The sequence below is a fragment of the Tasmannia lanceolata genome, unplaced genomic scaffold (assembly GCF_043159265.1).
Source record: "Tasmannia lanceolata isolate RefF3 unplaced genomic scaffold, GAP_Taslan_0.1 ptg000019l, whole genome shotgun sequence".
NCBI lineage: Eukaryota > Viridiplantae > Streptophyta > Magnoliopsida > Canellales > Winteraceae > Tasmannia > Tasmannia lanceolata.
The window spans coordinates 7546721-7608116 of record NW_027518696.1 but is presented as its reverse complement, the minus strand read 5'-3'; the positions used below and the strand labels follow the sequence as shown (position 1 = coordinate 7608116).

The 61396-nt window shown below is 37.5% G+C and overlaps 4 protein-coding genes across 9 annotated transcripts; 2 read left to right on the top strand and 2 right to left on the bottom strand.

Annotated features, from left to right (window-relative positions):
• Positions 1–1410: 1410 nt before the first annotated feature.
• On the bottom strand, positions 1411–5645 carry LOC143853353 (uncharacterized). Of its 5 annotated transcripts, XM_077363095.1 has the most exons (6): positions 5388–5479; positions 4420–4470; positions 2248–2644; positions 2080–2157; positions 1753–1978; positions 1411–1651 (listed from the first exon to the last, which is right to left on the bottom strand). In XM_077363095.1, the coding sequence occupies exons 3-5, from the start codon at positions 2632–2634 to the stop codon at positions 1832–1834; spliced, it is 612 nt and encodes a 203-aa protein (XP_077219210.1). In that variant the 5' UTR covers positions 2635–2644; positions 4420–4470; positions 5388–5479; the 3' UTR covers positions 1411–1651; positions 1753–1831. The 5 variants fall into 5 exon arrangements, with proteins under 5 accessions (XP_077219210.1, XP_077219213.1, XP_077219212.1 ...); XM_077363098.1 differs by lacking the exons at positions 4420–4470; positions 5388–5479 and adding an exon at positions 5607–5645; XM_077363097.1 differs by lacking the exon at positions 4420–4470 and having other exon boundaries at positions 5388–5528.
• An 865-nt stretch (positions 5646–6510) lies between these two features.
• On the top strand, positions 6511–19550 carry ABC1 (ABC transporter 1). The gene is made up of 8 exons (XM_077362188.1): positions 6511–7454; positions 8223–8448; positions 8716–8868; positions 11125–11283; positions 12681–12840; positions 13531–13640; positions 16065–16181; positions 18971–19550. The coding sequence occupies exons 1-8, from the start codon at positions 6817–6819 to the stop codon at positions 19358–19360; spliced, it is 1953 nt and encodes a 650-aa protein (XP_077218303.1). The 5' UTR covers positions 6511–6816; the 3' UTR covers positions 19361–19550.
• A 1704-nt stretch (positions 19551–21254) lies between these two features.
• Positions 21255–44879, top strand: LOC143852581 (Alkaline-phosphatase-like family protein). 2 transcript variants are annotated; one of them, XM_077362025.1, is made up of 20 exons: positions 21255–21881; positions 22074–22108; positions 22481–22602; positions 22746–22835; positions 22998–23117; positions 23221–23304; positions 26164–26241; positions 26897–27022; positions 27110–27199; positions 31025–31060; positions 31185–31240; positions 34580–34727; positions 35107–35563; positions 35670–35761; positions 35870–36419; positions 37649–37784; positions 39311–39352; positions 39574–39739; positions 44129–44212; positions 44563–44879. In XM_077362025.1, exons 1-20 carry the CDS (start codon positions 21595–21597, stop codon positions 44656–44658), a joined length of 2895 nt encoding a protein of 964 aa, XP_077218140.1. In that variant the 5' UTR covers positions 21255–21594; the 3' UTR covers positions 44659–44879. The 2 variants fall into 2 exon arrangements, with proteins under 2 accessions (XP_077218140.1, XP_077218141.1); XM_077362026.1 differs by having other exon boundaries at positions 21778–21881; positions 22450–22602.
• Positions 44880–51090: 6211 nt separating this feature from the next.
• On the bottom strand, positions 51091–53384 carry LOC143853167 (transcription factor MYB61-like). Its single transcript, XM_077362900.1, has 3 exons — positions 52901–53384; positions 52653–52782; positions 51091–52467 (listed from the first exon to the last, which is right to left on the bottom strand). The coding sequence occupies exons 1-3, from the start codon at positions 53031–53033 to the stop codon at positions 51432–51434; spliced, it is 1299 nt and encodes a 432-aa protein (XP_077219015.1). The 5' UTR covers positions 53034–53384; the 3' UTR covers positions 51091–51431.
• Between the last annotated feature and the right edge of the window lie 8012 nt (positions 53385–61396).

Below are 61396 nucleotides of genomic sequence, written 5' to 3'. Positions count from 1 at the left end.
GAGCAAGTGCCTGCAATCCTATATAGCTTGTGGAGCTTCATAAAAAAGTCTGTAAGAAATACAGCTTGTGGTATCTACCACAACATTAGAAAAATAGATGGTGCCTATAATTCTCTCATATTGGAGGAATTTACATCATCAGTACGGTGCATAAACAAGTATCATATGGTGTGTCATCATTTCACTAATGAGTCTTGTAACAAGCTGAACATGTTCTAAGACACAATGCAACTCAATACAACTTGAGAGGGAGACTTAGAAAAAAGTCACCATCGTGGCGCATACACAAGTATCGTATAGGGAGTCATCGTTTCATTAATGGCACTCTTATAATTATTTAACTTAGATATTTTTTGGGTACGTGTCATAATGAAATAACCCTCTCAAGCCATTCAAAAAAAAAGAAAAAGGAATAACTGATGAGGAGACAGCGCGCAGAGTATTAGGAAATCAAATGTAAATGGATAGGCCCAAGCTTGTGAAGGTAGGGACAACAGAGAATTAAACAAATGATGGCCCTGCCTGGTTGGATTCAGTTAGCCACATAGGAAAATTCAAGTAAATTGAACCCAAGTCACAATCCAAGTGCTAGCTCTTAAATTCTATTAAGAAAATCAGGCCTCCTTAACTAACAGATTCAACATGAATAAAAAAAATCAAGAGTTGATTCGCTCTAAGAGTCTGAGCATGAGATGTTGAAAGAATTGGTATGCTAAAAACTAAGCTTTAGATTGACCCCAATGCATTGAATTATCTAGGCATATGGCATGCAAATTGAAGGTAAACCCATAATTCAAGTCCATACTCCATACATAGAATTTGTATGCATAACAGGCCAATTAATAGAGTCCAGAGCTTAATTCCAAGCTCAATACCCGATAATGAATCATAACGGTTCCAATTGTCACTGCTTTCAAAGCCCTTGTCTAAAGTAATACATTCAAGGGAAACTCACATAGCAGCATCTGCTTTGACCAAGTCATAAATGGGTTTGCCTTCCATATCCATTAAACTATTGAAAGTAGTAAACAATGAGGCTGTCATGTATGTATTAATTTCAAGGCACATGTAGGTCTCGGTTGAGGCTAATTCACAAGCAGTTAATAGGCTACTCATTCAAGGCCAAGGTGATCAATTTTTTCAACCAAACTTTCCCATGTGACTGAAGATTCTCCTTTACAACTTCAGAATGCTTATGAAATTTAAAGAAATAAAGCCTTGGATCCTTACCCAAACCTGCAATCAATTGTGAATTTAATGCAGATAGTTCTTGGAAATTGCTATCAACATTGACGAATAACATGAACAGGCAATGAACAAAGCTGTTTCTCATTAATGGAAATTGGGAACAATGGGTTTAGTTTACTTAAACCTACAAAAGACCGACCAATTACAAAAGTAGAACATAAATAGTAAAAACAGGAAAATTATTAGTATATAATAAACATTACCTTATAATGTTCCCATTTAGAATAGACAACACGAAGACATGAAAGAGCTTACACTTCTATGAGTTATGCGTCAAAACCTCATACATCAAAATAACATACTGTTGTAAAAGTTCACACAGTCACCAAAATCCATACATGAACTCTAGAAAAGAAATACAAAAACTTAAGAACACAGCTTAAGTGCTTCATCCTGGTTTGACCTGCAAAAAAACAAATACACCAAAAAAAAGGATATGAATGAGCGACAGATTCAATAAAGGCCAAGTAAATGTATTAATAAATTAATGCATCATGTGCTTACAAAGTAGGAAACCCATGCCACATGTCCTCCTATGGCGTCTTTGATAGTTTTGCACCATATTGATTGTCTTATAAGAGGTTCATTGCCCACAATTGGAACCTTGATACTGATCAGAGAGAATCCATCTCCCATTTGGTGTGCCATCAACTAACATCATCGGATCTTCGCTCACAAGAAGTCCCCTGGCCACTTCAACCCCTGGTTGTGTCAAGCTCATCAAAATAACCTTTGCAATATTAAGGAAAAGAACACTAGTAAATTACACAATGAATGATAAGAGTCAAATATTGTGAAGCATTTAGATGGAAACGTAAAAACCACTTATACCTCAGGGCGGGACCGAGCTGGGTGACTTCCAGAGGAAGACGGAGCATCTACTCGTGACGGAGTCACCTTGGCGGGATTCTAACATATAATAAGATAGAAACGTTAAAGTAAAAAATATGATACTACAGATTTATAACTTAATTGTATCGAACATAATTCAAATATTACCTGGCTGCGCATGAAATTAGACAAGAAATCCTGCGTTCGTAGGGTTATCTCCTCCTTAAATTGGCGGTTGCCCTCCCTAAACTGTTCTATTTCATTGAACTCAACTCTCTTCCTCTGGCTCTGAGTGTGGCGCCACGTATCTTTATAGTAAGTGGGGCCTCGAGCCCTCCTCGACGAGGAGGCAACATCCTCTGACTGAGGTATAGAGGAGTGCTGGGGCTGGGAATCCTGCCCCTGGGCCTGGGAATCATGGACATGGGAAAGGGGCTGCTCATCCAGGTATTGGGCCTGGTCGTCCCGGTAATGGACTTGGGAATCATCAAGCTGGGGCTGCGAATCCTGGGCCTGGGACTGTGACGGCTGCCGAGTCAGATTCCGTAGCCTCATATCCGATCATCTATACAGGATTAACAGTTGAGATTAATATTTTAAAAGAAAAACATATAGCTACTGAAAAATGATAATAACTTAACGGTTTAACAGTAAGTCATAATAATGGGAAACCAAAATCACTGAATCAACAGTAAGTCAAAATAATAATTTAATGATTTGACAGATGTTAGCTTTCATGAAAGGAGAAGAGAAGGAATAGAAAGAAAGACGGAGTTAGGGTATGCTCCCCCTCACTTAGGTATTTATATAAAAGACAATGACCACTATGCCCTTAGGCATGTACATTACACACACCCCCTCAAGCTGGAATGTATATATCAAACATTCCCAACTTCGTACAAATGTCACTCTACTTAGCTTTGCTTAATGGCTTGGTCAACATATCAGCTAGTCGATCCATAGATCTAGCGAACACCGTGCATATCTCTCCCTTTTGAATTCTATGGCGGATGAAGTGGCAATCTACCTCAATATGTTTAGTCCTCTCATGGAAGACCGGATTTGTAGCAATATAGATCGCAGCCTTATTGTCGCAATACAATTGAGAAAGAGAGGAAGGGGGGAAACCAATCTCTGATAAAAGGGAGCGTAACCAAATAAGTTCTACACTAGTGTGTGCCATGGCTCTATGTTCGGCTTCTGCACCGAATTTAGCTACAACATTTGTTCTTGCTTTGCCATGACACAAGGTTACCTCCTACAAAGGTGCAATGTCCTGTTGTAGATCTCCTGCCAGCTGGAGATCCTGCCCAATCTGCATCCGCAAACCCCTCTATTTTCTGATGCCCATGCTTCGTAAACAACAAGCCTCCTCCTGGAGCACATTTCAAGTACCTAACAATTTGAAGCATTGCTGCCCAATGCGAAGTACAGGGGGAACTCATATATTGGCTGACAACTCTAATAGCAAATGATATGTCTGGACGACTAACTGTGAGATATATGAGCTTACCAGCTAAGCTCATGTATCTGCCAGGGTCATCTAGTAAATCTCCTTATTCAGGACAAAGTTTCACATTTGGGTTCGTAGGAACATAAGCAGGTTTCACTCCATGATATCATGTCTCATCAAGTATATCCAACACATATTTTCTCTGTGAGAGGGAGATGCCCCTGGTGGAATAAGCTACCTCAATGCCAAAAAAGTACCTAAGACGGCCCAGATCTTTGGTGGAGAACTCTCTGCAAGAGGGTCTTCAACCTCTGTATCCCCACTGAATCACTTCCAGTGATGATGATATCATCAACATAGACTATCAAGATAACACAACCAGCCGCCAACTAATAACTGAAGATGGAGTGATCAACTGCATATTGCTTCATACCAAACCGCATGACAACATCGCTAAATCTCCCAACCCACACTCTAGGAGATTGTTTTAGGCAGTGGATAGATCTCTTCAAGCGACACACTGAGGAAGACATCTTCACCTGAGCAACATACCCGGGAAGTTGCTCCATATAGGCCTCCTCGGTGAGCTCACTATGAAGAAAGGCATTCTTGACATCTAACTGGTGCATGGGCCATCCTTGGTTGAAGGCAAGTGAGATGAGGACCCGAACAGAAGGGATCTTCGCTATGGGCGAGAACGTTGTGTAGTCAATTCCAAAGGTCTGAATATAAATTTTGGCAACCAAGCGTGCCTTATGGCAAGGAACTAGTATAATAAATAAATCAGAACCAATAAATAAATGAGTAATCTCGTGCACATATGATGAAAAAAAACAATGCTGATAAAATTGATCCATCGAATAGCATATCTTGATACAAAATCTTACACTCTTCAATCAAATTCCACCCCACCTCACGACTGGCAAAACAGAACCCTCCTTGAAAAGAAATGAAAATCCCAATTTGAAAATACAAAATCCAAAAATCATACAAATTCCATGATTAGATGGAAAAATTTGTAAAATAATGAAGATTTAAATGACTCTAAAGGGATGTATTACATATGCATCATTTTGGATATATTACATATGCATCATTTAACAAAATTTGATACATTTAGGCCATGTTTGGCTGCCAGTAATTTTTTTTTCATGATAAATTGGTGTCTCCAAGTGGTGAGAGAGGGGTAGGGCAGTGGGAGAAGGAGAAAGATTTGAGAGGGCATGATTGAGATGAGCACGATTGGTGGCTAGAAATCAGGAAAAACTCGATCCAATTTTGAGTAGAGTTTTTTGTTTACTGATTTTTTGCCACTTCTCATCACTGGAGACACTAGTTTTCTGTTTTTGTTTCCAGATTTTTAGCCGCTTCACCCTCATCTCCACATGGAGACACCGATTTATCGTGGTAGCCAAATGTGCCCTTAAACATTGCAAAAACTTTATTAATTTTGCTACTGACAGAAGGAATTGCATATGGGGTTTTCTTAGGAAATAACGCAAAAAAATTGCAAGAAATGGATCATATTGCAGCTGAAAGATTTGGAAATAAACTGGAAAATAGAACATAAACTAATAGTTTAAAGACACAAATCAAAGAGCCCAAAGATCGACAGAAACAAAATATATAAAACAGAGGAGAGAATGGACAAAAACTAATCACACAACAAATCAAAGAGCCTCCAAACCGTAATCAAACGCACACACCAAACCCTAACCAAACGGAAAATGGACAAAACATAATCACACAGACACACACACCAAACCCTAACCAAACGGAAAATGGACAAAACATAATCACACAGACACACACACCAAACCCTAGTGAAAGAAGCATTTAAAAAGGGAAACAAAACCTCCAAATCTCCAAGTGAGGGAATGAAGAAAATCGCATAACAGAAGAGAGAGAGAGAGAGAGCAGTGAAATATCTCGCTGGAAGTGAGGGCTCGAATTTCTGCTATTTATACATGGAAGAACTACAGGCGGTCAAAAAAATGACCGCTCCTAAATATAAACTAAATGCGGGCAATGGCCAAAAACCATTTATGATAACTGTCACAAGCGGTATTTTTACCAACGGGGTGCCCTTTGCCTCCTTTTATGCATGGGCGCGTGTGAATCTAGAATTCCCCACCGCCACGACAGTGTCAGTCTTCAACTCGAGAAATTATATAGTGGTGGTTTATTACAGACCGCCACTGAATAAACATGACTCTCTTTATTTTCTCTATTTGATATAATTAAAATTTCTACCCTCATTCACTTTATTTCATTACTTGACATATATGGCTGGTTGCCGGGTTTTTTTTTGGGTTCCTGGGATTTATGTGGGAGAAAAGAAAAATCTGAGGAGATTGGTGGGAGAAAAAAGAGTCTTAGAAGTCGGTAAAATAAAAATCCCATGTTTGGTTGACCGGACTATGGTGGGAAAAAATAAACTTGTTTGGTTGCTTCAACTGTTGGGAAGAAAAAAATTCTTCTCAAGCTTATTTTTGGTTCATTGGTTTATTTTGGGATGAGATGAAAAGGCACTCATTACAAGAGGGGGTTAAAAAAATTCACCACACAAGCAATCATTACAAGAGTGGGATTAAAGAAATTCTAGTGCTAAAAGGCAATCAAACATGGGATATGACCAAAATTTTACTGTTTTCTCACACACACAACGCTTTTTTTAACCGTACGGTATTAAACTCAAATTTTCCCTATACCCGTTTTTCTGCCGTATCACGTTTTGCTAACTATGTTCGAATCATTCATCCAAACAATCTATCCGGGGAGTAATAAATTGATCCCCAAATTGATAAATCGACTCCCTATGTGTCTATCTCTCTCCTCTAGAGAGAGAGAGAGGAGAGAGATAGACACATGGGGAGTCGATTTATCCATGTGTCTATCTCTCTCGTCTGGAGAGAGAGAGAGAGAGAGAGAGAGAGAGAGAGAGAGAGAGAGAGAGAGAGAGAGAGAGAGAGAGAGAGAGATGGGGAGTCGATTTATCTATATCACTGCCCACAATCTATCCTAAATTTTTTTTTGAAGGCAGTCTCTGCATTCGAGAATACTGAAATCGGACGTGAAACTTCCGGTATGTCTCCAAAACAACCGGAGAGAAAACCGTGATACCCGTGCGTGTCCGTCTTTCTCTTTTATTTTTTAATGAACAAGGACCGCCCACGTGGCCCAAGTTTTTCCTACGGTCCTAAGTAAACACCTCGCGCATTTTAGCGACGATCACAATCGCCATTTCCTGCTGAAAAACCTTTTTCTTTTTTCCCTCTTCCCAAATGGCTTCGTTTCAGGACCTTCGAAGGCTAATCAATGGCGTCTCTCTCATAGCAAAAGAGATCGCGAACCGTTCTCAAGCCATCGAGAACGCCAGAAACGGAAATTTCTCTGCCCTAATATCTTCCTCTGTAAAGAAAGCAGTCGTTTCCGCAACAGATCTCGCTGGAATTACCAAAGGAAAGGTTCGCGAATTTCAAAATCCTAAATTGAAAGAAACAGTCGTTTACTTCTCAGATCATGATACAATCTCTTCACCAGAACCAAATTGTAAAGAAAACTCCGTTGTGATTGAGGATCGAACTGTTCATTCGTTGGATTTCGGACCCAAGGATGCCCTAGAAGTCTCCAAGTTTGAGATTTTGAATGAAAAAATCGAGGAGAAGGTTTTGGAGTCTGAGAATTTGGCGATTTTGAGTGAAAAAATTGAGGAGAAGGTTTTGGACTCTGAGAATTTGAGGGAAACTAATGCACATCAAAATTTGAGAGAGACAGATGTGGTACAAGATCAGAGTTCGGAGATTTTGCGAGAGAAAAATGATATTGACATGAGAGGTGGCGCGGCGGTAATAATTCCGGTGAAGAGGAGGAAGCCAAGGGAGAGGAGAGTTCCATCGACGCCTTTTACCAGAGCCCTAGGGTGTGTAAATAATCTCTGCTTAGTGCTTACTTTGGTATATAGTGGCAAAATTTTAAATGGTTTCTTACTTTGTATGCATTCATTCATATGATCATATCTTGTCTGCTTAAATACTGTAATACTGTACTACAAATTGGTAATTGTCAGAAGGTGATAGGAATTTCACCTATATGCTGTACAAAGTTTAGGAAAATCAGATTTAGATGTGGGTGAGAAATTCATATCACAAAACCACGGGGCTGTCTTTGAGAATTACTAGTTTTTTTTAATTGCGTTGGGCCTTCGGTGAATCTTTCTCTGCCTGGATTTTTCAGATCTGGTTGAGTAAATCTCCACTGCTCGCGAGATTTACAAGCTTCAGGTAGTTCCATGCAATTCCTTAGCTAGAGAAACTTTAATCATTGTTCTTGTGATATGTTTGTTGAAGTAAATATAAATGGCAATTGATTGTTGAATTTGTGAAGTGAATCTTTTCATGAACTCTATATATGATATAACTAGGGCATGCCGCCTTCAAAAAAAAAAACAGAGAGAGAATAATTCTAATCTTCATTTATAATGTTTAGGCAATTTGAGCCCATATTTATGTGGTTGTTAATTGTCGTAGGTGGGGAAAACGAAAGAGACATTTTTGCACCCTATCTGTTTTTTTTTTTTAAGTTGAGGGGAATCAAGTTATTGTAGTTTATTTTGTTTTTTATTTCATTTTTTTTCCACACTGTCCATCTGTCGTAGGCTTATTCACGACTCCATTGGTATATTTTGAAGGTTTGCTGGTTTGGGAGCTGGGCTTGCATGGGGCACGCTCCAAGAATCCACAAAGAGGCTTGTCTTTGGAACACCTCCTTCAAAAGACAACCAATCTGCTTTTTCACCTTTCCTATCCGAACAAAATGCAGAACGTTTGGCCCTTGCGCTGTGTAGAATGCGTGGCGCAGCACTTAAGTTGGGCCAAATGCTGAGTATTCAGGATGAATCCCTTGTACCAGCTCCGGTAATTATTATTTTTCAAATTCTGCATTCTAATGTAGATATCTACTGATTTGTTCACGTAACCTGTCAATTTACTATTTACCCCTTAGAGCTGACTTTTGACCATATAAGAAGGTTGCAAGGAAAAAAGAGTAGCTTCCTAGGTATCGGAGACTTTGCATCTTGACCCATTGTCATTATGCCTTGCCTTTGTTAGAAGATTTTAACTTTGAATATTTGTTTTTGTGAGCTTGTACTTCGTATTTATGGCATCTTTTTTCTTTTGTAGATTTTGTCTGCTTTGGACATTGTTCGTCAAGGTGCAGATGTTATGCCCAGGAGCCAGCTAAATGATGTCCTGGACACTGAATTAGGTACTGATTGGTCATCAAAGCTGAGGAGTTTTGATTACGAGCCAATGGCGGCTGCAAGTATAGGTCAGGTGAGGTCATGTACTGAGTCACTCCACACATTTTCTAGTATTTATAACTAATGTCTCACTTACCTCTAACCTTTTCTCAATAAGCATCCTTTTGACTTCATTATGTAAATCTATATTGCTTGACTTAACACTGAAGCTGAATTTCCAATCATTCAAATTAAAAAAATTTGGTCATAGTTTCTGCTTCGTTATGTTTGTTCACCATTCAAAAAAGAGAAAAAAAAGATGACCTTGGGGTGAATACAATACGCCCACTGTATTGTGTCCTTCTGGGCGACATGAAATTTGAGGCATATCACCCAGTACATCTTCTAGACACCCAAGTCCCCCACTCATTAGTCGGCACCATATCCGTAAAGGGTGTGTGTGTGTATGAGTGTCTTTTATGTGGTGATTTGTGCGACTTGTGAATCTTGATACCTGATTCAATTATGAATTCATGAATATGTGATATGAAAATCTTGAATCATGAAATGCCTTTCATAGCAAAATGTAGTGCTTTACTGAATAGATTATGAATATTGTATTTATTGTTATATTTATGCATGATATGACTAGACGTTGCTTCGCCTTATAGAATATGCTTTAGTTGCTTACTGAGCTATGTAGCTCACTTTATTCCTTGCTTTTGTAGATGTTTGAAACCCCAAGGGAGGGTAGTGAGCAGAGAAGAATATTGTGAGACTTTGAAGGAAGTGAGAGTGAGAGAGAGAACAGTTATACTTGTCTTTACAGGTAATTTGTATAATGTAAATATGAAATAATGTTTTACTTTAGAAAAATCTGGTGGGTTTCTGATGTACAAAACTTAGATGAATGAATGGAACTCATCTTAGAAGTTTTTGTTTATATGCATGTGGGAGTTCATGTAATAACTCTGAACCCTGCTTGGGAAGACTTGACGGTGCTACACTGCGGATTTTTTTGGTCCCACGGCATGGGTACATAAGGGGTTCATGAGGATATCTAAAAGTGCCCACAATATCCATCAGCAAATATCCTTTGCTGTTTCTGAGTAGGTGGCATCCCTTCACATCTTTAGTGGTATCTCGGTGACTTATTTCCATAGATGTACGGAGGTGATTCCCATCAGATGTAGTAGAGGAGCATCCATCTTAGATGGATTCCTCCCCGTCCTGGATTCCTGAAGCTGAATTTTCTATCATTCAAATTTACGAAATTTGGTCATAGTTTCTATCTCGGTGACTTCTTTCCATAGATGTTGGGAGGATATTCACATCAGATGTAGTAGAGAGGAGCATCTGCATCCTAGATGGATTCCTCTCCCTCCCGGTTTCCTGAAGCTGAATTTTCGATCGTTCAATCTTGGAAATTTGGTCATAGTTTTGGCGTCGTTATGTTTGTTCACCATTAAAAAACAAAGATGACCTTGGGGTGAATACAATACACCCATTGTATTGTGTCCCTCTGGGTGACATGAAATTTGAGGCATATCGTCCAGTGCATCTTGTATACACCCCATGTGTCTTGGGTAGAAGGAAATGCAAGGCGTGTCGTATGTCATCTTTTGGTATCCGACAATACGTCATTCCATGGATCATACATCTGATGATAATTCTTATGGCGATGATGGCATGGGTGGCTATGTTTGGTTAGGTGAATGTAGTGACCTTGACGCTAGCAGTGACAGTGGTTATTAATGGCTTCATTCTTCTGTGATTCTTGTTTGTTGTCACACAGCCAATGGTTTCCCCGTTTCCCCATGAAATTTATTGGCACTCATACTGATATTAACGACTGTATTTGATCTCATTATTTGATTATTCTTGTCCATGTTGTAGGAAATGTGTCCTCAGTTGGTGAAAGGGTTATTTGCTAGGCTGTTCGAGCTTGTTTTTGGTCAGTTATTGCTTGATGGGAGTTAAATATAGTTTATGCGTTGTTGGTAAGAATAAAATGCTTTTTGTTCCTTTTAAGAGGTATTGCCATTGGATTTACCTCATATGTGATCATCATTCCTACCCAGCCTGATAACATTCTTCATGTAGAGATATCAACAGACCATTTTGTTTATGTGGAAGAGAATATTTCTTGAGGTGTGCATATTTTAAATGTGGATATATCTTATCTGGATGCTTTCTTTTCACTCATGTGGAAGCTCTTTTTATTTATTATACCTAGTTTAGTAAATACTACAGGAAGTAAATATAAATGTTTTCTCTTGTGGAACTGTCTAGAGTCTAGAACTGCATACACCGTCTTTTCTGGACTTTACATATCTATGCCAAATTTCAGGTCCACCGTGCTGTTACAAAGGATGGTTTGGAGGTTGCAATAAAGATTCAGTACCCTGGCGTTGCAGATAGCATTGAAAGTGATATTGAGAATGTGAGGCGGCTTTTGGATTATACAAATCTTATTCCAAAAGGGCTTTATCTGGATAGTGCCATAAAGGTAAATATTGACACATTTTAGAATAGTGGTTTTTCCTGCCGTTCATTGTCTGAAGAGTCTTTGACATTTGTGTTTCCTATTTTCTGAATCCTAGTCATTCTATTATTACATTTCTGGTCACTTTATCGAATATAGTGGTTACCATGGTTTTAAATTTCGTCTGATATCCGAAATTTCGGATTCGGCGAAGACCGAAACCGAAATGTACCGAAACCGAAATTACCGAAATTTCGAATATTTGTACCAAATATCGGTATTTCGGCCGAAATTTTGGTTTCGGCTGAGTCCGAAACCGAAACCGAAATTTTAAACCATGGTGGCTACACATGAATTTTGTAAGCTATATTTAAAAAATTCTGGTGATATGCTATCACCCACGGAGGGAATCATACTGAGTAGAGTTTGAGAATAGTTTTTCCGATCGGTGATGCAATGGATTAAATGAACAAGAAAGAACAGAGCATTCAAACTGTGGAGAAGAAATATTTGAAATTATTTCAACTAGTATCCAAATATTATATTTTGAATTACTAGCATATATGATGTAGGAAAAGACCATAAAAAACAGCTGGAAGCTAGAAACACATATTTTAGTAGGTGAAACAAGAGGGGTGAAGAAAACAAAGAGGCTAAATGGTTTTGTACTTCTGTTGTCAGGCTAATAATTTCTTACATCAGTACAAGCCTTCAGTTTTTTCATGCTAGGAATTGTATTTTTTTCATTTGTTTTTTGAATTTATCTAGATGGGTTTTGAAGGAGTCCTACTTGGGTAAAAGAAGTTGCCTTTTAGGTCTGAATGTGATAGGTTTACTTATCTGGGTAAAAACGAGCGAAAGAAACAAAGAAAGATGCAGTGTTTTTATGTGAACTGTTGTTGGGAATTAACAATTGCGGTGCAGTCATAAGTTCTTTAATCTCTACAGGTTGTTCACCTATTGATTCTTCTCCTATTCTTCTCATGAAAAGTTTCTGTAATTTGCATGCAATGGCGCATAGAGACAGGATCTGCATCAGTCTTTGTTAGCTTCTAAATATGAAAAGCTCTACGAATGATCATGATTTTTCCATATTTATTTTCAATATATTTTAAATGTATTTATAATACCCCAATTGATGTAACATATGATATGCCAGTTTCTTGGTGGCAAGTCTGGTGAATTTGTCTCCTATGCCATCTGGGGATCCTATACTTTTGTGTTGGCATAATACACTACACTTCTTATTACAGTTGTACATTTTTAAAATTGATCTTTGTTTCAAAATTCTGGATGCTTTCAAATGAATATTTATTCGCTAAGAGAAACAAATTTTACCTCATAAAGATAAAGAAAAAGGAAAAATGTGGCCTTTTATTATTAGAGATGTATATTGAGGTTATTACTTGAATCCTTTCCAGGTGGCAAAAGAGGAACTCTCTAGGGAATGTGACTATGAGTTGGAAGCGAAAAATCAAAAACGATTTCGTGAACTGGTGTCTAACATGGAAGGATTCTATATTCCTGTGGTGATTGATGATATTTCAAGCAAAAGAGTCCTAACCACAGAGCTTGTTTCTGGTAATTGCTGCTTATTATTACTTTGGTCTTAAATCATGAAAAAGTATGTTTACTTGATTTAGTTTTAGAACATGCAGTAATCTGCTATAGCTATAGTGAAGCTCTTAAGTAGTCCAAAAATAAGATCATGTCGCATGCAATATAAATCCATCAATTATCCATCCATATTACATATAATTTTGAACCAGCCCACTTCAGGGATGTGAGAAAGTGGAGTGTTAACTGAAAGTCCTTTGCTCAAAATATAAATGTTTTTGACACACACACACACACACACACACACATATTAATTGTATAACCCTTTGTCAGAGAATTGTGCCAAATTACTTGCACAAATCATTCTTTGTATGCAATTGTTGTAAGAGAGACTTTATTGCTTACTTCTGCGTTATTTCACTTAAACAAGCTTTGATTGCTTCTTATGGCACAAGCCCAAAATTGATATGGTTTTAACCATATACCTATTTATCTTACTTGCCTAGAATTGTGGAGAATTATAACTACCAAATTGTGCATCTTGTGCTGCTAACCCTGCTATTCATTCTGTTTAGCGTGATTTGTTCTTCCAGAAGGTTTATCATTTACTTCTATGTGCATGCCATCTTGTTTTTAGTTCAAATTTGATTCTCACTCATTTCTTTTTCTTTTCTATTTAAAAAACATGACCATATATTTTTTCGGTTGCTGCAGGAGTTCCTATTGATAAGGTGGCAGAATTAGACCAGGAAACTCGTGATTATGTTGGGAAAAAATTGCTTGAGCTGACGCTGAACGAGTTGTTTGTCTTCTGTTTCATGCAGGCAGGTTTTAATTGTTATTGGTTTTTTTGTTATCTGAGGTTCCCTTGTCTTCCCTTAATGTTAGCCTAGAATTCACACTGGACTAGAATGAACTGCACTCTTTTGAGTCCATTAAAATGCTCAAAGAACCCAGTTCCCTAACACTGTTTGAACATTTTTTCAGAGAGATATTCCATGATCAGTTGTCTGTATTTTCTCTTCTTGATGACAATAAACTTCCCTTTTTTATTTACTAGTACTATGATAGGTGCTTATGTATGCGTGAAAAGAAAACAAAGAGCAAATAATGCCAGTCATACCTGAAGTACTCTATACTCATTGTACTCTTAAACTGTTGCACACACATAATTGTAACTATATGAAAATTAAAGCGATGGAGGGTCACCTATTTCCTCCCCTTCTTTATATAGCTTAAGCCAATTTACATAAATTCCCTGCTCATAATCGTAATACACACCCATGTGTACGCTTTTATATCTCATATACAAAGATTAGAATCCCACTCGAACCCCACGATTTATACTATAGTGTATATAAGTTGAATATATTAACTCTTCATACCAAGCATTGATTGCAAATCAAAAAACCATGAAAGCTCAAGTCACGGCCTTTGTAAAGATGCCCGTTAATTGATGTCCAGACTTCATCATCTTATGAAAAACTGGATTGGTGGCAATTTGAATCACTCCTACTGTCCCAATAAAGTAGTGAGTGACGTGATTCCAAACTTGGAGAGAAGCGAATGAGATCACAAAAACTCACTGGATGCTGCGACGTGTATTAACACTCCGATTCTACAGAGGACATGGAGATCACTTCCTGTTTCTTGCACTTGCACAATGTCAAAGCCTAACCTAGAAGAAACATAAACTATCGTATGGTGGAACGATGGGTATCCGGACACCTTGCCCACTCAGTATCATCATAGGCAACCAGATCAAATGAGGATAAGGGTGGACATAGTAGACTCCTGCCTAGTGTCGCATGTAAATATCTGATTATATGATGCACAACGGTGTGGTGAGATGTATGAGGAGTCGAAAGGAACTGACTTACAATCCGAACAGAATAAGCAATGTGTTTGGTGTCTTCATTGTCTAGTAGATCAAACTCGTCATTAGGCGATGAGAGACAATGAGATCCGTAAGTGGTGTACCATACGGTTGACAACACTTCAAATAAAGCTCACGGTTCCACAAGTTGGCGTTCATAAGATGTGTTAGAGACATCAAATCCATGGCATATTTAATCTGACTAACTATATAGATCTATCTGATCAAGATATGTCTAATCCAAGAAAGCATGTCAATAGTCCCAATTCCTCCATTTGAAATGTTGATTGAAGAAAAGACTTCAGCTGATCAATACCTCCAAAACCATCCCATGAGATGAAGATTTGTCAGCATATCTAAGTAGGATTGTGATTCCCTCTCAACTACATCTTGTTAAAGCGAGCACAATTACAAGCACTTTGCTAAATTTGTTGCCTATTATAGCTATTCGAAACTTGTCAAACCATGTATGGCGCATTTATTTTAGTCCATAAAGAGACTTCTCAAAATGAAAGAGTGGCCAACGACTTCTAGAGGCAATGATGCTGAGAGTACAAACTGTCCTCATCTTTGCCACTTTAACAAATGTCTCCTCACAATCAATCTTGTACTCATCTATTCAAGCTTCTATTGGACTTAAGCTTGATATAATAGATCCATTTACTTTTGGTTATTGATGCATATGAATGGCATTGGACTGGATCCAATCCAAAGCCTTTTTCCAACAATCATACTTAGCGGCTTGCTTATAGGTAGAAGTGTAGAACCGTAGAAGTAATGGAATTCTTATCAAGGTTAACAAACAAAGCATTTGAAGGAAAACCAAAACAACCAGGTGGGTTACATGGTTTACTGGAAGGATAGTGTATGTTTTTTTGTTTTTTTTTATACATAATTTGTAATGGCTTTTATTTAAGCGATAAGGTGTTCAAAAAAGGTAGGTGTTTTAAGGAGACCTGCATTGGGGTGAGTTTCAGATTTGAAACTGTATGACGGTTTTGTTTGGTCACCTGACCTGGTACAAGTTTTTAGATGGCCGAATTTTACTGATCCTGTTTTTGTAGGAGGGAGTTTTCTTTATTTACAGCATATTATAAACAATATTTGGGGTGGCTAATTTGTGGGACTGTCGATCCACCCAATATCTGACTCCTGCAGTTATTAGTTTGTAAATCAATATTTACTTATTGGGTTTTTACTATTAATGAATTACCTTACATATTATGGCTTCATCCTTTTATTAATCTTCTGAAATTGTTTTAGTTTGATCATGTTTTTGTGTTGAAAAATATCTTTATATTCTAACATTTCTTTTTTATACTTTGTTGGTCTTGTGTTTGTTTACTTATAAGTTGCCATGGTCACTGGACAGACTGATCCTAATTGGAGCAATTTCCTATATGACGAGGCTTCAAAAGTGATAAATCTCATTGACTTTGGTGCAGCTAGGGAGTTCCCCCAAAACTTCGTTGACGACTACCTAAGAATGGTAATTCTCTTTGCACCACAATTGACAATACCTCATGAGCTTCCGAAGTTATCCTACTCCATGTAAAAGATGTACTAGGATTCTTTGTTACCAGACTGTTACTGTTTGCTACAAGAGATTGTGTTTTCTAAATTTTGGTTAGGTGCCCTCAGACTTGTGTAAACAGTGATAATACCCATGAAGTTTGAATAATAATGCTAGAGAACTAGCAGTTCATTTGGAATAATCACCTACAATTTAGTCCACAGTAACATAGCAATGGATGCAAGTGACCTTCATTTTGGCAGGTTGTAAAAATGACACTGAACTATTGAGAAATAATACTGGAAGATGGGCAATTTTCTAAAAATTTGCTATTCTTTAACTTCTAAACCACAGCGTCAAGAACAATGACCCTGTCCAGCATTCTTGCAATTTCTCTTGTTTATTTTCTTGTCCTACATATATATATATATATATATATATATATATATATATATATATATATATATATATATATATATATATATATATGAGGAAAAGGATTGTACGCTCGAGTGTACCAAGCTTATGGTACGCTCGAGTGCCCAATCACATGGGTCCCACATTTTTTGTGGTGATCCAAAGCATTCATTTGCAAGGCCCTATCATAGATAGGGTGTGTACCAAAAATCAGCTCCATTGAATCATCCTAATCCCATGGGCAGATTTGTGGACACACAGTGTCTGTCCATTTTGACCTCCACAAAAGGATGGGTTAGGATGATCCTATGGAGCTGATTTTTGGTACACACCCCATCTATGTAAGGGCCTTTCAAATGAATGCTTTGGATCATCCTAACAAAGTGGGCCCACATGTGATTGGGCACTCGAGCGTACCATAAGCTTGGTACGCTCGAGTGTACAATCCTTTTCCTCAAATATATATATATATATATATATATATATATATATATATATATATATATATATATATAATGTATGAGAGAGAGAGAGGAGTTGCAAGAATGCTGGAGTAGATAACTTATCTACTCCCTACCCAACTATTATTTTAAGGTAGGGAGTAGATAAGTTATCTACTCCAAGGAGTGCCTTCTCTTTTCTATATATGAGAGAAGAGAAGGTACTCCCTGGAGTAGATAACTTATCTACTCCCTACGTTAAAATAACAGTTGGGGCCACATTGCTTGGGTGATCCAAAGCATTCATTTGATGCACCCTCACATAGATAGGGCATGCCCAAAAAATCAGCTCGCTAGGATCATCCTAACCCTATGAACTGTGGAGGCAAAAAATGGACAGATCTGTGCAGGTTTATACACGTCCATTTTACCCTCCACAGTTAATAGGGTTAGGATGATCCTATCGAGCTGATTTTTTGGGCACGCCCTATCTATGTGAGGGCCCCATCAAATGAATGCTTTGGATCGCCCAAACAATGTGGCCCCAACTATTATTTTAAGGTAGGGAGTAGATAAGTTATCTACTCCAGGGAGTACCTTCTCTTTTCTCTCTCTCTCTCTCTCTCTATATATATATATATATATATATATATATATATATATATACTAGTAAAAAACCCTGTGCGATGCACAGGCCGACAAAGAACTGCACGGACCACATCATAGGTTGATCCAAACCGTCCATGTGATGGAACACAACATCAATAGGTTGTGCTTGTAAAACCATTTCCATAGGCTGATCCTAGCCCTCCAATCTATAGAGGTTTCCATAATCTGTTGTTCGTCTGAAGGTGCCCGGAATTTGTAAATATTTTTACAGGTGTGCGGAATTTGTAATATCCACAAAAAATTAATAAGGAAAAGTAGTTTACTTAACCCATTTTGTTCATTTCTTTTGCTTGAGGCTTCTTAACCAGGAGTCTTAGGTTCATTGCCCTGGAACTATAATTTATCACCATCCACAAAAGAAACACAAATTCTTCCCATTAGACCTGTCTATGTTTGGTCAGTATAGTGAAATCCATCCATATTACAAAATTACTTTGAATTCCTCAAAAAGTTGAATGACAAATTTTGTACTCAAATTGTCTTTATAATCTGCTTCGAACAATTTTTAAAGGTTTTTGTATTGCTCTGACAAGCTATATATGACTTTTGATAGATTAATGGTAAATAATATGGTTTTGTCATTTTATATGTTGATGTAATTTAGGAGCCAAGGAGATGGTTGACTTAGTTGAGGCAGGTGTTTCCAAGGCCAGAATTGGCCGTTGAACAAGCTTCTGCCCTATTGTAATTTCTTTCAGCTGCCTAGGACGAAAATTTTTCATTATACAATAAAAAATTATGATTGCATTAGCCAAATGAGGCGGTAAATCCAAATATGTAATTAGCAAAGGAGTAATAGATGAGGAAAATTACATAAGGAGGGCCAGTTTCATGGTCCCTATGAACTATCGTCTAAACGTTCAGAGGGAACAAATGATCACATCTTTGCATGCGGTGCCAATCATTTTCCCAATGGATCTCCTTATTCGAGTGGCATAAACTCCAACATATAATAAGCAACCCAAATACAAGAATACCAAGACAAATGCCGTTGAGGGCTGGCATAACTAAGTGCACTGAATACTACATCTGAGGAAACTGAGTGAAACCTTGATATGTATTGAGTAGATTTGAATTTAATTTAGTAGGCAAATTAGGATTGAACCTTTGACCTCAAGGTTGAGGCAAGTAGATTTGAATTCAAACTGGATTGCAATATCTTTTCTCCTTCCTCTTCTTTCTGTTGAATATTGTTTCTTCATGCTGCTTATATACTTTATTTTTTATTCATATGAGCAGGTGCTCGCATGTGCAAACTGCGATAGAGATTCTGTGATTGAAATGTCGCGAAGGCTTGGATTCCTCACAGGTATGGAATCAGAAATAATGTTGGAATCACACGTGCAAGCCGGTTTCATTGTTGGGTTGCCATTTTCACAAGTGGGTGGTTACGACTTCCATTCTAACAATATCACCCAGAGCATTTCGAACCTCGGAGCAACAATGCTGAAGCACCGGCTTACTCCACCCCCTGACGAGGCTTACAGTCTTCACAGAAAACTATCGGGCACATTCTTGGCTTGCATCAAACTAAGAGCTGTTGTACCATGTAGGGAACTGTTGCTTAAAGTTTATGAGCAGTATCAGTTCAGTGGTGATGGTGTTGAGATCTTGTCAAGCTCCATGTGATATCAATGCAATTTTGATTGATTATTTATTGTTTTTTATAGAGGTGATAATCTTTGTAGCAATTTTAATCTCAAATCTTTTTAGTTACAGGAATTACTAGTTTGGCTCCAAAAATAAAGCTATATGTATGCAATTTGCATGCCCAACTTGTATCAATACAGAGGTTCAAACTTTTTTGTCTTGTTTACTATTCACACCTTCTCTTCCATGGTTACAAAGTCAGAGCTGCTGCAGATGGAGCAATAAGAACAAATCTTCCCTCTTATTAATGATGGAGTACTAAGAACAAATCTTCCCTCTAATAAATGTCCAACATTGAATTGTCTGTATGTCCGGAGAAATACATTAGTGGGCAGAAATAGAGGTGACACCAAGGTATTCAATAATCTAATGAGAACACAAAGGAACTATATTTTGAGAGGATCCACTGCCAAATGTACAACAACTAGGGGTTTCAATGTACACCAACTAGGGGTTTCAATTTGAAAGGGAACAACAGTTGGATTCAAACAGTATCCATTGGATCCATATTGGACCATTAACTCAGATGTACCCACAAAATCTGGTGGAGGGTTTTAGATCCAAATGGAGGCCATCAACCGTACGGGAAAAAGCTCTTTATATTTTTATTTGGGGGGTTGATAAATTCGCCTCCTTCAGGGATAAATTCACCCTCCTGTACTGGCTGTGAGGCCAAGACCGGTATAACCATATATGATATAACCCTCTCTCTCACGACCAGTATAACCATCTCTCTCTAGGGCTAACAACTGCATTTGTTTAGATATTTGAACAATGGAGGCTCCACCTCTACTTATTCTCACAACTCTCCATCTCTACTCATTCTGACAACCATTACTCTCTCTTCTTTCTTTGAACAAGAACAAAAATCACTTGGCCCCACTTTGTTCGAATATCTAAACCGTTCATTTGTTGTGACACAATGTACCTAGGCCCTTGCTCCGAAAATCATCTTCCAAGGATGTTCCTAACTCTTCGATAGTAGAGATCTGTTGTCGTATTAGATCGGATCATCCAATGGAAATGATTATTGGGGCACGGCCTATTTACGTTGAGGTTCAACAAATGAATGGTTTGGATCTTCGAACAAAGTGGCCACCACAATGGATTTTCTAAAAAATGTGCATTATATGACGTATGCATGTATGTGGTAGATAGTAGGTGGGCCCCGGACACTTCATGTTACGTCCTTGCATAGGTGAGCATATATTTTGAAAAATACAATGGAGCCCTCTTTGTTCGAAGATCCAAGCAATTTAGTTGTTGGGTCCCAATGTTACTAGACTGTGCCCCAAAATCATCCCCATTGGATGATCCTAACCCTCTAATATGTATATAAGATCCTAGCCCTCTAATATGTAGATAAACTACACCATAAAAAATAGGGCAGTGATAAATCAACTCCCCAAATGGATGAATCGACCCCCCATGTGTCTGTCTTTCTCCTCTAACCTAGAGGAGAGAGACAGACACATGGGGAGTCGATTTATCACTCCCCTAAAAAATATCTATACAGATATAAGGTTTTGGATCATCCTCACTGCTCCTTAACCTTACAGCAGCAGCAGCCAGACGTCTCTCTAGCGGTAAGATAGCCTCTCGCAAAGCCAGTGAAAAGTAAAAAGACTTGGGTTTTCAGGTCTATTATCGCACTCTGCCCAAAGAAATCCATTGATTGGAACGAAGTCTTGTCGCAAATTCGAGCGATAGTACAACATGAGCATGAGGATGATTGATGTATTTTGTATCCACAAATCCAAATCCAAATACAAAAACACATGAGTATCCAAATGCGGGCCTAGTTGTTGGAAATTGCTAGCGTCCATTGCGAAGCGGCATTTCGCAGCTGGTCTGTCCCATGTCAAACCATCCGCCTCGTTAATGGAATGGACCCTAGCAAATCCCATATTGACTTCAGATTTTGAATTTCTTTGAAAAAGAGTTGCGTTCTGCACTTCTGCCGAGGCCCTCCCTTGAGGCTTCAACGTGGGAGACTTTGCTTGGTTTATTATCGGTCGTAGTATCAAAACCCAAAAATCTAGCCTTGAAACCCTAATCTCGTCTCTGTTTTCTACAACCCGTTCCATTCCCTTCTCTTGCTTGTTTTTTTCCCTTTTCCAACCAAAACCAAACAGGCTTTGGAATCAGAAAATCCCAATCAAATTCCTCTCCCTGCATCCAAACAGACCCCTACTTTTTTTTTTTTCATAGACATGGCGAGATGGTCTGAGAAATGTAGAATGATATGCCCTTTCATCTTCATCTTGTTCCTTCACTCTTTCGCCATTATCTTCTTCACCAGAGGATTTCTCCTCACTCGAACCGAACTCTCTTCTTTCAGTAACTGCTCAGACATCTCTCAATCTCCTTGCTCCTCCTCACTTCTTTATCCCCCTCCAAATGTCACCGGATCCGATCGAGAATCCGCCGCCAACAACGATCGATGTTGGACAAAACCGGCCGTCGATCGTCTCGTGATCATCATTCTCGATGCCTTGAGGTAAACAGATCTGCTGACATGCCCTAATTTTTTCTTTTCTAATCTTTTCACAATCACACGTTTAGAACTGAATTCGATTTTTATGTTTTACTGTAATTTACTTTGATCATGAATTAGTTCATCGGATCATTGACAATCTTTAGTTTCGTAAAATTGCTGATTCTCGGTATGTTGATGCTCACTGCCTTGCAGGTTCGATTTCGTTGCACCGAGTACTTTCTTTGAAGGTTAGCATTTTCTCCATACCGGTATTTCTGTTTTTTTAGAAGGACAATTACATTGGATTTGAACTTCTTATGATATAAACTATGGGAATTCAAGAAAAATTCAACGCAAGTAAACTTGGAGCAATGCAAAGTAAACTGAACACAAAATAAGTAATCAGCGATTCATAGTGCCACAATCCTATAAGAACCAAAAGAGAATCATACACAATCATATTGTGGTTGGTGAAATAAGAAACATTTTTAGTTCAGACTGTTTGCTGTTACTCCTTGTCAATGCATAATGGTCTACTATAATTTAGAAAAGTTACTCTTAAGTTGATTACTGTAAGAACATCTTATAGGATGGGAGATCATCCAAACATTTTCTTCCAGAGAAGAAGCCATGGATGGATAAATTACAAGTGCTTCAAAAGCTGGCTTCGGATGAAGGATTATCAGCTAAGATTTTCAAGGCCATTGCCGATCCACCTACAACTAGCCTTCAAAGGCTCAAGGTGCATGCCGTTTTGTATTTTATACTTTTATGTTTTGAGATTGCATTATATGTTTTCCTCTAATTTTGTTACACATTTTTTTTGTTTGAAGATAATGGAATTTTTGAACTAGAATAGCTCTGTTTTCCTTGGAATTGTTTTAGGGTTTGACAACGGGTGGGCTTCCAACATTTATTGATGTGGGGAATAGCTTTGGAGCTCCAGCAATCACTGAAGACAATTTGATACATCAGGTTTTGTTTTAGATTCTTTCTTGCTTCACTTCATTTTGGTCCGAGTGCAACATATGATATTACTAGATATAATTTGTCAAGAATGTAGGCCGAAATATCGTTTTCCTAATTTTACTTTTGCCTCATACGTGGACACTTGATTTCTGCTCTTGAGATTTACAGTTGGTTAAAAATGGAAAGCGAGTCTTGATGATGGGGGATGATACCTGGTTGCAGCTGTTTCCAGATCATTTTGGGATATCTTATCCGTTTCCTTCCTTTAATGTTAAAGACCTTGATACTGTATGTTTTTCAAGTCCATGTTTTCTTATCTCTTCAAGTCTGTAATTGTTTTTTTGCTTTGAATTTAGAGGGAATAGTGACAGTTTTAAGATTTCTCTTGCAGGTTGATAATGGTTGTATCGATCATTTGATTCCGTCTTTGTATCAGGAAGATTGGGATGTTCTTATTGCACATTTCCTGGGTGTGGTGTGTTTAAATTCTTTTTCTTTCAACTGAGGAATGGATTGAATATGTTGGATTGATTTATGTTGCAACCAAATTTGCTGGTTTTTTTAATTACTGAAGCGTGTTCTATTAATTTTGATGAACATTATATCGAAAAGTAGCTCAGACCCATACTAAGGAAATGGGAATTTGAAGTGACATTTTGCAAAGAAAATAGCCAAGTAGATGAAGCTTCTAGATGATGTGTTACCCTTCAATGATGTTCTTGCCTTGGGAAGGAAAGTTTCTTCCTAGTGTTGAACCTGTAGCTCAATTGACACCTCGCAAAATATATGTTTTTTTTGCTGCATGCATGCATGGTATGATCTCTAGAACCAGACATCCGAATCTCATTCCATCTCTTTCAAATCTTTAGTCCCATCATTTCATGACTTTGTGCTAGAACTCCTTTTCGCCATCCATTCTCATTGGTTTCTTCTGAATCCATCAGCTTGCTGTTGATTTTTTAGAAGTTGGTGTTTCCCTTCCTCCTCCTTTGGTCAATGTCCGCAACCTAAATTTCCGTTTTGTTTGTCAAAGGTTTAGATATGAAGTAAATAAAGGAAAAATCCTCTGGAATGTAACATTGCTAGCAACCATTTGTGTTCTTTGAAAAGAGAGAAATGCTCGGTAGTTAAAGGTTATGTCAAGAGCTTTTCTTTCCTATATTTGAAAATGATCGCCCTAACTATCTCTTAGGTGAAGATCATCCCAAGCTTTAGGTTTGTATCCGCATTTGATCTATGGAATGGGTGGAAGGATATTTACTCTAGTTCATAGCAGGGGTCCCCCATCATGCAGGAATGGAATGCACCTGCCCTTGGCATATTAAAGCTCAACTTTGACGGCTCCAGCATGGGAAACCCGGGTCCAGTGGGAATATGTGGCGTTCTCTAGAATGAGCCGGGGCTAGTGAGATGGGCCTTCTCGGGCCCGATAGGAGTCACAGATTCCAATGAGGCAGAGGTTCGAGCAGTACACCGGGGCATTAAATTATTGGAAATAGAATCCATGGACAGTGTGGCAGTGGAGGGGGACTCTATGAATGTAATCCGATGGCGTAGGGGATCTCATCCCTATCCATGGAGGTTTGCTCCACTCTTTGACGAGATTTAGGATAGAGTGAGGGGTGTGAATATCTCCTTCCAGCACGTCAAAAGATCTGCCAATGGAGAAGCTGATAGGCTAGCCAGGGAGGGGGTTTCTAAGGAGGGATTAGAGCTGTTTGATTTCCTCCCCCATTGAGTTTTTTCATCAGCCTCTAGCTTTTATTTTGGGAGGGCTAGGTTTTCTATCTTTGGTTTTTCATCATTTATGTTTTTCTTCTGTTTATTGACCATCCCGGTCTTGGGCTTTTTTTTTTCTCGTTTTTAATAAAATGCTTGCTCCATAAAAAAAAAAAACAAAAAAACTGAAGCGCTAAAATCTCATGTGAAAATTGTCTAGTGCCCAAGGGTTTTTGTTAGCCTGAGATGCCCATTTGATTGCACTATATGATTTTTCTTCCATTACAAATGATAGAAACTTCCAAGTAGCCGTCAACTTAAAGCCATGGAGGAGAACCAATATCTCACTTTGATTCAAACCCCCAACACTATACCGATCAAAGAAATCCATGTGTACCGAACCCTCATGATATCTAAAAGCCCCTCCCATGTCAGCAGCAAGGTTTAAAATTTCGATTTCGGTACCGGTTTCGGACTCTGGAAAACCGAAATTTCGACCGAAATTCCGAAATTTGGTAATTTGGTTCCAAATTCCGGACCGAAATTTTGTAATACTTTTTTATTATTATTAAATAATGTCATTAAATCGAAATTTCGGTCTGAAATTTGGAAAATGGCGAAAAATTGAATTTCGGAAAATTTCGGTTTCGGTCCCCACCGAAATCCGAAATTTATTTCTGTCGAAATTTAAAACCATGGTCAGCAGGACCAAGATGGCTGAAGGTAGAGCTTTCGAAGTTAAGCTGAAGACAACTCAACAAAGCATTTAACCACTTGGCTAATCTCTTCCTGGAAGGTACCATAGTCGTTGTTTTATCTTTCCAACACCTAGTAATGTCTTCCTATCTGAAATTATTGAATCCCTTCAATGCCTTAGCTCAAGAAGAAATGCATCTACTAATCTTCTCATTATAGAGTGTGGACTGATTAAGCAGTATTTTTGTTTTGCTTGGGGTTAACTCAGCCTGCATGTATTTTGATACTGGTAATTTTCTTTTGGTGAAGTTCTTTCCGTTGTTGCTCAAAAGGACAAAAAAGGGTTTGTATTTGACGTATGTTGTTTAATGCAAAGGTGATTGTTAAAGTATAAAAGACAAATAACGCCTTTCTCCAACAACTTAAGCTTTTGGAGTTACTGGTAGTTTAACATGGTATCAGAGCAAAGGTCTTGAGTTCAAACCTCCTGGATAGCAACAATCCACATGCGATGGTCCCGCCCAAAGTGGGACCACATGTGCCACGTGTTTGCCAAGTGGGCCACACGTGCGGGGGAGTGTTAAAGTATAAAAGATAAATAACGCCTTTCTCCAACAGCTTAAGCTTTTCGAGTTACTGGTAGTTTAACAGTGACCAATTCAGTTACTCTACCTTATAGCTTATTATATTTTGAAAAATCTCCACGACATCAGTACTTAGAAGCTAATCAGAAGCTTATCTTGTCCCCTTTTCTTTAATAAAATTTTCCCCATTCAAAAAAATAAAAACAATAAAAAAAATAAAAAAAATTCAGAAGCTTCAGTTTAATCGGAATCTTTTCATTCATGTGTACTTTTCGTTCACTTTGTTGGTCTTATGCAAGCTTAAAGAGATTATCATGATTTATTTTCTGGGTCAGGATCATGCGGGCCACATATTTGGAGTTGATTCTACTCCAATGATGCAAAAGTTGGACCAGTACAATGCCATTTTAGAGGTAAGCTTCTTAAACTTCAGATCAATATTTTGGTGTCTCTAATTGTATTCTGATGTACTCCAACATTCTGAATGTATGGCATCCATTAAAGGCTTCGCTGATTGGCTCGAGACTCAGTGAAGTTGACTCAGTTTGGCTAAGCACCATATAGTTATGAATTCAGATTGTAAAATATAGACAAAGTCACCGATTAACTTGGCTGTTTTTCTAGCCATTGAATTTTTCATTAAATTGGCCTAGTCAAACTCAGAAATTAGCAGTCCGAGTTCTAAGATTAATTTGGGCTTTCAGAAACTGCTTTCTTCTTCTCTGAAGAAGCAAGAACCTCCTGTTGAAAAATAAATAAGCAAAAAGTTTATCTTATAAATTCTTTAATGTTATAGTCCACACTTATGGAGAATCACTAGCACGAGTTTTTATCTGGTGAACGTGAGTGTGTCTAGTGTAGTTTTTTTCTTCCATGGGGCCCACATATTTGGGTGATCCCCCAAATATGTGGGCCACATGGAGGAAAACAAAACTACATTCGTATGCACTCACATTCACCATATAAAAAATCCACCAACATTAACAAGTATTTGTTTTTAATGGTTTCTCCTGTGGAATTCTGGTATCCTTTATCTTGTATAATTATGTGGTCATTCCTTTTTTACAGAAAGTTACAGAAGTTCTACAAGACCAGTCTGGACCTGGTGGTTTACATGAGAATACCTTTCTTCTTGTGATGGGGGATCATGGCCAAACCTTAAATGGAGACCATGGTGGAGGGACTGCTGAAGAGGTCTTCCATCATATTAGTTTCTGTACTTTTATAAGCTTATTTTGGTTGTCAAGAGTTCTTCTAAAACTGATGAGACACGTCATGCAGGTTGAAACATCACTTTTTGCAATGAGTTTGAGCAAACCTCCCACTTCTATATCATCAGAACTTGATACCGCTTCTTGCACATTTGATGTGGTATCTTTTACTTCTCCTTCCTGAAAATAAAGTTAATTACCTATGAAATAATTACCAACTGAGAGTGTTTTTAATGATGAGTAAATCCATTCAATATCCTGTTTAAGACAATTATGCTTTTTTATTCTTTGGCAGACTGCAAAACTACTAGTTTATTTTGTTGCTTAAGAGACTGCATTCTCAGTTACAGTTCTGTGGAATTTAAGTACCCATGACTTGATTACCAATTAAAAGTGTTTTAAGGGTGACTAAATCCATGCAATATCATGTTAGTTGCAAATATTCCCATATTTCATTTTTTTTGTGAAACAGAAAATTAATTATGTTTCTTATAGGGATGATTAATTCCATAGAATATCCTGTTAATTACAAATAATTATGTTTTTCTATTATTCAAAAAATAATAAAAATTATGTTTTCTTCATATTCGACTGTAGATTCCAAAAGCACTAGTTTGTTTATTGCGTAAGAAGATGCATTTTAAGTTATAGTTCAGCAGAAGTTAGTTCTTGTGTAGGTCAAATGTATTCTATCTCCATACTTATTACTATTTGTATTTGCTGTTACACTACTGAAGTGATTGGAATACGAAAAATCTCTTCACTCAAATTTATAAAAGTCCTGGATACAATTTCAGTAATCTAGGAAACAGTTTGAACTGATTTTACCTTATGGAGCTTTTGATATTTTCTTTCCTGAGGTTAGGCATGCTTTTGTAGTTTCTTTGGGCCTTTCTTTTTTGAATGGTGAAGATGTATTAATACCAAAAAATAAAAATAAATACAGAATACAATACCGACGTGGTCCAATAAATGAGAAAACAAAAGACAAGCAAATCAAGGAGAAACAAATACAAAGCATCCTCACAGAGGGAGAAAATCAAAGACCACCAAATCTGATCTCCCAAAACCAATAAGAGCCAAAGTGTCTGCCTCTCAATGCCAGAGCGGAAAGTATGCTGGAAGTGAATTGGGTGGCCCTCAATTGCGACTAAAATTTCCTCTATCTCATCCGCGAATCGCCACAGATAACTCTTCCGATTGTTAATTTACCTGATAACGTAGAGGGAATGCCCTTCCACGATCAACGAATTGAGTAGAGTAAGGTCTAAAGGGCGAATGGCATGCAGCAGAGCGAAGACTTCCACATTATTAGAATCTGTCACCCCAGTTGGCTCAGAATAGGACCACCTCACCACAAAATCAATGCTGCTTAAGATTTCATCAATACCAACAGGACCAGAGTTCTCCAAGCTCGGTTTGTCAAAATTGGGTTTGAAGAACCCCGCCGGTGGAGGAACCCAACGAGGAGAGGGTCGGTATGACGATGAAATGTGCATTGCCTAATTGCATCCCATGAATACTGCTGGAGGGACTTAAACTGACACATACCCGGGATAGATGCCACCTACTGTTTAATGGTAGAGAAGATCTGTTGTTGGATCTGTCCAACATTCATGCTAGTGCCCTCAAACATCCTTCGTTTCCTTTCCTTCCAAATCAGTCATAATACCACGGGAGAGAAAAATACCGCAACCTTTGCCCTTTAGTGGGACAAGGGGCAAAGGACTAGCATCAAATTAATCTGCAATATGGACATGCAAAACCCAGAGCACCTCAAAGAGATCAAAGATGAAAACTCATATCTCCATGGCAAAGCTGCCATGCATAAATAGATGATCTATAGTCTCCTCCTTTGCGTCGCACAAAATGCAAGGAATAGAAAATACCCCTGGGGCAACCCAGCTACGAAGATGGTCCACTTTCATAATCTTGTCTAGTCAAACGGTCCAGTAGAAAGCACCACACCTTAGGGGGAACCAAGGAAGACTAGGAATACCTAGTTGGAGAAATCGACGAGTTCCGATGTTGCAGTGCGGGGAGAAGAATCTGACCATGAACACATCTTCAGAATTCCAAACCCAAACTCTTTGTTCCGCCACCATATGTTTAAGAGGCACCAACTCTAATCGGGATATTAATGTTACTACATCCTCAGTCTCCCTGTTAAAAAAAGGTCTGCGAAAAGGAATCATCCAATTGATCTTGTCATCAATCCAAAGGATCGAAGCACTCACAATGGCCTCTTTGTCAATTGCAACCCTAAATTGGTTGGCGAACCCAAAACCTCAAAGGTCTATCCCCACACTAGAGATCTTTCTAAAACCGCACATGAGACCTCAGTCGGACTCTATGTCTTATGTCGTCTCCAAAGATATCAAGGGAATGAGCGATATGCCTCCCTCCAACTAGCGACTCTTGCAGGGCTGTACGTCTCTACCTATCTGATGGCACCCAACCCCAGGGATAGACGCGTATTTCTTAGCAATCACCTCCCTCCAAAGATGATAATGTTCCTCCTCAAATCAGCACAACCACTTTGCCAGAAGAGCTCCATTCATAGACTTGAGACTATGAATACCCGTGCCTCTACCTTCGGTTTGCAAATGGATTCCCAACTGCCCAATTGGTATTTTTGCCCTTCGTCTTTATCTCCCAAAGGAACTTCCTCAGATGTTGTTCAATGCATTGAATAACAGTAGCAGGACAATGAAAGGGAGACGAGAAATAAAAAAGGAAGATTTGTCGGAACTGCCTTAATAAGCATGATTGTGCCCTTGGGATAAAGAGTGCTTTTCTTCTGCGTGGAGAACTTCTCAACTTTCTCAGCCATAAGATCCCAAAGACCTTTGGAAGGCTGTCCAATACATAAAGCCCGACCAAGGTTTTAAATTTCGGTTTCGGTGCCAAAATTTCTGCCTAAATCATGTAAAAATATGATTATGATTTTGGTTTTTTTTTAAAATTTCGACCGAAATGTCTAAAATTTCGGTGTAAATTTCGGTAATTTTAGCTATTTCGGTGAATATTTCATAAATTTCGGTGAGAATTATAACATTTAGGTGGACTTTTTTAAAATGTCGGTGGATCTATTTAGAATTTCGGTGGAAATTTTGTAATAAGGGCTAAAAACGAAATTTCAATCAAAATTTCCAAAATTTCGGTGACATTTCGGCGAAATTTCGCTGAAATCTTGTAAAGAAACGACTTAATGTAAATTTCGTTTTGGTCGCGGCCGAAACCGAAATATTTCGGCCGAAACGAAACGTTTTGGCCGAAATTTAAAACCATGAGCCCAACTAAGAATTGGGGAGACAGCTAGTGTGACGACACAAAACTCTTGCTAGTCTCCTAACCTCAACCACTTCCAACTCACTCATCACCAAAGACGTGGTTCACCCGTTGCCCGTAGACAGCCTCCTAGCACCTCAAAACCGCCATGCATCACTTTTCGATCATCTACAATTCTAAATAGAAAGGTATCGTCTGCGTATTGAAGGTAAGAGAGCTCGACTCCCAAATTTCCCACTCTGAAACCGACAATCAAGCCTGAACCCCTCGTCTTGCCAATCATCTGACTACGCATCTCTGTTCTCTAGAGCTTTTAAAAGAACCTCCAGGAGATCAATTAACCAGAATCGAATGCCAGAAAGACGAAACATGAGTGCATCCAGCTGTGCCAACAAATGCCCAAAGCCACTCGCCCCAAAAAGATAATCAATACAACGATTCATTAACCATAATTGAATGCCAGACAGACAGAACACAAGTGCATCCGGCCATGCCAACGAATGCCAAAAGCCATCCGCCCCAAACTGATAATCAATACAACTCCCACTCCACACTAGCATGGTCTTTCCCTTTTTAAACTAACTTCTATTAAAAAAAAGGAAGAGTAGAAGTAATTTGATTATTCACTCATTCTCTTTGGCTTAAACTGCTTATGCCACCTGATTATTGGTGTATATTTTTTTGTCATTTTCAGGATGGAAAGAAAATTTGTATTAGCACCATTCAACAGGTTAGAATTAGGTTTGCTTTACTATGTGGTTGAGCTAGTGAATCTTCCTTCATTCACTTTATTTAATTTGTGTATTTGTTAATTTGATGTTTTGCATTTCATTAATGGTTTGTATTCTTTGCAGCTTGATTTTGCGGTAACAATGGCAGCACTGCTTGGTATTCCTTTTCCCTTTGGAAGGTGCATTATAAGCATCTTTTAATTTTAACCAGTAGTATTGATGTTGCAACCCTACTTTTGCATTGTTATCAGTTTCTTGGGGTAGGTTATGCATAATGAAATTTTGGTAAATGTGGGGTTATGCATACTTGAATTATTATTTCGCTATTTCTTTTATGTGGGGATTCAATGTGCACATGGGTGCAACTTGCGTGCAACTTGGGTTGGGTTGGGTCAGGTTGAGGCCAACCCTAGTCCAACCCGAGATAGCATTCCCTCAACCCTAACCCGATCCAACCCAAGCCTCGGGTCGAGGATGGTCAACCCTAACCCAACTTGCCTCTAAATCTCTCTGCCCTAAACCGACCCGTCTAACCTTTTTTTTTCCCCAAATCGGGCCTGGTTAAGTCCGGCTGGGCTCGGGCTAGCCAAGTGAAAAAACAAAAATTACACAAAAAAAACACCCTAAGATTTTGAAAATCACGAAAATATTAGAAGACGTAGGTCGGGTTCTGGTTCGTGCCCAAGGCGTCAACCCTAACCCAGCTTGAAATTAAATTGGGTCAGCTGTTCCCAACCCTAACCCAACTCGAGCTGAAATACGGTTGAACCCGTTGGGTTCGGGTTGAGCCTACATACATGTGTGTGTGTGTGTGATATTTTCTTTTGGGAAATGATATCAGCACAGCCATGTTTTGATATTTGCACTAATGCATCTTGTCTTTTAATATTTAAAGAGCTGTCAAAAGGTTAATTACAGTTTCCAAAAAGCTCTCACAAGTCAATTAAGAAAGAAAAGACAAGCTAACATGGTTGTGCTGATATCAGTTCCCTTTTAGGTCCAGCATATCGTTTCTGATATTATAGTACCCCAATATATAGTACACCAATACTGCTACCCGGTACTATATGGAGCCTTCTGGTTGTCAAATTAAATATCATGCTTCAAATATAGTGCATGCCTATTGAATTACGTATCTTGCATATTGTTTGTGAGAGTTGCATATGTACAATTTAAAATTTGAGTATGTCCATTGCAAATTTTATATTCAATATATTTCCTTTTTCTAGGTTCAATTTAGTTAAGTTTTCTAATGTTTATGTATATCTCTTTCAAGAAATGCTGTCTCATCTTTGTTCCCTGTATTGACGCCCATCTTTGTAATTGTATCCTAGTACAGATACTATAATCAATATATTTCATTTTTCTTGGTTAAATTAAGTTTTCTAAAATTTATATATATGTCTTTAAGTGATATCCATATCAGTATAAATATCCTATATTTCAAGAACTGTTGTCTTATCCATGTTCCCCGTATTCACGCCCATATTTGTAATTGTATCCGAGTATCTTAATTTGCTCCGAGCTTTTTATTTTTTGGACTGGAAATATATTTTTGGCTTTGCATCAAAAGAAACCTCTTTTGATTGTCACAAAACCTAATGAAATTGGTTGATCTTACTAAGGTGTTATTACATTAATGTGATACTTATTAGTGTAATAACACCTTAGTAAGATCTGATGAAAGTCACCCTTGGCTCCGCAGTTTATATTATCAACTGACCTGAGAATTCCTACGTTAGATCTGAACTTCAGAAAACATAAGCAACGGTTCTGAATTCCCTTGCTAGTTTGTTTACACAATTTTATTTCATATCTGAAAATTTCGAACTGTTAAAACAGTTGAATTCAGCCGAACCTGCTGTTAAATGATCTTCATTACAGAAAGAGAAAACACCGTGCTGCCATTCCAAAAAAAAAAAGAAGGAAAGAAAGAAAGAGGAAGCACAGTGCAAACAGAGATCTTTAATCATATCCATGAGATTAGCTAGTCTCCATGCCCCTCGCATATCGCTAGATGCTTCATGTAGCCAGTCGACCAATTCCATAATTCCAGTGCCTTTATTTTTGTACTTATGCATTGGATCATGAAATTGCAGTCAATTTCCTTCCATATATTTCAGATCTGAATAGCTACATGTTTTTGAAACTACAATTTTTACTTCCTGTTTAAGTCAGATCTGCTGTTCGTTCTAGATCAGAAACTCAGATCTGCGCTACATTCAGTTTGTTTCCAAATTGCAGTTCAGATCTTTCCTGCAACCTTTTGTTTTCACATTGAAATTTAGATCAAATTTGACCTAAATCAGTTTGGTATAAACTGAAATTCAGATTTGCTACTACAACCAGCTTAATGCCAACTAAATTCCAGAACTCTGTGCAACTTGTCATTTCAGTTTACTTCTATCTCTATCCTTTTCTTTAGATCTGAAATCTATAGCCAGATTTGAAAAATGTAGAGTTGAACATAATTTAAACTTGATCATGGAATCAGTTGAAATGGCAATTGTCCTTGCTAGGCGCAGGACTTTATTATGTGATTATTAGTGCTAAATGTCCATCAAGCTTAACAATTAGCAACCGTTTTTTGTTTTTTTGAGGCCTTTGTTGAAGCATTATAGTTTCTATGTTTTTGTAAGGTCAACACATTACAGTAAGTGCCTAATTTTAACTGCTCTGCCAATATTTTGGACACCTAATTATCCAAAATCCGGATAGTGGTTATTAATTCATGATCTTTCACTCTTTTCTACGGTCTTTTTCTTTACATTATTCCCATTTACTCGAATTTGTGTGCTTGTTTGCATTTACTTCCTATCATCTTATAGCTTGTACTCTCTCTCTCTCAAAGTATTTTCTGGGTTTATGAGCGGTTCTGTTTGAGTGTGAAACCTAATCTTTCAGTTTCTTACTCAACCAATGCATCATGACTTGTTATACTCAACTCAACTCAACCAAGCCTTTGTCCCAAACTAGTTGGGGTCGGCTAATGAATCCTTTAGAAAAATTTCATGAAGAAGGTGAAAGGATCTATCCAGCTCAAATTGACTAAGTCTAATCCTGACACTAGTTGGGTTCGTCTACATGGATCATTTCTTGCATTCTATCCTATCCAGGGTCATGTTCCCCGTTATGTTCCCAGCCCTCAAGTCTTTCCTCACTGTTTCTACCCAAGTTGTTTTCGGTCTGCCTCGACCTCTTTTTACTCCATCAACTTGGCACGAGTCACTTGTTCTCACTGGAGCATCCAAAGGCCTACTGGATATGCCCAAACCATCTTAAGCAGTGCTCTCTCATCTTCTCCTCAATTGGTGCCACCCCCACCTTTTTACGGATGTCTTCATTTTTAATTCGATCTAATTTTGTGTGGCCGCACATAATCTAAGCATTCTCATCTCCGCATCATGACTTGTTATCTACATTATATTTGTTTCTTTCTTTCTTTGTTTTTTTTTTTTAAATTTTTATGAAGTTAATTCCACTGTTGGAATATACTTATTAGAAGAATTCTTTTCCAGCATTGGGCGTGTTAATCCTGAACTATACGCTTTAAGTGCTGGTACATGGAATGGACGAGGCACTACTGCTACACACGGCAAATGTTGGTCAAGTTTGGAAGTATGGATGCAAAGCTATGTTGATGTCCTTTGCGTCAATAGTTGGCAGGTAGTTCTCTTTTCTTTTTTAGTTGGTTTAATAGTAGTTACTCTGGTTCCTATTGATATTTTTAGTGAACTAACTTGGTGTGATTGTTGATTTATTAGTCTGGATGCCTTTTGAAGAAATTCATGAATGGTCATCCTATTGGTATTAGATATGAAAAAATGATAAAAACTATGGAAATTGAGAAGATGTTTCCAAATTCTTGATAAATTGATATTTTAGTGAAGCAGGATATGTTTTCATCTTCAGTCGAGAATTATTAATATTTGCCTCCAGCAAACAGTTTGTACATTTATATCCTGTATTCCTGATAGAATTTGTCAACCAGGTACAATGTTGGTTGTGTTCCATTGGTTCATTTCATTATAAATGGATTTTGCAGGTGAAAAAATACATTGATCTCTATTCGGCATCATCTGTCATTGGGTTTCCCAAGGAGGACTTGCTGCATGTAGCCGATATATACGCTCAGGCACAGGCCAATTGGCCAAATCGTTTAAAGAATTTATCCTTATTTGAAAGTGAATTCTCCAATGAAAGCTGTGATAGTTCATTATCAGTTCTGCTGGGGCAAATTAACGATTATTCAAATTTCCTAGCAAGAGTCGCTGAACTAGCCCGTTCAAAATGGACTGAATTTGATTTAAAGTTGATGGTCTTGGGTCTCGGCATTTTGCTAGTTTCACTTTTTGTTCACCTATGGTCTATTAGGAGTGTAAACAAGCTATTCATGGTTTATGACGCTTCCATTGGTAATCCTGGGATATCCTTAAGGTTCATGTCTGCTCTTTTTATGGTGGCAATTCGTGCAAGCAGTTTCCTTTCTAACAGTTACATTTGTGAGTTCTCACTCCATTTTTTATTCCACACCGTCTTCAATATGCACTTTCTCCAAATCACTATTTCTTATATTATTTCGTTTTGATCTTATTTTGTTGAGGTTAGTGGAAGAAGGGAAAGTAGCAAACTTTCTTTTAGCCACTACTGGTATTCTTAATTTACGATATTCGATCACAAGAAGGAAGATAGCGATAGAAGTGAGTGATGATACCTCACCACATTGTTACTCTTCTTTTAAATTATAATTAAACTGATACCTCATCACCTTGCCCTGCATGTTAATCCTATCCATGATTTATGTGCAGGCTATTGCATTCCTTGTACTAAATTTCATTCTTGGATTTAGCGGCGTACGCGGAATATCAAAACAGGATGTTGGTTCATCATTTATGAACATTTATCCTTTAAGGATGCTTGGGATTAATGAGAGTCACTTCTACGGGATGATTGAGACTGTGCCAATGCTGGGTCTAATTTTATTGGCATTTCTGTTGTATAGGAGCACTGTTGGCAACTCTTACTGGAGATATTTGAAATATTTCTTCGTCACTGGAACCATTCTTAGTTATATTCTCATAGTAGTACACTGGTTCTTAGAAAGTAAGTTCCTGCCAACTCCCATGATGCTTGAAGGCTTTGGAAGAAACATTGCCCCTCGCACAATTTATGCTATTGGATCTGGACTAGTAGTGTTATTGGCATTTTCTCAAGCGTGTGAGCAGAATGGGAGGATTTCAGATTATATAAAAAGAGTACTTATTGCAACAGTGGCCATGGTATCTGCATGGAGTTCAACAGTCCTGCTCTTACTAGGGAGACAAGGTCCCTTGGTTGCTTTAATGTCGATAGTTGGAGGTATTTTCTCATCATACAATCAGTTGTTTTTTCTTGTGTTGTATAGGGTAGATTAAACTTTATCGATGCAGTTTGTGCGGGTGATGATGTACTTATGTGTTTCTTTTGGGAATTCTCTTCCCATTTCTTGTACTTCAAAGCTTAATTACATAAAGTTTCTTTGTTATCTGTAAGAAAGAAGTCGTTCACATTGTACTATATTTAGCTCGTTATACATCAAAAACATTGTACTATGTTTAGCTAAGCTATGACTTTTCACAAATTCAGAAAGTCATTACAGATAAATATCTAATCTGTTTCTTTCCTTGATTAGATTTTTGTGTCTGATGGAAACACCAGTATTTTTATTCTCTAATTGTGTTATCATTAAATATTAGTTGATTTGCATCCTAATTTTCATATAGTATGGTCATTAAATTCTTTTTGAACCAGTAATACCAACTTTATTAAAGCAGAAATAACAAAAGAGTGCAAATTACAGAGGGGTGAACCTTATAGTTTTAAAATTCTACCGAAAACAATACGAACGGCCAAACTGTTTCCGTTTCCATCTCCATCGTAATGTGTACCGAAACCGAAACACATAGCGAAACCAAAGGCATGTGTCTTAATGGTATACTATACCATTATGTAACAGTGGTACATAATTATAAATATACGAATTGTATGGGAAATGTGGTGTTTGTATTATGTATAGATATTTGTATGAATTACCTGTGAAATGTGGTTGAATTATTAGACATGCGCGGCAACACATGTCACTAGTTATTTGATCTTAAACTATTATGGGCTGTTTTTTTACTTGTTTGATTTTGAGTGTGTATTTGTGATTATTCTAATACTTCCTGAAATTTCATCTTAAATGTCCATCATTTGCATATGTTTCCCCACATTTTTCATAATTTTACAAGGTTTCTACCAAAATTTCTATACGAAACCGACGTGTTTTCATTTCCATGACGTCCAAAATGCATATACTGAAATTGAAACCTGGAACCTTGATAGAGCATGCCTCATATACAAGGAATCTCTGATCACACCGCCCTTAGCGAGATGATCAGCGATTTTATTCACAGTACAAGATATGTGAGAGAAGGAATTTTAATAAATATAAAAAAGAAAAAGAAAAAAAGATTCCACTGAGATTTGGTATTGATATGATATGATTCATGAATGACAAGGTGCTGCATTTTTCATGGTTTGATATTGATATGATTCATGTGTGGTAGGATGGTGCATCATAAGGTTGCAGAAGGTGGCACAGGACACCGCGGAGGGCACCCTTGGAGTCTCAGTCACTGACTCGATTTCTGTAACACAATGGAGCCTTTTGTCCACGTGTCTATTTTTTTACACGGGTCATTGGTAAGATTTCTTTCCTTTACAAAGGGGGTTTCTTCTTCAGTGGTTAAGCCACCCCTCCGATTTAATCACCCAATCATGAACCCACTTTTTTACTTCTTAGATTACTATCCTTTTGATTACTTTTGCTATTATTGGACTTGTATGAGTCACTGGCCCAGTAACTTCTAACGATGTGTCAAGTTCTGACCTAAAGTCAATACTACCATAACTTCATTAGTTTTTGATGAATATCCACTAGTGAAAAACATGTAATTTTTATGATATTTTAAAAAATTGAAAACATTGTTAAGATCACGCTTAGTATCTCTGCATCTTTGCAATACGCTCCGGTTTTTTGTTTTTTATTTTTCTTCGAATTTTTTTCTTATTTCTACCTATTTTCTATTTTTATTTCCCTTGGTAATTTCCCAGTAAAACACTATTTTCCCCAATAAAACACTATTTTTTAAACCCCAAGATTTCCTTCTCGTAGACAATCTTGATAATGAGATTTGATTTGTCACACGGCAATTCGGTTTGAGAAAATTTACTTTGAAAAAACCAGATCATGGCATATTTAAGCGTCGTGTGAATGCATCCTTATCATCTAACAATGGCCAAATTGAAGCCATCTTGTATGTCAGCTGGTTCTTTTGTTACTGACTTTTCTATCGATACACCTCAAGACGATATCCATGTTCTTGAGTTTAAATAAATCTGAACGAATCATGTATGGGTGTTTTTAACTTACCAACTTCTCCAAAAGCTTAAGCTGTTGGAGAAAGGCGTTATTTATCTTTTATACTTTAACACTCCCCCGCACGTGTGGCCTAATTGGCAAACACGTGGCACATGTGGTCCCACTTTTGGCCGACCATCGCATGTGGATTTTTGCTATCCGGGAGGTTTGAACTCGAGACCTTTGGCTTTGATACCATTTTAACATACCAACTTCTCCAAAAGCTTAAGCTGTTGGAGAAAGGCGTTATTTATCTTTTATACTTTAACAGGTGCAATCCGATTCTATGCATATAGTCGGAGAGAAGCAAATAGAGTATCTGATCATCTCTCTAAAGTGGAATTTTCTTTCGCACCGCCTTGATCTCCCTTTCACCCCTTTTCTCTATTAGTATTATCTTATTGATATTCTATCTGATGATTGTAATGGAGTTGGATACTCTAGATTGCAATTCCATATTTTTCTATCAATAAGTCTGGTGGGCCCCACCAAACCCCAGCTTATCTACCCAAAAAGGAAAAAAATGTTTTGTTAATTAAGCAGAGATCCATTTATATTGATTTTGTATATTTTCGTTGCTGGATTTTCCAGAAGATATTTCCATATTAAAGTAAGTTGCAAGAAAGTGGAGTTCAATTTTGTCTCTTTAGTTAAATTCAGTGATGTCAAATGCTAATCGGATGTCCACCTTTGCGAAAAAAAATTATGAAACTTGAAAATCAAATGCCTTTTCACTTTAACAGTACACAGCTGTTTTTGTTTTTTATTTGTATCCGATTGATGTTTGCTACTGAAATAATTTTTGCAGGTGCAATTTTGACGGCCTCCGTTATGGTGCAGCATTTATCGGGTCAGTGGAAATGAAGTTTTAGATTTTTTTTATTGATCTAGTGGGTATGCTATGCATGATATTTTTATTATTTTTACCCTGGTAACTGTTACTTGTATATTGATATTTTTATTATGTTTTTTTTACCCTGTTAACTATTACTTGTTCACGTTTTGTATTCTATGGATCAGAATATGGATGTGCTTTCATTGTAGATGAAGTAACCCTGGTTTCATTTTCAGGTTTGATGATTTCAACCTTATGCGCCAAGGTGCCCTTCTTGCAATTGATACATTTGGTGTTTCTCACATCCTTCCTATTTTGAGCCTCCCATTTCTTGTTTCATTCCAATATCCATATTCGTTAATTAGCAAAGGGAACCGGGTCTTTTTCTCAAACTTAAAGAAGGTAATTTCCCTAGACTGCTGCTTTTTCTCCCTTTTTATTAACGAATTGTGAAAGAAATAATGAGTGTTTTGTTGATTATGGTGGGATTTATACGAAGGGTTCATGATTGGTGACTAAATTATGCTTGATACAGAGATTTATCTTTAAGAAATATGAAATGACCATGATTCCCTGCATACAGTAGTTCTGAATAGCAAATGAAATCTGTCTTTTTGCCATATCAGAAATAAATGAAATTTGTCTTTTTGTAATTTTCTACCTTAAGGTAAGATGCCATTCTAGAATTTTAGCTTCTTGGTTCTTAGACTGACGTCCATCTGTGGAGTTCTTTATTCATGGCTGTAGTTACCTTGGTCTTTTACTTAAGTGCCATTACCCCTTTGCATTTTGGTGATTCATAGATGCTTTAGGTCACTTTTGGTTACTAGATCATTCCGCTCCTTATATATTTAGTGGCTTAGTCTTATCTTAGTTTGATCTCATTGCCCATCACTTCTTGAATAAATAAATGTAGTCTATTTTGTTAGACCTGATTATTGCGTGATATCGTGATAAAGCCAAGACATTAGTGCGCTCTGGTTATCAAAATATAGTTTTTTGGTCAAATTTGTGACTGAAGAAATCTTTCTGAAGGTTTCTTCAGCTTCCAACTCCTCTGAACTTGATCTAGCTATTGTTCTTAGTTTTTTTTTTAACTTTTAGCCTTTTGCTATACTCATAGTCATGTTGCAGAAGTTTCTGCAGCTTCCAATTCTTGCTTCTGAGTGTTGCCTTTTTCTATACTCAGAGGCATGTTTTCATTCAAGTAATTGAAAATCTGATCCTAGTTCTTCTATCATTAGGTGATATTAGTGAAATATTAAGTCTCTTTGAAGATGAGTTTGCATATGGGATGTCGATTTGAGAAGTCAAAAGTGTCATTGTTAGTTGGTTCTTAGTTGGAAAAGAATACAGGGAGGTCGCAGTGCAAGATCTTGAGGAACTCGAAGGAGACTCTTTTTCATTTTGTTGTGAAGATGGAATCCTCCTTCCATTGATGTGATTTAATTCAGCTTTGATGGACCCACCCTCTTAGGATTCAAGGATTCTTATGAATTTGTGTTGATTGTTCTTGAGGATCTTGGAGGGAAGTTATGATAGATTAAATCTCTTCTAATACCACCACTTGTGAATGAGGTGACTAATGCTTGGGGTTGAGAGGGTGTAGATAGAGCTTTTTCAAGTGTGTGCATTTGTGATCGATTTATAAATTTGTTGTTGTCAGATTGTCTATAATATTTCTTTCACTATTATTTGAAAAATTAAAAAAACAAAGAAAAAAAGAAAAAAAGAAAGGAAAAATCTTCTATTGTTGGGATGACTAGCTCAATCAGCATCTGTATGGGTAGTCTAATATCTGGGCCTTTTTTACTTATCCTAGAATCCTTGTAATCATGATCTATCCATAGTTGACAAACATAATCATCTGGAAGAATGAGACCAGATCTAGTCAAAGTTTGTTAGGTGCCAGATGGGTCCCACTCTTAGAAGCACGAAGCGGGTGCGGGTGGGGGGGCGGGGAAGCTTGGGGTCTAGAAGATTCTAAGTTTGGGAGCGTGTAATGTAATATTTTCTTTAGATATCTTTCAAAATTCAAGTACATAAAAAATAATAGCTTCTAATCATTTTCATATGTATCTTTCAAAAGTTAAGTACATCAAAAACCAGTAATTTCTAAACATCTTTGAAGAGTAATTTCTAACCATCTAAGTTTGGGAGCGCCTCGTTCCTTGTGCCTTCTGAAGATGCACAAGCCTTTGTGCTTACTCCAATGAAGTAATTTGAAGAGTTGGAGGAGTTTGATGCAAGGAAGTTGGTGATGGTGGGACTTATGGAGTAATAGAAGTAGGCTGAGAGCGTCATGGGAGTAATTCCTGCTCTTTGGGGTCGCGCTCCCTAGAAGCTCCTTCCTAAGGAGTGCCGAATCGAGGTTCCGAGGTGGGAGCGGCACCCCGAGGGAAGATTCCTGCTTCTAAGGTCCCACTTAGAGTGGAACAAATTAATTAGATATTTTAGTGAATAATATCAGATCTTACCACATCTGATATATTTAGTAGTTATGTTAGATTAGGATATCTATTTAGATTAGATAATCTTTATTTGGCTATTTCTAATCATAAGATCTTTCTAGATCCTTCTATGTTTATCATTAAGTGCTTTATATAAGCATATGTTATTGTTAATGGAAAGGAATGAAGAAATCTACTTAGAAATTGTGTCTTTTTGCACAAAGGAGGATTGATCCTTCCCTCGAAGTGGATCAAGAGGTTGATCTTCCCTCTAAGAAGATCGAATCACGTTACGAACCCGAACCGATTCGGGTTCGTAACAAAGTTCAAATATGGTTGATTTGAAAAACATTGCTTTTCCTTATCTTATTTTCTAAGCCATAACAAATACGTTTTCTAGTCTCTTCAAAGGTTTCCAAAAACATCATCATTTGTTAATTCAGAAAGGCAAGGTGTCGTATATAGTTCATAATGACATGAAAAGAGGCTAGCAAAAGCATAGTTAATTCTATACAATCTGTGTTCTACTAATTACCATGATATAAGGTCTAAGTTTATATAAATCTGATGATCAAACGTCTCATAAGTCAAACCGGATGATCTGGAAGTTTTGATGGCAGGCATAATGCATTATGGATTCACACAAATTTTCTAGTACAATATCATTCATTGAAATATCCATATATCATATGTAAAGAAACTCCAAAATTAAAAATTCACAGAATTGAATCCGGAACAACTGTCTTTCAATTCATCTTAGAATTTTTACTCTTTGAGGGAAATATTGTAAATGGAATTGAAATTAATTGGTTTCATTCTAGAATTTTCATAGTTTAAGGAAAATGTAAGAAGTGTAGAGATTCATCTACCTTGTGGGATGATTTATTTATTCCATAATCGAGAGCTTCTAGGCTTTGATAATAGAGAGCTTCAGGCAGTTTCTCAAAAGCAATTTTGCTGCCTTTCTTTATTCACGAGAGAAGTGCCACCTATTGAATGAATTAAGGTTTTTAATTGAAAAATTTATAGTCAGCTATAAGGTGACACTACTCTCCTAAAAAACAGGGGCTGCAAAATTGCTTTTGGGAAATTGCCTAAACACCTTGATAATATTATCTCAAAGTAGTATACAATATTGCATAAATCATTACCATGATATATATATATATATATATATATATAGAGAATAGAGTTCCTAAGGTGTCACCTCATATAGCTTATATGAGGTGGCGCTCACAAAACATAAGGGGCTCACATTTTTGGGGTGATCGAAACCACTCATTTGAAAGGCCCTTAGATGGATATCGTGCCTACAAAAAATCAGGTCCATAGGATCATCCTAACCCTTCCATTTATGGAGGTTAAAAATGGGCAGATTTATGGAGGTTTATACCCATCCATTTCAACCTCCACAAATGGAAAGGTTAGGATGATCCTATGAAGTTGATTTTTTGGGCACACCCTATCTATGTGAGGGCCTATCAAATGAATGTTCTGGATCATCCAAACACAGTGGGCCCCTTATGTTTTTAAGCGCCACCTCATATAAGCTATATGAGGTGACACCTTAGGAACTCTATTCTCTATATATATATATATATATGAGATCCAAGTTATGGATATTACAGGTATGCCATTAGAGCTATTCAAAGATGGGCCCCTATGAAATAAACATAAAATATACCACTTTTAATGAAGTAAGATCATATTAGTGGGCCCTATCTATTCTTTTTAATGGAGACAATTTTATTAAAAGAGGGGCAAAAGCCCAATGACCGAGGTGGTCAAAGAAAATACAAATAACAAAGCTATAATGGATACAAAGTAGGAGGAGGCCCCATTTAACTTAATATCTTGACCGCTGTTCAATACACTACTGTAAAGTTGTCACAGTTACCCAAACTATATCCGTTACAACATGCATCTGTTCACAGAGCATATATATGTAAAATCAACACTGCTTTCACTATAACTAAAAGTAAAACGAAGTTCCATCACCCATGCATGCACAACCGGTGAGCAATAATCCTACTGTTTAGGTAACTGTCTATTCCTTTGGTTTGTCTCATTTAACCCTTTGGCTCTGGTTGCATGCTTGTTTTGTTTTGTGTATAATACACTAATTTTTAAGGGAAGTAATATATCCGCCCCTTTGGATTGCTTGGGACACCCAGCAGCAGTGTATCAATGACTGCAGAGGAGCTGATGTTATTTCATGTCAGAAGGGTTCAATGGGGCTGATTGCCACGTACACTGCTGCTGGGTGTCCCAAGTAATCAAAAGGGGCGGATTTATCACTTCCTGTTTTTAATTCCATAATAATCTGTATCTGCTATTCCAGGTATTTTTGATATATGGACTAATTACTGCTGTGACAACTACATTCACAATAGTATGTGTCACGATTCAAAGGCGGCATTTGATGGTGAGTACTCATCCTTAATTTTGATTATATTATAACTTAAATTTGTAAGTTGGGTAAAGGTATTTCCATTTGGAAGATGAGGGGTTGCATCAAGATAAGAAAAAACCCTAAAAGGTTTACTGAGTACTTTGCACGATCTGTTTCCTTGACTCCTTACCCAGCTTTTCTAGGTCAAGTTTGAATCGATTTAATTGTGTGAATCTTTGTTTCGTCGGGGTTTTTAACTTGGTATTTGTAAGCTTTTAGTTCATGTGTTTGGTCTTTTATAAACTAAAGTTTCTCTCTCTCTCTCTCTCTCTCGGGGAAACCCTTGTGTTGCCATCTCATGAAAAATAATTTTTTCTTGGCAGGTGTGGGGATTATTTGCTCCAAAGTATGTTTTTGATGTGGTGGGCCTTCTGCTAACAGATGTCCTAATCTGCTTGGCATCTCTCTATTATTTCTGACAAGTAGGTTACACACGGAGTTTAATTTCTGAAATTTTGTGCCTTACACTTCTGAGTTTTGTTTTTTCAATAGATATATTGGTTGTAACATAACCATTTTTCTGAAGGCCTAATCCAACAATTGTTTTAGTGTAATTAACATTTTTTTCATTTGCTATTAGTTGCCTACATTTGCCATTCAAAAAAAAAAGAAAAAAAAGAAAAGAATTGCACAGGTATAATATCTATGTGTAGGCTAGGCTATTTGCTGATGTTAGTATTTTAAAATGCTGTCTGTTTTTTAATGTTATGGAATGACTTCACCCAATTAGTGTAGCAACAAGCTTTATAAGGGATCCCCTGCAAATTAGAATGATCCTGTCTGTTACAGTGATTGAAGATTGATAGTTGACGCCTTTGATATCTTATTCTTAGAATACTTTGCACACTATGTAGCCTTGACTTTGGGATTATTTTGTAGAGCACTTGAGCTAGCCATCTTAGCTAAGAGAAATTGTCTTGCCCAACAAAATGTAGTTTCTCTTGTGTAAGATTCGTTTCCAAAGTTGATTGCAATATCTCAAACAATGTTTCGTTGTTTTAATTTTAAAACCCAGAGATATGGTAATTTTCAGCATTGCAGTGCTGCATATAGCGAATGTTATTGGAGGCAGAAATATAAATCTCTAATTCAGAGGCAAAAATAAGAATTAACTGCCGTAAAGGAAGAGCAGGTTTTCTAGGTTGTGCTGGAGAGTGATTAATCATTCTTAATACAAGATTTAAAGGACTGTTCTCATCATTTACGGAGTTGTGTTGATGCAGATATTAAGATTTATTTCCACATTATTTAGTTTCTAGTATTTTTATTTACATGTTATTAGTTTCTAGGATTTTATTTTCCATGTTATTTTTAGGAATTCTTATTTTAGTAGGTTTCTATCTTTTAGTTTGTTTATTTGCCTATATATAGGCCTCTTTACAGCTTATTTTGGAACTTTTGATGATTATTTGATATTGAATAAAGATTCTTCTCCCTCTACTTCTAGTTTTCTTCTTCCCTCTTCTGATTTCTTAGCTTCTTCTCTTCTCTCCCTAAATTTGTCTATTCTTTTGGTTATTTTTCATCTCTTCTTCAGGTTATTTTGGTCTCTTCTTCCCCTATTCTTCTAATTCTATCCCCTTTCGTCTATTTCTCTCCCCTTTCCTCAATTTTTTCTTCACGGTGCTGCATCAATTTGGTATCAGAGCGAAAGATCCAAGCCCCAGAAGAACAAAGCGCAACTTCCAATATAGCCATGAATTGATTGATCTTCAAAACTCTAAGTTCAGCCCCGACAGTTTCACGCAATAAGTAATGAGGTAAACCATTCAAAACAGCCCACTACAAATCCTACCATATGAAGTTTCATCCCTATAACTTCTGCCCAAACCCTCTTCCCTGCTTACCAAAATCAGTTTCTTGTATCCCCTCCAAACACCAACCGACATCTTTCTCTTCCCATCCCGCAGCCGCAACCTTAAGGCCACCAAATTTCAGTCTCTTAAATAACAGTCCTATCTTTCCATATTCACCTTTAGACCAGCCATTTGTTTTTTGCCAAGACCCCCTGTTGTTACCCACCAATATGTCCCAAAATCTAAACCTAATATTTACAAAATGATGCAGATATTAAGATTTATTTCCGCATTATTTAGTTTATAGTATTTTTATTTCCATGCTACTAGTTTCTAGGATTTTATTTTCCATTGTATTTTTAGGAATTCTTATTTTAGTAGGTTTATATCTTTTAGGTTGTTTATTTGCCTATATATAGGCCTCTTTATAGCTTATTTTGGAACTTTTGATGATTATTTGATATTGCATAAAGATTCTTCTCTCTCTACTTCTGGTTTTCTTCTTCTCTCTTCTTCTCTTCTCCCCTTAAATTCGTCACTTCTTCTGGTTATTTTTCGTCTCTTCTTCCCTTATTATCCTAATTCTATCCCCTTTCCTCTATTTCTCTCCCCTTTCCTCAATTTTTTCTTCACCGTGATGGATCATGTGTCCAACACGAGAGACTTTTCAAATCCACATTTCATGTATAGGGAACTAGCTGTTGTTTTTGCAATATGCATTTCCTCGTAACCCATATCTTGTATTCAATTCAGGTAAAACAAATGGTGGGATGTCATTGCACAAAACCCATTTATCAAAATTTACATTCTAGGTTAGTCCATAACAGATTCTCTGCTGAGTGTACCCATTGACTTCTGAATAGTAGGCCATCACAAAACCCATTCTTCAATCTTTGTAGGGGAGTGACATATTCGCCTTCGCCCCTTTTTCGTACTTGGGACAGTCCCCTCTAGTGTATTTATGACTACTCTTTTTACACTAGAGGGGGCTGCCCCAAGTAAAACAAAAGGGGCGAATCATTTGCCTTGATGTATCCAATATTCATATAGTCAACAACCACATCTCCTTAGTTCCTCCAAAAGTTCAACCCAAAATATCCAGAAAGAGACTAACAGAATAAAAGTCCAAACTGAAAATGTCCAATAAGAGAGGAAATTAAGTTCTACTAGAATGAGCAGCCCCCTTACCCAGATCTCTGTATATAATTACTTGCAGATTTAATATGTGGTTCTACAGGTTCTTGTTCTAATGCTCTGTGAGAATTGGCTTCCTTAAAGACACCACTGCTTTGAAAAATGTATAGTGTAAAACCAATACCCTATATGCATCAAATGTAGACTGGTTGAGAGCATTGAGTAACAAAACAAGGAATTATAAGCAGCGTGCATGCGGTGAAACTATAGGCATAATGTGAAAGCATGATCATATTTAAAGGCTATTGATATTTGCACTACCATGTTTTGACAACTAGACGGGATCACCTTGTCTTTTCTATTTTAATTAGCTGCTGAGAGCTTGTTGGGAATTGTAATAGCTTTTGACAGCTGGTTAAATATCAAAAGACACGGTGAGTTTGTCTCATTATCAAAGTATGGTAGTGGGAATAACAGTAGCCTATTTAAAATATCCATTTACACAAGTGCGAAGGAGACATGTCAAGGGTGTCATAATACTTAGTGTTTCTTCATCAGAGCAGGGCATCGAAGGAGATAACCAATTAAAGATCACACTCAAATCGGTATGAACATGATGGTTAAGCGGGTGGGAAAATACAGAAGAAATGGCAATTGAGAGAGTTATTTCTCTAAAAGAACATGGGCAGTATGGTTAGCCTGTAATTCATTATCACAGAAATACCTTGATCTTTTGACATACATGAAGGAGATGCCTGTAATTCTATTACCTGGGTTGAAAAATGACATCCTAGTATGTTTGGCTGAACTGATCACATCGGTCTCAAATTTCTTCTTAGTCAAATATATGCCGGAATTTTTTTGGTTCTTGGGACTGTTGTGGAATTTCCGCAGGAAACCCACGTTTGGTTGCTGGGCTCAAAATTATCCCAGGAACCAAAATAATCCCATGAACCAAAAATAAGCTTGCAGAAGAATTTTTTTTCTTCCCAACAATTCAAGCAACCAAACAAAGAATTTTTTTCCCACCATAGTCCGGTCAACCAAACATGGGAATTTTATTTTACCGAGATACTTCCAGGGAGGTTTTTTTTCCACCAATCTTCCAGGGAGTTCTTTGTTCCACAGAAATCCCAAGAACCAAAAAAATTCCGGCAACCAAACGGAAGACTACACCTATGAAATCATCCATAAAAGTGGCCAAGAGAACAAAGTTGCCGACACTATCTTTAGACTCTTAAGACAAGTGAAGCACCTTGATCGCATTTTCATCCACCCATTCCCCAGCGGATGAATGATACAAGGAAAGTTGGGAGAACAATCCAAAACTGAAAAAGCATTATAAGTTTTTTGCATTGGGGCCACTCTGGTGTACCCAAGACCATCTAACGAGTGTGACATTCCTTTTATTGGAGAGTATTTCGAATTGCTGCGCTTTAATTTATTTCTAGTCACTTCCCATTCTAACAAGGGTATGGACAAATATTTCTATTGATTTAGTTGAAGGGTTACAGATGGGAAAGATGTTATTTTTGTAGCAGTTGATCATCTATCCAAATCCACACATTTTATACCCCTTGCACATCCTTACACAACCAAAGATATTACCCAACTCTTATAATACCAACTATCATACCAAAACCAAGAACACACCTTATGAGGCCCTCTATGTAAACCACACCCTTCACACATTACTTATATTTTGGGTGATTCTTGTGTGATTGCTTTGAATCAACAACTCAAGGATCATTAAACCATTATTAGGCTTTTAAGATGGCATTAGTAGCAGGCCCAAGAATGCAGAAAATTTGAGATAGGTGACTGGGTCTATTTGCGTCTACAACTTGTACAAGGAATTTCCAGTTGCTCTTCCACGCAATCTCATATTGGCTCCTCGAAAATTTGAGACGTGTGATTGGGTCTATTTGTGTCCACATGATATTAACATAATATGGATCTCTCATTGAGGGCTTCACAGTAATAGATGAAAATTGTTCAACCACTTCTAACCATTTGATCATAGAACTTAAATGTGGACCCATTGCTCATTTTTTTTCTAATCCTTTGCTTTTCAAACTTCATTGAACAATAGGGTGTCCCAGATTAGGCTTCTCATAGTATCATCCCTGTACGTGTCAGGGAGAGAACATTGAAGGTAGTGTTCCTTTTCTGGAATGTAATTGGGACCAAAACCATGAATTCTCCACAAGGTTCGACCAATACGTCCTAATCACTAAGGACTGAGGGTAGTGCCCTTTGAAAGCTACTGATATCATCCTCCAAAGAGTGCCCTAGCTTGTCTAGATCGAAACCAACAAGGGCTGAGTCAACCACACCCCCCCCCCCCCCCCCCCCCCTCCCCGTTTGTTTTTCTTCATTTTTCCATTTCTTTTCTATTGTTTGATGAAAGTCACACATAAGCTTTGGAAGCAATAGGGACTAAACAAGGGACCACAATAATGTGGCTCACAGGCATTCCCCTTGAAAAACAAATATAGAAGAGAGTTTAAGGGTTGAATGAATAAAATAGTTTATGATCTGAGCCATGCCACACCTCTAAGGAATAAAATCCTAGCCCTTATCATTTGTCTAAGAAACCCAATATGGAGCCTTTTTTTTGAATGGTAAAAAACCCAATATGGAACTTAAATGCCTTTCAATGCTTAATCTTCGTCTCTTTTTTTTCTTAATAACTTAATGATAGAATTAAAATATTTGCAATCCTAAATTCATGAGAAAATACTATTTATTCTTTTTTTTTTTTTGGTCTGATTAATATCAATTGACTCGGGAGGCATGTCCACATGCTGTGTTGGCCCATCTCTATCAAGCCTACCTCTTCTGGCAGCTCCTCATTGGTGATAATAAGACTTTGAAAGAGAAACAAAGGAAAGCATAATTTGGAATAGCCCTTCAATGCCAAGATTCTTCTCTAGAATAGCAGCCAGAATTTTCCCAAGGGAGTTCCTCTACTTTTATTCCTCAATTTCATGAACCCATTTGAATAATATGGTCTAATAAAACATCCATATCAAAATTTCATCACTTCTCTCCCGAAGTATGAGCATCAAAGAGGTGTGTATCAATGGGTCTACAGTTTTCCATGTTAAGAATCACTCTACGCAGCAAAAGAAAAGTACCATGCACCGGATAATGCCAATTTCATGGCCGAGTTTTCATAACCGACAAAGAAAAAAAAACCACCACCAGTGTTTAAAAATGCGGATGCAGCCCGGAACGCGACTGAAGAAAATCCTAGTTGACTTGGCACAACGCGATCGAGTACTCGGTAACGTGGCTGAGTACTCAGTTGACGTGGTCATAATTTTGGAGAATCGAAGGAGTTTTTATTGACTCTGTAGGACAAAACGCCACGGAATGCAGCGGCAAAATGCGGAACGCGGCTAAGGTAAAAGGGCGTTGACTTGGGGGTGTCCACGATGATGCGGAGGTGTTTTAAAACTATGCCCACCACCCCCATTCTCCTTGTTACTTACTCACCGTTGTTCAATTTTTCCCCTTAAATTGCAAGCTTCTTGCTTTCCTGAGTGCCTATTAAGATAATGGCTGGAGACTTGAGGGGCCTAGTAACATAGTACATATGGCCAGTATCAGATTGAAAGTCTCTATCCTTCAACTTACTTTTCTTTAGTGGGAAGTAGCATCCTTGCTTGGGAATAGAGTCTTCCAGTCTTGCCTCCAAAACCTTCCAATTCAAGCAGTGGGGATTGGTCATATTGGATAGGCATAATTCAAAAACCATTTACCTTCCATGGAAGTGACTGTTTGTTAAAAAGTTAAAACCATCTACATCTCTAGGAAATGTTAATAGACAGCTATCTGAAAAGTGGCTCGTATTTTCTACCCACAACATTGACTTCCAAAGAATGCAGAATGAATGAAATTAAAGAAAACCCAGAAAATCAAAGTAGAGATTTTGACAGATTATAGATAGAATTACAATATCTGAATGCAAAACAATGAACAAGGAAAAGACACTGAAACAAGCATTATTTTGCACTTCACCCCACCCCAGAAACAAGGATAAATCAGTCTGTTTCTGCACAAATATTCAAAGATCATGAGCTGAGACTTTTGTATCAGACCTATTTACATGAGAAAAATCTATGCCACACAAACCTGTGATTAGAATCATTTATTCAAGCCTTTCAAATTGAAAATTCTGTAAGGATTCTGATATATCTGTCTCCCCCTTGAATCAGAGGCTCCACATGTATACTTCCCAAGGGCAAATTTTTGAGCTAAATTTGTTCGAACGGCGCCGCAATTCTTTGGAAATCCTTGCCATATATATCGGATGTTTGTAACTGTTGCTGTTGGTTCTGATGCCAAGTATTCAAATTGTCGATACCGAATTGGTTCTCTGATTTAATCTCAAAATTTAAAGGTTGGGTTTGATTTTGAGTCGCCGCAGTCATGGAGAACGAGGATTGGAGACATTCAGTCCATTTGATATCTTCTGGATCACCTTCAATATTGATTTGAGCTTCTTTATCTGAATATATATCAGAGGATTCGACCCAAGAAAAGACACTGTTGTCAAATAAAGAGCTATTACTCTGCAACTCTATGCTCATACTATTTCCACTGATGCTAGTACTGTTACTTGAACTTCCAGCCTCCCAGTAGTGTAGTCCATTGATATTAACACAGCTCACTGAATGATTATCCGAGACGGGCTTGAAACCCAACTGAGGTGGAAGGACTGAGCTTGGAAAGGATGATATAATGTTGGATATCGCATTGGAATTGAAATCAGAATTCATCTCAAAAGGCCTGTAGCTCTGGTTTAACCAGAGGACTGGATTTTGGTTTACCGAAAGCCCGGCTGTAGTGGTTTGAGTACCACAGTTGGACCCATAATTCAATTGCTGGGGAGGGAAATAACTCATTGAAGGCCTACAATGGCTCGAGCTCTCGTGGGTCGTTACAAAACTTTCTAGGGAGAATTCTTTTGTGGGTGATATTGAATCAGCGCTGTTAGTTTTGATATTGGAGCTTGCACCTTGGACTGAGTACTGTTCTGCCACCATTAATGGGGGATTCGGGTTTGAATTCTCAACCATTGAAGCTGAAGTGAGGAGTTTCTGTTCATTGGATCCTAAGGCTTTGTCATTGTTAGGTACTTTATCTTCTCCATTCTCAACCTCAGAGAGTGGTTTATGAGTGTTTGGGTCAATGCCTCTTTGCATCAACTTCTTCTTAATGCAAGAGTTCCAAAGGTTCTTGATTTCATTATCTGTTCTTCCAGGCAATTGTGCAGCAATCTGAGACCACCTGATAAAGTTGCACAAAATCTTAGCATTTTATAGAATTCTTTTGAAAGTGGACACCAATAGCATTACATAGACATAAATTTTGCTTGTTTTCGCTTTAAAATGACTTTAAAAAGCAAAAGACTAGATGAAGAAGTTTATTTATTGGGCTGCTCTTGGGTTTTTGAAATATGAAAGGGGAATTACCTGTTCCCCAAAACCGCATGGATTTCAATTATAAGGTTCTCTTCTTGCTCAGAAAATGTGCCTCTTTTGAGATCAGGTCTCAAGTAGTTTATCCACCTCAACCTACAACTCTTACCACACCTCTGCAAACCTGCAAAATTACCATACAAGGAAACTATCATATAACAAACGCAACTGAAAATCATAACCCAAATTTTCTTTCCTGTTGTTGTACACTATATTAAGTGCTCAAAGGCCAAACAAGGCACCTGATTGTTTAGGCACAGCACTCCAACAGCCATGACCATATTTAGTAATATGCCTCAGAAGCTTTTCATCTTCCTCTGGAGACCAGAGGCCTTTCCTTAGCTTTTGCTTGTAACAGCAAGAATGCCTCCCCATTTGCACCAAAACCCACTTGCAAAAAGGCTACTTTGGGGTGAATTAAGGTGAATTGTAAGCAGAAAGAGAAGTTTGAATGGATTTTCTGATATGGGTTTTGGCCAGAAAATAGTGGAGATGTGAGAAAGCTAAGAAAATGAAGAAGCAAAAAGGGAATTGAATTAAGAGAGGAGCTCAAAAGAGAGTAGTCACCATCAACAGGGTGATTGGAGTTTGAGGTATTTTGAAGGTGAGGAGAAGATGGGTTAATAATCTGAGTCTCAGATGTCTCATCATGCCCCTAAGAATTAATGTCTGTATAAGCAAAGGTGGGGCAATTTCTTCTGATATTTAAGTGAAGAAAAACAGCAGGATTTAAATGCATGCTTAGAACAGAAGTCAGTTAAAAAAGGAGGTTTTGCATAACAAGTCCTCCACTTTGCTTTATTTGCAAAAATAGTCTTCTAGTTTCACAATATGCAAATAGAGTCATCACGTCTGACGGTCTGAGTGAATTTTGCAAATCAGGTCGTGCCATCAATTTGTGACTAAAATAGCCATGGTAGATTTTTTTGACTCAAAAGACCAAAATGTCCTTATATGTGAAAAGATGAAAAATACCAAATAAAAAGACCAAAATAACCGTGATGTTCAGTGATATGTTTTGATAGGGTGAGTCCTGTCAACTATACTCAAACCCATGCATAGGGTGCAGCCTTTTACTTTGCCTCATGTTTTGATGAGGTAGGTCCCACGATTTCCACCAGAGGCCACGTATTTGGTGGGACCCACAAATTTACACGCCATTTTTTATGGGGTGGGCCTGTTAGGAATTAATCCTAACTGTGGATGTGGCCTTTCAAGATCGACGGCTTAGATCATTTTAATTAGTTAGGTACTTTTGTAAAAATGCATTAAGTGAAAACCCATAAAAGAAGGGGAGTTAACGTAAGAGACTTTTGGGGGAATGAAACTTGGCTCAGGTCGGGGTCTGAGGAACTTTCCTCAGACCCCTTGCTAATAGTCTAATAGCAAGGGGTGTGGAAATATCAATTACTTTTGAAAATAAAAAGTTAGCATGGAATTGATATTTCCACACCCCCCACACTCTTTGCTATTAAGTTCCTCATACCCCGACCTGAGCCAACTTTTGTTCCTTTCGGGGAGGGAACCATCGTGATGAGGAGTTGCGTTCCTTCCCACAAACGTCTATAAGGGAAATCTTTGGTCCCTGCTTGCACACAATAATTCATTTCCCATTTTCTGTGAATCCAAGTCTTAGAGATTAGAGGAAAACAATCCCCATCACTGTCAGTTATGGAGCAAGGAGATATACCGGAGTGGAATCCTTTCAAGCGAGAATAAAACAATATCCTTGGCTTCCGGTATGTCCTCTTACTATTACAATTTCAATCCATATGATTAACAATGATTTTCTCAAAGTTGGATTGCCAGGATCCGTTGCTTGTGTCCTATTATATTGAACAGTAACAGAGCCCATTTTTTTTACACCTTGTATAGCATGGTTCAAGAGCGCTAGTATTCCCACCCTTGATTCAAAACTTATCATTGATTGTCATGAGTACTATGGTCTTTTTACAAGGTAATTTTTTGTTTTTTCACATATAAGGACATTTTCGTCTTTTATGAGTAAAAAAAATCTCATGAGGGCGAGGCCTTGGCGCAATGGTAAACTTGCTCCATTGTGACCTGGTGGTCATGGGTTCAAGTCACGGAAAGAGCCTCACTGCAAAACAAGAGTAAGGTTGCGTACAGCTAGCCCTCCCCCAACCCTGCAATGGCGTAAGCCTCCTGCACCGGGCCTCCCTATGAGTAAAAAAAAATCTACCAAGGGTATTTTGGTCACAAATTGATGGCATGACCTGATTTGCAAAGTTCACTCAAACATGAGGACTCTATTTGCGAAGGGAAATGATAAATTCGCGCCTTTTCTTTACATGGGAAAATAGGGGTGCAACTTGGGTCGGGTTCAACCCGAACCCAACGGGTTGAACCCGAATTTGGGACGGGTTGGGTTAAGTTTTTTTAAAAATTGGGTTGGGTTGGGTTGGGAAAAATCAACCCGAATTGGAAATCGGGTTGGGGTGTCGGACAACCCGACCTGACCCGAAACCCGATTTCCAATTCCGATATGTATAAAATTTTTACTTCTATGTTTGTTTTGTCATTATACAACTCAAATCTAGAAAGAAATAAAAAACTTGGTGAAAGTTGTCCTAATTAACCCTCTTGTTGGGGAACATCTAATGACTAGGATGAGATGGAAATACAAAAATAAAATGAAGAAATCAAACAAATGGTGAAATCGGGTTGGAAATCGGGTTGGGTCGGTTTGGGTTGGAAAAATTGGTTCCTCGGGTTCCTGACCCAACCCGACCCGAGTTGCACCAGGGAAAAGGACTGCAGTGTAGTCCTTTGAATCAGGGCCATTAAATCCGTCCCACGTGAAGTACATCTGCCTCTCTCAGGCATAGATACCTGTCCAAAGTGAAAAAAAGGGGCTGATATATCACTTCCCATTTGCAGATTGTGAAACTATAAAACTCTTTTTGCAAATAAAGAAAAGTAGAAGACTTCTTTTGCAAAAACCCCTAAAAAATAATAAACAAATGCAATATAGAATTCAAAAGAAAAGATAGGAAAAACCTGGGAAATTCACTAATGGGGTCCTCAAACGTTGGATTGTATCTGAAGCAATCCTTCTTTGAGATTCCAATGCAAAAACAACCAAAGATTGTAAAAGAGAAAAATTCAACAATAGGAAAATTTTGTTGCCTAACAAGAAATAACCTTGTCTAGTCAAAGCATACCACGAAAATGGAAAATAACAGATAGCTTTGCCAATCACTTGTTTATGGAAGGAAATACCAATTGAAATTTCACATATATTTTGTCAGAATTCCAAGAAAAACAACATTTTTGCTTTTAGGGTAATTTTTCAAAAATCATGATCACTTTGAAAAGTTTCATCATCACGTGGAAAAGAGCAAAATTCTGTGGAAATCTACTAAAAATTTAAAATAAAAGGCATCTTTCTTTTTCCTAGAAAAGTAACTGAAATCTTGGAATCTCCCTTAAATATTTACATTTTTCCATTTAGGCTTGTTCCTTTTGACGTAAAAATGGGCGTAAAATTTGTTTTAAGTTCGAAAAAAGCCATCTTTTTTGGCCTCATGAGAATGCAAGAAACATTCGGTACACGCCTATGACCAAAAATTATTTTCCTGTAAATACAGAAAAGTATAAGATATAAGCTAAATCCACAGTCGTTATCTCTCGAATCGAAAGAAGAAACCAAGAACTCTAATCCATTTCCATGAAAATTTATGCCCCCACGACGAATTGTCGATAAAGTTAAGCAAGATTGGTAGTCATACTTATCATTTTAAGAACTCAAAATAATTACGGTAGTAATCTTCTCTAAATGCTTAAATACATGACCAATTTTCACGCATGAATTTTCATAAAAATTGAAATTAAATCTGATAGCTTTAACCTCAATCTTTTTTAGTCAATTCCTTAAGGGCCCGTTTGGATGCCGAAAAGATTTTGATTTGGATTTGTCACATTTGCAGCCCATTTTGCGTTGTGAATAAAATCCTTGAATTTCCAAATCGGAGAATGACAGTGAAAAAAATCAGATTTCCAAATATGTTGTGGAAATAAGTATTTGGAAATCCACAGATCTAGCAGTTTCCTTCACCTTCTTTGCTACTCAACCTCTCCCCTCCGGTAGAAAGTACCCCCTTCACTCTCAGTCTCCCTCAACATAAGCTGGCGGATCTATTCATTTGTATTCAAAACTCAATTCCAAATCCAAATACAACATATGAGGCATAAGCTGGCGGATCTATTCATTTGTATTCAAAACTCAATTCCAAATCCAAATACAACATATGAGGCATCCAAACGGGCTGGAATTGAGTTTTGAATACAGAATGAATAGATCCAACAACACATGTTGAGGGAGAGAGAGAGAGAAAGGGAAGGGGATACTTCCTATTCGATGGGAGAGGTTGAGGAGCAAAGGGGGTGAAGGAAACTGCCAGATCTGTGGATTTTCAATTTCTTATTTGCACAGCTTATTTGGAAATATGATATTTTTTCATTGTTAGTTGCTGAATTGGAAATCCAAGAATTTAATCGGATCCAAATTACAATGCAAAAAGGGCTGCAAATGTGACAAATCCAAATCCAAATCTTCTCTGCTTCCAAACGGGCCCTAAAGAGAAGTTAGGTTGAAATTCTAGTAATTTTTTACTCCAATATCTGTTAAAACCATATATCATGGGGATGAAAAACATTCTTGAAGAAAAAAAGAATCTGTAACCTTGGACCCTCAGAGATTAGAAGTGTACAGTTGCCTGATTTCTTATGATTCTGAATAATTCATGGATTGAATGAACAGAAATAAAAAAGAAAGAAGAAGAAGTCATACAATAATAGATCCTGACCAGGCCTTTTATGTGATTTTTAATGCATTGGACCCCAAAAGAAATTACAGTTTCTAATCTTCAACCCTTGCAATCCATGCTGTTTCCAGCTGATCTGAGGGGCCCTTCAACAATCAGATATTCAAAACAAAGACAAAAAATTTATAATTTTTTTTTAATAAAATTTTTAAAATCCAGTTTATTGCAAAACCCAATACAACAATTCAACCAGTACTGAAAAATATTTTTATTATTCCATTAAAAAAGTATGAACATTAGCTGTGTTGCCTGCCACCGCGTAATTCATTAAAATCTTTCGAATCTCCTTCAAAAAATTAAAAAAAAAAAAAAACCCCATTGAAGGATGATCTGGCATTAATAAAACCATCTAATTAATTTTCCATTGATTTTGCTAAAATATATGGAAATTGGGATGATATCACCAACTTGCATAGAAAAAAAGAAGGTGAGTTGAGTTTTGGAAATTGGGTAATTGCCAAAAGGTCCCAATTTCATGGACTAAAATCACAATATTAGCCAGAGACGTAAAATTACAATACTAGCCTCAGCATTGTGAAATATTGGCCTACAAGCACTTCTTTATTGTTCTATGCTTCAAACAAGGTGCAACTCTGTAGGGTTCTTCTCTTAGGGGCATTATCGTAACTACCCACACATACAAATATACCATACCTACATTTTGGATGCAAGGATTTTTATAATCAAGGACTGGATTTTATAAGCTAAAACCTGGATTTTACAATCCTGAAAATGTAAAATCCAGGTTTAAGCTTCTAAAATCCTGGAGTTTACAATCCTGTATTATAAAATTAATCCTTAGTGTCGGCAATGCATTAGGAGGGGCAATTTGTCTAACGAAGGGACAAAAACACCCCCACAACAGGAAAGAAAGACTTCAATTCAATCACCCAAAAGGATAGGAGCAGCAATAGTTTTCTGGAGAGGCAATAAGGGCAGTTTTGTCTTTTTAACGCCGCAATCCTTGACTGCCATGGTCATCTTTGGCAGCAGCCAATTATAGACCCGTATGGTCCTAACCAGTACTTGGCTCATGTCCTTGTAGGCCCTGTGGTTATTATTGAGAATTCACTTTGCTCAAATTTTACGTCCATTTTTACGTCGAAAGAAACAGAGAGTAAAACAAATTTTTATGCCCATTTTAAAGTGAAAATAGCATAAAATTTGCTTTACGCCCATTTTACATTGAAAGAAATTGATCTTAATGATAAGTTTCTTTGGACATAGAATGGGCATAAAACAAATTTTATGCTCGGCATACAATTTGTTTTACACCCATTTTACGTCCAAAGAAACATAGCCCAAGTGAAAATTTTGATGTAAAATTTGTTTTTCCACTCATTTTATGTGGCCGAAGGAACCATTCTTTGCAATGGAAAAAATTGCCTTATCCATCCAAACAGAGGCTAACCTAATCCATGTACGGGGCTTTCTTGGCTGTTTGTATTGAACCCTTGTGGTTATGACCTAAAGTGCCATAACTTTCATGTCAAGGCTCCAATCCCAAGACTGTCCCATGATGTAAAGGTTAATATGTTAAGGACTGGGGCTACTGCCCTCTTGATCCGTGTGTTACAATGTTTTAGGCCCTGTTTGTTTTGGATTTTGGAAATCGATTTTGAGTCAAAAACTGATTATTGGACTCAAAATCGATTCTCTAAATCCAAAACAGAAAGGGCCTTAGATTATGTGTCTAGCCAGGGTTGAGGTTATCCAAAACATGCCACAAAACAGCAACAACAGCAATAGAGAGGGAAAAGGGCAGTTCCTTCTAAATCAAGAGGCTACTGTTTGTAACATCAAAACCATAACCTTGTTGTTATCACTAGAGATAGGGGTGCAAGTTTGGCCCTGTTAGCCCTGACCCACCCTGAGCCCGAACAGGGTAAGGGCTGGATTTTCTAACCCTGAGGGCGGGTCAGGGTTCTTTTTTTTTTTTTGGACCCTGACTCAGGTCGGGCGGGTTTTGGGTTAATGCCTCGGGTACCCTGACCCGGCCCGACCCTGAGTTTTCTATTATAGAATTGAACCATCTGCGCATGTTTCTTTTGCTAATGTTTTCTATTATCTTTGATTGATGTTTCTTTAGATTATTATTATTAATTGTCTCTGCTGCCCGCATGTTGTTGAATTCATATTGTCTTATTTTGTTCCCTTTTTCTGTTTATTGATCATTTTGTTCTATATGATAAGTGGTTGCTTTATTCTTGGCACTCTTAACAGGTATTTGCACTAGGGTCAATTAGGGCCGGCCCGGCCCTGCCTAATCAGGGCCAATCAGGGCGGGCCAGGGCCAGCACAATACCCTGTAGGGCGGGTAATGGGTTGAGGTTTTCCCGCCTGACTCAGTGTCAGGGCGGGTCAGGGCTGAGATAATGGGATCCAGGGTTGGGCTAGGGTTTTGAAAAACCCGACCCGACCCGACCCTGTTGCAGCCCTAACTAGAGATCTATAACATCAAGGTCAAGTTTTTGAACTTGGACTCATACAAGTACAAAAAAATAGAGGAATTAATAAAGTCATGTAATTCAAAATTTTGTTTTTTAGTGTAAAATATTTGTTAAATTTCATCACCATTGTCCTGGGCTCTTCTTTGAGGAAGGATATTAAACAAAAGAAGGTGTCTCTATCCATTTCAAGGGACCTTCAAGAGCTGGTTGGAATATTTTCTTTGTACTTCCCCCACCGACAGAAAAGTAGAAGGCGAAGAGGTTATTCAATTCTCAACTGCAAAGACCGTAATACCCTTTGTAAAAATCCATCATCCTTTTGAAAAAGAATATAAAAATAAAAATTGAACCCTCCCAATTTTCCTATATATTAAGGAATTAACATTATTGAAAAACAACTAAGATATTTGTCCTAGTTTTGTAAGAGATATGCAGTCCTTTTCATACATCTAGAGTTTAGGATTGAGATGATATGTCTCTTAAATCTTCTTTTTTCACTAGATTAACTTATTAACTAGAGGACTGATCGCTAATATGCCTCCTAAGTCTTCTTAATTACTATTTCTTTGAGGTGAACACCCTTCAAGGCACATTTGATGCGCAAGAATGTTTAAAGTGCATCTCACTTAAAGAAAAATCCCTTTTAACACGATGGATTTATAAACCGTCCTCATAATTCTGTCGCTAAATAAGAATTTAGCGACGGATGTTATTTTCGTCTCCATTAGCAATGGATTTCAACATCTCTAAATGTTCATTTTTGACAATTTTTAATATTTTTATTTTTATTTAATATGCACAAAATAGATTTTTATCAACAATTGCAGAAATTTATTGAAAAAATTTCACTTTTTTTAATATTTTTATTTTTAATTATTTTCTCATATAGAAAAATTAGGTTTTAGCGACGTCGGCTTAAATCCGTCGCAAAATTTTAATTTTTAATTTCCCTGCTCATATTTTAGCGACCGGTGCAGACTTTTCATCTATAAGTATCATTTCTATATTATCTAACTTATAGACCAAATTAAATACACCAATTATCAGATCCTTAATCATCGAAATAGCGGAAAGCAACCCTCTATTATATAGGCAATTAAGTCACTTTCTTCCCATCAATACTGGTGTGATACATACTTCTCTGATAATTAATATCAACTTAGCTAGATCTTCAACAATGTGGAACATGGCAATGAAATGTAATGTGCGTGGCCACAGTAGGAACATATATTGACAAAGTGATGATGTTTTACCATGCAATGCGCCTCGGGCCCGCTTTTTTCCTCAATTTGAATATTTACTTTTAAACTTCCTCATGTATATTATCCGAGAATTTTATTTATTATTTATTATTTTTTAAAATCGAGTCAAGGCAGGCGTGACCTTTTACGATCCTCGTAAAAATTTAAAAAGGAAAAAAAAGAAGAAAAAAAATATTGGA

Coding starts and splice junctions, on each gene's coding strand:
- LOC143853353 (XM_077363098.1), bottom strand. CDS start 2,634: ATGAGGCTACGGAATCTGACTCGGCAGCCGTCACAGTCCCAGGCCCAG. Junction 2,158..2,247: donor CTAATTTCATGCGCAGCCAG/GTAATATTTGAA, acceptor ATTATATGTTAG/AATCCCGCCAAGGTGACTCC. Junction 1,979..2,079: donor CAGCTCGGTCCCGCCCTGAG/GTATAAGTGGTT, acceptor AATATTGCAAAG/GTTATTTTGATGAGCTTGAC.
- LOC143852581 (XM_077362025.1), top strand. CDS start 21,595: ATGGCGAGATGGTCTGAGAAATGTAGAATGATATGCCCTTTCATCTTC. Junction 31,241..34,579: donor ATTCCTTTTCCCTTTGGAAG/GTGCATTATAAG, acceptor ATTCTTTTCCAG/CATTGGGCGTGTTAATCCTG. Junction 39,353..39,573: donor TATGGTGCAGCATTTATCGG/GTCAGTGGAAAT, acceptor TTTCATTTTCAG/GTTTGATGATTTCAACCTTA.
- ABC1 (XM_077362188.1), top strand. CDS start 6,817: ATGGCTTCGTTTCAGGACCTTCGAAGGCTAATCAATGGCGTCTCTCTC. Junction 11,284..12,680: donor ATCTGGATAGTGCCATAAAG/GTAAATATTGAC, acceptor AATCCTTTCCAG/GTGGCAAAAGAGGAACTCTC. Junction 13,641..16,064: donor TTGTCTTCTGTTTCATGCAG/GCAGGTTTTAAT, acceptor GTCACTGGACAG/ACTGATCCTAATTGGAGCAA.
- LOC143853167 (XM_077362900.1), bottom strand. CDS start 53,033: ATGGGGAGGCATTCTTGCTGTTACAAGCAAAAGCTAAGGAAAGGCCTC. Junction 52,783..52,900: donor TGCTGTGCCTAAACAATCAG/GTGCCTTGTTTG, acceptor GTAATTTTGCAG/GTTTGCAGAGGTGTGGTAAG. Junction 52,468..52,652: donor CATGCGGTTTTGGGGAACAG/GTAATTCCCCTT, acceptor CAACTTTATCAG/GTGGTCTCAGATTGCTGCAC.